Genomic DNA, 72,089 nt, shown 5'->3' on the forward strand with positions numbered 1-72,089 from the left:
GAGGGCTTGCAATTGTTCTCCGGTGCCAGTGTCATGTGACGAAGCCGCATGACGTGGTCACGGGACTGGATGGCACGAACACGCGGGGCCCGTGCCTGAGTACCACGGCCACGTGGATGTCCTCGAGCCACAGGCGGTGCATCGATCCGAGCCAGTGGAGCCTCATTTAGAGGTGATTCTGGACCGATCAATGGCACGGGTGAAGTCTGGGGTGCGGGTGGTGGTCCACCGTATGGCACAATTGGCCCTGCGGCCCATGGTGTGGTCCCGGTGTCACAACCGGGTACTTGTGTAGGAGCACCTGTAGCAGAGGGAAAACAACTCTCGTCAAAGTGCACATGGCGACAGATAAAGGTCTTCCCAGTAGTAAGGTTCATGCACCTATAGCCGCTAAAAGATACGGGGTAACCTAGGAAGACACATGGGGCTGATCGGAACTCAATTTTGTGACGCTTATAGGGACGGAGGTATGGATAGCAGCGACAGCCAAAAACCCTTAGAAACGAGTATGACAGTGAAGTGTTAAACAATTTGTAATGCGGACTCTGAAACTGCAGAACAGAAGAAGGAAGTCGATTTATAAGATAGGTGGCGGTTTCAAAGGCAAAGTCCCAATATTTTAACGGGACAGAGCCAGCTGCTAGTAGATTTAAACCAGTTTCAACAATGTGTCGATTCCAGCGCTCCACTCGACCATTCTGTTCGTGCGTGTAGGCACAAGATTGCCTATGCACTATACCGAGTGACTCAAAAATTGTGTGTAGACGGCGGTATTCACCCCCTAGATCAGATTGGATGGATTTTATAGAACGCGAAAACAAGTGTTCAAGCATCACACGAAAGGAATCAAACACTTTATATATATCGGACTTTACACGCAGCGGATAAAACCAAGTGAACCGTGAACAATCGTCCACAAATAAAACAAAGTATCTAAACCCAGAATCAGAAATAATGGGAGAGGGCCCCCAAATGTTTGTATAGACTAGATCTAATACATTATTGCTAGCGTGATCTAATCTATCAAGTGGATGCTGAGACAAGTAACTTATTTACCAAAAATATCATATGAGTCATCCAAGCAAAAGCAAAAATTTTAAAAACTATCCCCAAATCAATGAATCCTCCCTCACACTTAAAAATTTGTATCGTCCCTGATGCAAAACAAAAGATAAGAGAACAAGACAAAAGAAAAAGCAAAAATATCACGAACTAGAAAGTAATAAAACTAAAATAAGATGAAACTAGAAAGCAATAAAACTAAACTAGAAAGCAATAAAAGATAACATGGGGTGTCTCCCATGAAGCGCTAAGTTTAACGTCTTTAGCTCGACGTTACCTCATTAATGAATGCTCATCCTGGTTGATTTGCGAGGTTGTCTTCATCCCACTTCATTAGATGAACCATGTTGCATGAACTTTTCTCCTCAAAGGCATTAAATTCCACTTTTTCTTCTCCAAATTCGAAAATCATCGTTCCCTTCCTTGCATCAATTAATGCTCCAGTTGTGGCCAAGAAAGGTCTCCCCAAGATAAGTGGAATATCCGGATTTTTCTGAGCATCTATTACAATGAAATCAACAGGGACAAAATACTTGTCTACACGAACTGGAACATCTTCAAGAATACCAACAACGGTTGAGGTAGACTGATCCGCCATGAATAATGTGAGTTTGATTGGTTTTGGATCACCCAAATTTAGCTTCTTACAAAGTGAAAGAGGCATGACACTAACACTGGCTCCAAGATCACAAAGAGATCCCTTTATAGGACGACCTCCAACAATACAAGGAATTGTGAACTTCCCCAGATCTTTATATTTAGTCACTCTCCTCCCAATTCCGAGTGTTAAAGCCCTATACTCTTGTGCCATTGCAATCATCTCATGTTCCCCATATTTTCTTTTTTTAGCAAGAATATCTTTCAAGAATTTTCCATAGGAGGGGACTTGGGAGAACAAATCAAGTAAAGGGACAGAAATTTTCAAATTTTCAACAATTTCTAAAAATTTCTTCCATCTACTTTCCTTTGTTTGCTACTGAATTTTTAAAGGGATGGGCAATGGATTTTCATACCCTCTCACGGGCTTCTTTCCTTCATCAATGTCTTGGTGATTGTTTTTCACAACAGTTGGCTCTGCATCCTCAAGTATCTTTTCAATCTCCACTTCAACAATTTTATTTGGAATTGATGCTTTGATTGGATGAGGTGGCTCTTCATGTACATTGTCACTTCTTGTTACAATTGCATTGACATGCTCCCTTTGATTTTCAGTACTAGCTGGCAACATACTTGTGACTCTCGTGCTAGAAATAGAAGCTTGATTTGCTAGCTGATTCTCTAGCATCTTATTGTGGACGCTCAACTGATCCACCCTCTATGTTAATTGCCTAAACCTCTCTTCACTTTCTAATTGTGACTTAAGTATCCTCTCCATCATAGCTTCCAGTTTCAATGAGGATGTTGCATCCACAGTGGGCCAGGGTTGCATAGGCTGAGTAATTGGAGCTTGGTATCCTTGAGTTGGCTGAAATTGTTGGGAAGGACCCGCTCTATAATTTTGTTGTCCTTGAAATCCTGGAGGTGGTACTCTGTTGCCCAATTTTTGTGCATTAGCTGCTCCCATTGGGTTACTCCATGAGAAACCCAGATGGTTCCTTGGTGCATTCAGATTGTAGGCTCCTCGGTGCTGGAATGACTGTTGCTGCCTACCATATCCGACCAAATCAACTTGTTCTATTGTGGCTTGCGAATCAACATTGAAACACTCCCCCAAATTATGCTCTCCTCCACAAAGCTCACACATCATAATTGGTCTTGAAGGAATAGAAGAAGTAGAAACATTACCCACATTCTGATTCTTGAAAGTGAATTGAGCCAACTGTTGAACTAAGGTAGCCATGTTGTAAACTTTAGCTGCCAAGGCAGATATTTGCTCACCATCATTTATACTTCCTACCAGTCTCTGGGAAGATCTCTCTGAGTACCAAGTCGTCCCATTCATTGCAATCTTTTCCAAACGATCTTCAGCTTGAGCTGGCTCTAAAACAGTAAATGATCCTCCCGAATAAGCATCAACCATGATTTTTGAATTATCCAGTAATCCTTCATAAAAAGCCATCATAAGATCCCAACTCTGAATACCGTGGTGTGGGCATTGTCTCCTCAACTCCTTGAATCTCTCTCAAGACTCTGCTAAAGACTCACCAGCCAACTATTTGAAATTCTGAATTCCCCGCCTCATTTTTTGAGTCTTAGAGATGGGATAGAATCTTTTCAAAAATTCTCTATGCAACTGGTCCTAAGTCTCAAAGTAATTTGCTGGATATGAGATAAGCCGACTGTGAGCCTTATCCCTTACTGAGAATGGAAAAAGGAGAAGCTTGATAGCATCATGAGAGACCCCGTTAATTTTGAAAGTGCTACAGATCCTCAGGAATTTTGCGATGTGAGCATTAGAATCATCTGTTGGTGATCATCCAAACTGATCTGAAGCAACCATCTGTAGAATAGCTGGTTTGATCTCAAAATTATTAGCTTCAACCCTCGGCACATTGATACTTCCATGTTCCTCCACATCAGGGGTGATGCAGTCTGACATGGATTTCCCTGCGGGTGGGGGTTGATTATCCCCTCCTTCGTTAGGATTCACTTAGTTATTTATTTGTTCATGTTCCATCTTTCTCTGCTTTCTAAGTAACTTGACCTGCTTTTCAATCTCAGGGTTTAAAGGCAATAATCACTTCCCGAAGATCGTGTGCGCATAATCCTTCACACTCAACAAGAATAGCTTGTTAACGATTAGCAAAAATAAAATTAAAAAAATGGATTAGTTTCCTAGAATAAAGATTTCACTAATGTTAATATTGAACGCCACTTCCCCGGCAACTGCGCCAATTTGATTGTACTATATTTTCAAACAAATAAATACCTGGAGTATCAGGTTATTGATCCACAAGGAAGTGGTTGTTTAAAGCACTAGCTACTAATTTATTCTATGAAGCTAATCCTAACGATTAACTTGGATGGTTGTATAAAATAAATAAAATAAAGCAATGATTTAGGGTAATGGAAACAATAAAGAGAGAATGAGATTCCCGGGATTCAAGTGTTTAATCCCCTAGTGCCAATCCTAAAAACAATATTAAAATATGTGTTTAACAAGTGTGAGGATGCAAGGTGGTATAGAGCTACTCCCGTAGTCCATAACACTAGTGAATATCAACTCCCGTGATATAAACACCCAATAAAACAGAATGATGTATCATAACAAATTCCTAACTACTACAATCTCTCGATGTGCAATAATCAAGAATTTAAACTCCCTAACAAAATTACTGTTGGAAATTGGTGAATAAATCGAAACACAAAATATATATAAATTATATATTTGTCCCGAAAGATGGAATTTAATTTATAGAAAATTAATTCCAACCAATTTTGGTTCGAAACCAAAATTACACACACACACACACACACACACACACACACACACACACACACACACACACACATATATATATATATATATATATATATATATATATATATATAACGTATATATATTAACCAAATAGGGATTTATTTTATCAAAATAATCCCACCACAACTAGTACGAAACTAGTAAACGGGACTTAATTTCCACGAAATTAATCCCACCACAACTAGTACGAAACTAGAAAAAGGATTTAATCTTTCCAAGATTAATCCCACCACTTGGTCCGAAACCAAGAACAAAAAATAAACAAGATACGGGTTTCTAACCTGAGGTTTTAACCCAACGAGAAGAAAGAAGTAGCAGAGGAAGCCCGAGTCGTGTGTACACACACTCTCCTTAAAACCGATTCGCCACCTCCCGAGGGTGCTAGGACCGTTGTGGCGTCAGTCTCCCAGGATAAAACGGCCTACGACTTTGGCGTTCGAGCACTCCAACCCAAAGCCCGGCGAACTAGAACACAAGTTGAGCACTCTGATGTTTTACGGAAGATGTTGGCAGAAACTTTTCTCTTTGAAACAAAGGATGAGCATAGAGAGAAGTGAAAATGAGGCTTTTGATTTCTCAAACGGAGTGAAAACAACAATCTTCCAATATCATGTATTTGTAGGGAAGAGTGGAGTTAAAAGCTTATAATGGCACATTAATCCAATATAAATTCAATTTTATAATTGAATTATAACGTTCGAAATGGTCGTACTTATTATCGAAATAATATCAACGGTCACGAACTTAATACGCAATTAATTCGTATCGACCATAACGCCCCGTTTCAAAATATCTGAGTGACCGAGAAGTCCGTACAAACCCGAAGGTTTAACGAATTGGGACCGGAAACCACACCCGAGTGGTCTGCAAGCACCGAAGCGGTGCAGCACGAATCAATGCATATAACATTTGATTCATGCACACCGAATACATAGCACGAAATGAGCTGCTTTGGAATCCAAAGCTCAAGCTCAATTCATGCACAACTTTCGTCCATGCACAAAGCATAGCACGAAAGTTCATTTCCCAATTCACTAAACAAGCTTTCAAAAGCTTAATTGCAACTTAACCTTTTTCCAAAACTTAATTACAAGCATTCTTTCGTGAATGCTAAGTAATTAGCATCAAGATTAGTGCTAATCTTAATTAACCACTAAACAATAGGTTTAAGTTGTTGACTTCTCTCAAATAGGTATACTTTGAGAATCAATTTCTCATTCACCTATTATCCATTTTGAGCGTACATTATATCAAATTCTTCGTCTCACTACGAAGAACCCGAATCCACTTTGACCCGACCCAAATCGGAAGTGGACCCCACATATATTTGTACCACAAAATAATCACTCAAAATGCCATTTTTAGCTAAAAATTCCAACAATCCCCCACATGAATGAAAATTGATTTTTGGGACGAGGAAAAATCGACACGAACGTGCTCAACGGTCGATCCCTGCATAGCATAGGTAGGTGTTACCCTTTGAACCTTGCCTTGTGAAAATATGTTTACTCTACTGGCTGTATGGTATAACTTGATGTCTTTGAACCAACTGCCGTTTGTGTAGACGATGACATATCACACACAGGAACCTTCCAACCTTTGTTCTGTTCTCATGGGTGTGCCCGTTTTGGTCATGGGTCACTTTCCTGGTTCTGCGAGAGTTGCTAAAGAATTGAGCCCATCAATTCTCCTTTGAAGCGACCCCACTTCTCTCTAACATAGGTGATTCTTTATCGAGTATCCCGCATACTCACACATGTCAACCGACATTCGAATCATTAAGCATCAACATGCTAGCCTCATGCGGGAGTCACTGTTCTTACGAGGAATGGTAGGGAGTCCGAGACCCCCACAGTGACACGCTTCGTTCTATAATTTAGTTGTCCCATTGAACCTAGGTGCCAGCTAGGTTGGGTGTCCACTATAGAACTTTTATTCCATGGGCTTCAAACCCATTCCTCGTGCCAACTTCTCAACAACATCTTTGCTCAACCCTTTGGTTAGCGGATCCGCTATATTGTCCTTTGACTTCACATAGTCAACAGAGACAACACCCGTTGTGAGTAGTTGTTTAATGGTATTATGTCTTCGACGTATATGTCTAGACTTACCATTATACATATGACTTCGCACTCTCCCAATTGTTGCTTGATTATCACAATGCACACTAATTGGAGGTACAGGTCTATCCCAACAAGGAATATCCTCCACAAAATGGCGTAGCCATTCAGCCTCTTCACAACATTTGTCTAAGGCTATCAGCTCAGATTCCATCGTGGATCTAGCTATCAAGGTTTGTTTCGAGGATTTCCAAGAAACGGCTGCACCGGCTAACGTAAACACGTAGCCACTCGTGGACTTAGAGTCCTTCATATCCGATATCCAGTTAGCGTCGCTATACCCTTCAAGTACAGCAGGATATCGTGTATAGTGCAGTCCCCAGTCACGAGTATACCTCAAGTATCTCATAACTCTCACTATTGCCTTCCAGTGCGCATCACTGGGGTTACTCGTATATCTACTGAGTTTGCTAACCGCAAAGGCAATATCAGGCCTGGTACAACTCATTAGATATATCAAACTTCCAATAATCTTAGCGTATTCTACTTGAGATATACACTTTCCGTGATTTTTGGACAGATGAACGTTAGTATCTAATGGAGTCCTAGCCACTTGATAATCATCCATGTTAAACTTTGCAAGGATTTTATCAACATAATGAGATTGGCATAACACGAGACCATCAGGTCTTCTCACGATTCTAATCCCAAGGATCAAATCTGCCAAACCCATATCCTTCATGTCAAATCTCGAATTTAACATGTCCTTGGTAGATTTGATCATTCGATCGTTACTACCCACGATGAGTATATCATCCACATATAAAAAAAAAAATGACATAACCGTCTATCGTTTCCTTAACGTAGACACACTTGTCACTTTCATTTATATTGAACCCATTGGTTAACATCGCATGGTCAAACTTCTCGTGCCATTGCTTAGGCGCTTGTTTTAAACCATATAACTATTTAACCAATTTACAGACTTTCTTTTCTTGGCCTGGAACCGCAAAACCCTCAGGTTGTTCCATATAGATTTCTTCATCTAACTCGCCATTCAAGAAAGCTGTTTTCACATCCATTTGATGAACTTCCAAATTCCGCAGTGCGGCTATGGCAAGTATCATCCTTATGGAATTTATTCTCGTTACGGGAGAATACGTGTCAAAGAAATCAAGGCCCTCGTGTTGCCTGTAACCCTTAATTACAAGTCTAGCCTTATACTTCTCAATGGAACCATCAGGTTTCAACTTCCGTCTAAAGACCCACTTGGATCCCAAGGGCTTACTACCCGGAGGAAGATCAACCAGTTCCCAAGTGTGATTCTGTAGGATAGAATCCACTTCACTCTTTATAGTCTCTTTCCACATTGGTCCTTCCGTAGAAGTCACAGCTTCTACATACGTTTGAGGCTCGTTTTCTAACAAACATGTCAGAAAATCCGGTTCATTTTCTAGTAAAAAAGTTAGAATATGCGTATCACATTCTAACATGTACGTCAGAAAATCTGGACCAAAGGATTTTTCAATCCTAACTCGCTTGCTACGTCTAGCTTCGAGCTCGGGTTCTATTTCAGACCCTCCACTGCCGTTATCCACAGCCTCGTCGAATGCTCGTTTCGACGTACTAGGTCCCTCACTGGACCTACACGGAAATACATCTTCAAAGAACGATGCATTCCTTGATTCAATTATCGTGTTCTTATGTACGTCCGGATTATGGGACTCGTGTGCTAAGAACCAATATGCACTACTTGTAACACCCCAGATTTTCAGGACATTTAAAACTTATAAAATAAAGGTGAAATCTCATTTATTCAAAACGTAACATAAAGAGTACGGGGTGCTATGCCACACCTGAGCTAGAGAACTCAGGTGCACAGGCCAACTAACTAATATCCTTAATAAAGTAAATGCATAACATGGCACACAGGCCGAAAGGGAAACTATCTACTTCTACGTTTCAAGATCTAGCGCGCTCCAGTGACTTATTCTTCTGTGCCTGAAAGCCAAATATATCTGTTCCTTATTAATTTTGGTGCTGCGCCTTTTGCTTATTTTAAGAATTGCCGCCGGCGTCCGAATGTCTTATGTAATTACTAATTAGCGTTGCGCGACTTCGGAGCCTTGTGCTGATTTCTGGGAACGCCTATGGGAAATTTTAGACGCGTCGAGCCAAGCGCTCAACACATCGAACTTGTTGTGTACGCGTCCTTTAGTCCACTTTGATTTTAATTTTTTTTTAGAGTAACGTTATCAATTAGAGATAATGTGAGGAGAATGTAAGAGTGATTAGGAAAGAAAATGTGAGAGGAAAAAGAAAAAAAAAATCAAAACTGATTTTTTATTAAAAAAATAATATAAAAAGTATGGTCAGGCGCGCGCGTGCATTGCACGCGCCCGTGTGGGCAGCTGCTGTGCGCGCAGCCCATGCTCCTTTTGTTTTCTTTCTTTCTTTCTTTTCTACCATTCTTCTCAACTTTGCAGGCCAATTCTTCCCCATTTTATTTCTTCCCCACACTTGTTATTAATCCCATTCAAGTGAAAGCATATGACATTATCCTCCATTCCTTCCCTGATGGGGATGCTCTTAGAACTTCCCTTGCTCATAGAATTGACCTACAATTGTTCAAAAACACTAACAAACACCATAAAACATCCAAAACAAGTGTGAACCATAACTAAATGATAAAACAAGAGATTAAACAATTAAATTACCAAAACTATGGACTCAAACCTATCAAATATAATTAAATCAATACTAGAAATATGTACAATTGGACTCACATCACCCGCACAACCACCGCCCACCGCCACACCGCCCCGAACTGCAACCGACATACCTTTCGATGCCTTCTTCTTCCCAATCATACAGCCACAGCTGTAGACGCACATCCTTCACCGCATCAGACCATAGATGCACCGCCGCAAGCTACATTTTAAGTATTTTTTTTTTTAATTTCAATTTCTGAATTATTAGAGTTACAATAATTATATTTGGAATTATTTATTAATGTATTTCAAATTTTAAGAATTATTAATTAGGTATATATTATGAATTTTATAAGTTAATTGGTTATATATTTAGAATTATTAGTTTGATATATTTGTATTTTATGATTTATTGATATTATATTTTGAATTATTATTAATTTATTTTAAATTTTAGCAAATAATGTTGATATATATATATATATATATATATATATGTGTGTGTGTGTGTGTGTGTGTGTGTGTGTGTGTGTGTGTGTGTGTGTGTGTGTGTGTGTGTGTGTGTATTTTAAGATTTATTGATATTATATTTTAAATTATTATTAATTTATTTTGAATTTTAGGAATTATTATATTGTTATATTTTGAATTATTTTAAGAATTATTGTTAGGAATTGCATGGTTGAACCTTAAAAGAAGTGTTTATTTATTACTAGGAATATTAATCAATAAATATCTTGTAAGAATTAAATAACATGATGTTCCACCATGTTAACAAAAGTTTATTTAGGGTTAATATTATTTTAGATTGACTTGTGATGGATAAAAGTTGAATGAATGCTTCTCGAATTAGTACGGAATATGAAGACAGAGTTAGAGAATTTTTAGACTTTGCAAAACGTCGTCTTCCAAATAATAATTGGATGTTTTTTTGTCATGGTAAGAAGTGTTGTAATCTAAGAAAATTAAATTAGGTGCAGACGACGTATATGATCATCTAATTTGTGATGGAATTAATCTAAGTTATACAAAACGGATATGACACAGTGAAGGAGGAGGATGGACTAGTACATCTAACATGTATGTTGACAACGAAGCAAATGAAGATGATGAGTCTGAAGATCAGTTGGATGAAATGTTTCGTGATGTTGGAGGAGAGTTCACCAATCGATCAAATGAGTTTGATGAATTATTAAATGATCCAAAACAACCTTTTGTGGCCATGGTGTAGTAAATATACTCGGTTATTTACTGTTTTGAAATTATTCAACTTAAAAGTTAGGAATGGGTGGAGCGACAAGAGCTTTACTGCTTTACTTGATTTATTAAAGGATATGCTTCCAGAAGCTAATGAACTTTCGAAAAGTACATATGATGCCAAGAAAACAAACCTAATGATTAAACTGCTAAAATTTAATAGACTCAACTGATCCACAGAACGTAACACAAAATAAACCTAATGAAACCTAACACAAAGGGGGTGTTTGGTTGGCATGAATTGCATTGACATTGACATTGAATTGCAATTCAATGAAATGATAAACTACATTGTTTGGTTTAAAGGAATTGCAATTCCCTCAATTTATTGAATTGCAATTCATCCATACAATGAAAAGGGAAAATGAAGGAAATGATATATTTGTCCTTGAATGTTATTATTAATATTATTACACAATGGTATTTTAATCTTTATATCACTTATCCCATTTCCATTATTCCTCCCTACCAAACAATGTAATTATAATTCTTACTTTATTCCCACCTTATTCTTTTCCCACCGAATTACAATTCCTTTCCCCCTTGATTCCTTCCTTCCAACCAAACGTCCTGAAAATAAACCTAATGACTAATGGCTTTTAGGCGGGTGGGGTGTTTTCTGTCGGGGCCCTAAATTTTTAATTTCATTTGTTTTTATTTGTTTTTTTTTTTTAAATTTCATTTGTTTCCCGTATGTGTACACATGAGGGTGCATTCCCCGAGAGGTCACAAATTGTACACTAGATACCAAAATGACCCTGCATGAAAAAAATGATCCAAAGGAGGAAAAGCGTGTCGCAGGAGACCGACTCTAGGTGTTGTAAAGTCAGTCTCCACGAGACCGTCTTTATTATTTTACAAAGTTGGTCTCTGCCAGACCATCTTTATTTTTAAAACTAATACTAATCTAGTGTATTCCTATTTTTATGGTATATATATATATACGGTATATTATATTATTATGGTATATATACTATCAAGCAATATAAAATTAATTCAACGACTCATGTTTAATTACAATTCATATATATAGATTATCATAAAATAAAATGTAATGATTGTAAAGAAGAAAGTCTAACGACTCACGTTTAATTGTAATTATACTATAAGGGAAAAATAGTACTTTTCCCCTTGTGTTATATACTTATAGCACTTTTTCTCCATAAATTATTTAAGTGGCATCGTTTTCCCCTGATATATTAAACAGAAGATCAAGTTAAAAATAATAATAAATAAATAAATAAATCAATCAAATCTCGACAAGTGATTATAATTACTTTAAAATATATTATTATGTAGGTGGATTATAATAAAAGAAACGTAAATAAAATAAAAATTTGGTAATCTAGTCAACAAAAATTTAAAGTTAATCTTGTTAAAAATGTTAATTGCTATTTTTTTTTTTTAAGTTCAATGGCTTATTTGCTCTTTATTTTCAGATTCAATGGCTTATTTGATGATTATTTGAGTTGGAGGGTTATTTGAATTCATTGCTGTTTCTCAAATAGTTCAGTGAGGCTTATTTGTACTTTATCCCTTTTTATTAATTGTATATATAGATTATAACAAATTTAATTATTTAAATTCTTAATTAATCATTGCTAATCAATTTTATCAAACTATATTATTTAATTAATTCTAAATACGTACGTACAAATATAATACCTATATTTTGTTTCTTTTTTTTTCTTTTTTCTTTGAAGTTATAACAAATGGACTCAAGGAGACCATTTCTACACAATCTCCTTGAACACGACTTTCCCTAGTTAGTACCCATGCAGGCCTATATTGGTATCCACTATTGTTTTGTGCCTAATCTGAGTTATGATTCTACACATGACACCGCAACCAATGTTCAGACCCGACTCCGCGAGATCTGAAGCCTGCTGCAGTGCTGCGAGAAGAGGCGAGAGCTGCAAGGTTCAACTCCCTTCTCCGCCTGAGTTCCGACGCCACCACCAGCGCGGCAGCGCCACCGGCCACAACTCAGAAGTCTGCCTCAAATCTCAACTTCAAGGTTCAACTCCGATCCCTTCTCAGTTCAATACCCTTTGTTCATTGAATTCAATACTTCAATTTGTTTGCTTAATTCTCCTCTGCTCACTGCCCATGTTTACCTAATTTTGCCCTAATTTGATTTTGCTCTAAATCTTAATTTGCCCTAATTTGAATATTTGACGCAAGGTGTTTTACTCCATTTTTTATTTTCACTAATTTGAACCGTTCTGATGAATTTTGTTGTAGCTTCAAAGTGTTATGGCATCATTTGTGTGGCAGTGGGTTCATGTTTATGCCCCTTTTGTTCTTAATTTTTTTGGTACTTTTTTTCTTCCAAAGTTAACCTATCAATTTTCTTCAGTATGTATATCCTGGTCATTGACACTATTAATTATTAAACAAGAACAGTACTGATGTAAGTCATGTAACTCTAATCTATAATTTTTTTTTTTTCCCATACTGTAAGAACAATTAACTGACCCATTATTAGCAATTAGTTATTCTTCATTGAATTTCAACTCTTTTATACAATGTGGTACACTGGCAATTTTAGTTTTAGAGAAGGAAAGGGAAAGTGGTAGTTTTTGCCATTAAGTTATATGGAAATAGCAGACTGCTTAAATAGGGTGTCCTCAAACCTTGGGGGTTGGGTGCATAAAAGGTTCAGTATTCCTCGCTCTGTTAATTTTTCTTTCTGCTTCTCCCCTTTGAAATTATTTGAAAGCTTTAGAGCTGGAAATCACTTTAGCCACAGGGTCTACCAAGGTTACACATTTATGTGTTTCACATGTGATAAGCCAGTAGATTTAAGTTACAATTGAAACTTTACTGCATTGCATGTTTAAGTGTTTATTTCATTATGAACTCCGCCCTTTCTAGCTTATAGGTTTTGTAAAGCTATCTAGATCATGCATTTTTTCATATACAAATGGCTGTTCAGGTGTTTTCAACTTCCCATGCAGCAGAAGAGATGATTGATAGAAAGGTGTATTCTAATGCTGACTTCCTAAGAAGAGAATGCACAATTGAAACCAGTGGAGATTGTCTGTTTCTTGAGAAAATAATGATGAATGATTGGTTTCTTGTACTTATGACAATGTTTTTATCATATCTAGGCAGATGTAGCTCAATTAATTACCAAGGCACTTCTTATACTTATGACAATGTTTTTATCATATCTAGGCAGATGTAGCTCCATTAATTACCAAGGCACTTCTTATCTTATTTCCCTGTAGTGTGTCATTCTCCTGAGTTGAAATGATGATGATTGGATAAAGTTGCAGTTTAAGAATTTGTATTTTCATTTGAATTAATAATAGTAGTGGATGGAAATTGGTACTAAAACAATAATCGTGGATAAAAATTAATAGAAATTAAACATATGAAGTAAAGTCTTCATTTTGTTAATACTCGTGGGACTAAAATTAATATTTGCTCATTTTAAATTTTACAATACACACGCGCATAGGTAACAAAAAAAAATTTATGGATTGAACTTGGATTAATTAATTAATTTAATAATTCAAAATTAAATTTAGTTGAGATAATTAATTTAATTATCATAGTCTAATGATCCAGTAATTAATTTCAAATTAGGCATAATAATCATTTTTTGGAGGTAAAAACTTAGCATTAAATCACGAGCAAGATGGCTTACAAGAAAAGTAGGGGTATCATACCACTCCTCCCTAGTAACAGTGTGAGCGACAATCGCTTAACAAACCGGAATTTCCAAAACTAGAATAAAAGGAAGCAGAAGAAGAAATTGCATGAAAAACAGTTTGGGAGTCCATCCCCACCTCTATACTACCCATACCAGTATCCTTTAGCCAGCTCAAAGCCTCTCTCAAGCTAATTGCCTCGGTTGCTAATTGCCTCGGTTTAACAGTAAAGGTGCCAGACATAAGCAAAATCATTTTAATAACACATACATTCCGAGTTCAAATTTTTCAATGTCTACACTGAGCTTCAAACTCTCTATTAAAATCTTAGTGCTTTTAAATAAAATAAAGACGTCAATAACTTTGTAGTCTAGTGACTAAGTTGCTTTCTAAGTTTGTGGGTTTAAAATTGAGTCTTTATATTTCAGTACTCTACCGGATAAATTGGTATTACTGACAATCTGACTCTTGCGTTGAGAGCGTTGAAGTATGCAAAGCAATTTCCCAGTTTCATCAGATGCAATTTCAATCATCTCTTCTTCCCTCATATAGCAAAAATGGAGGAAACATGTTTCGAACCGCGGCTTCGCATGTAGACCTCTTTCCTCAACTCTATCATGGCTGGCTCGGCTAGCTCAAATTTGAGAATATTGCCCAAACAGTTCACTTTGATAATATTCGCCATGTTTTGTGATGGATGAGTCTGGGCTGGATTAATTACTCTTATTTATATAGTGTTGTCATGCTTCAGGAACACCGGCACAGAGCTCATGACCGAACAACCATATATTGTTCCATGGTAAACTCATGAATTCAAAATGCTTTGACTCATGAATTCAAAATGCTTCCTTGTCACAAGAGGACCTGTACCATATATTACACATTTAAACACATAAGTGGAAGTGGCTACCCCCATATTTCATCTTTCTGGTATACAAGCTAAGACGAGCGAGTGAAGTTTTCATTTGCATCATCTATATTTAATATTTGTTTATGTCTTTAAATAATTTGGTTTCTTGGTGGTGTATCATGTATGTACACCCCCCCCCCCCCCTTCACTCCAAAATGAGACAGATGATTTCTAGTGTTGTAGTAGATGTGTTGCTTCTGTAACTTTTACAGAGAATAGGAATGTTATTCAATAAAGAATGGAATTGGTACCGAATAGAATATGAATTGTATTCTATTTTCTGGTTAGTTGAATGAATAGACTTTAGAAATTGTATTCCAATGTTCCTGTTGGTTAAATGAATAAAAATGGAATATGGTGATTTTTGTAATTCATCATTAGTATAAGTGTGAGACTATTTATTAATAGGGTTCAAATTTTCTTATATATAAAAGAAATTTAAACCAATAAATTTTTATATTAGGATATTAAACAAAAAGTAATTAAAAGAAAGAGATAAAAGTAATTTGAGCTAACAGGCTTGGCCTAGCTCAACCCACATTAATTACATGCATGATAGCTTGGCACACATATATACAAGACTGTGTCATGTCGGCCCAAGCATAATATGTACAGTCGTTATATCGTGCACCGCGGTGCATAATCGGATTAAACCTGAGAGATTGCAGCTAGAAATATCTAAAAATTTCAGTAATTGAAGATTTCCAATGGACTCGAGTAATTCTCCATGAAAATTTGTGTCATTAAGTGACAAAATTTGCAAAGAGGTGTGTTTTGGAAACTCTGGAAACTGGCCACTCAGAAGGTTATTATTGGAGATGTCAATGGTTTTCAATTTTGAAAGGCGAAAAACATTTTCTGGGAAATCTCCATAAAACTCACAAGAAGTAGCCAAATTGAGAGTTTCCAAGTTCATGAAATTCTCCAAAATAGTGGGAAACTCAGAAGGCAGATTGTTATAGCTAAGCTGCAAATAAGACAACGATTTTAGTGTTGCAAATGAAGGGCGGATTGGACCATTGAGACCACAACTGGACAAACTTAAAACTTCAAGATGAGGCAATGCAGAGGATAAGACTTGAGACCAGTTAGAGCCTTGAGCTGAGAGGTCTACACCATCAAGATACACATTTTTTAAAGAATTCAGATTCATAAAAAGAGATTTAAGATTTGGTTTTCTTAGCTCTACAGATATCGAGGAAAGATCAAGAGACACCAACCTTGTCAGCATCGAAATCCCCACAGGAATCTGACCAGAAAAACTGGTATACGAAAGGTTAAAGTAAGTCAAATTCCTGAGTTTCTCCAACTTCGAAACGGAAATGGAGTGTAGTTGAAATTGTTGCAAGAAAGATTGAGAGTTTGAAGATGGTGCAGATTGAAAATGGGAAAACTTTCACCGGACATCATACTGAAACTGAGGTCGAGTCCGATGGCATAACCGGTGGCAAGGTCACAAGAAACGCCATCCCGACTACAGCAATCTTCCTTCATATTCCATTCCATCATCTTCTTTGAAGAGTTCTTCTCGTCACATGGATAAGACGGTGGGGGTGAATGATGGTTGAGAGCTCTCAGCTGCGACAGTGCTAACCATTGGCTGTGTACACATTTTTTGGTTGTGGTACTACTTGACAACATCAACATGGAAGAATTGAAGATGAAGATGAAGATACAACAACCACCACAATACTACGTACTCTGCAACACAATAAAAACAAATATGAGAATTACTATGTTTAAATATGTCATTTTGTGTATTATGTTTATGTTGGAAGGTGTGGAGATAATATCTAATGTCTATCCATGCAAGAAAAGTGCATATTATAGGGGAGCTAATATATAGAGGAATGACCGGTGACATTTTATTTTTAAATTACTTTTTCTTTTATCACATATTTTTAGTAACTAGCTTAATTACACATTTCAATAACTTCGCCGATGAGTTGTCTATTAATTAGTCCTCATGGTTTGAGTTCATCAATTATTGACTATTCCACTCTTCGTTGTTAGAGTAGAATTAATTTTTATTCACCCATCATCCGTTTGAGTGTACAATATATCAATTATTTCATTTCATTACAAAAAATCCAAATCAATTTTGACCTTACCCAAATCAAAAGTGGACCTTATATATATTTGTACCACAAAATAGCTATTTAAAATATCATTTTATGCTATTTTTCCAACGAATTGAATTTTAAATTTAATATTTGAATTCCATTAGTGCTAATAAATTTCATTTCTCCTATAAATACTTGTGTTTCGCAGAATGATTGTAGTTACCACGTATTTTTATAATAACTTCATAACACTTATTTTCTTCTTTCTCTCGTAAACCTATTTTCTTCTTTGAACATTCCTGCCAACACTTTGATATCAAAACTTACAAAGTGCTCACTTCCTTGAACATTATATTTGAGTGCTCAAATATATCATTGTAATCCATTTTATTCTGAGAGACTAATGCTATAACATTCGTACCTAGTAGCACACATGATTTCAATTTTTGTTTGAGATTATGTTTTTTAAAAATTCAAATTAAATCCCATTATTTATATTTTTATTTGATTTTATCTACTGATTCTCCTACAATTTCATCATTGACAAAGTGACAACCGCCTTTAGATAAAGAATAATGGCACGTTTGGTTCGCGGAATGAATTTTGAAGGAATATGAATACTATTTCATCGGGAATGGAATAGGTAAGGAATAGAATAGAAATTGTATTCTATTGTTTGGTTTGGTGAAGGAATAGACTTTAGGATGTTTGGTTGGTTTAAGTAATTGAAATGGAATATATGTGTAAAATACATAATTACCCTAATACAAAATATATAATATTATTATGATGATGATTATTATTATTATTATTATTGTTGTTGTTGTTGTTGTTGTTGTTATTATTATTATTATTGTTATTATTATTGTTATTATTGTTATTATTATTATTATTATTATTATTCCGGGCGAAAGGAGAGAAAATGGGCGATTTTTCCAAAGAGGCGATCGATTGCTTCCGGGCTGGAGGTCCACTGTCGCGACCTTCCAGGGCATTCGTCCGGCATCCCCAAGGCCAGTGCCACTACAAGCAGATCGATCGATGCTGGTGAAGACGTCTCGCAATCTTCAGCCTTCGTTTGCGACGTCTGAGGGGTCGTGATCTTTTTCATCCCTCGACTTTTTCGCCGGCGACGACTCTGGCGGGCGATGACTAGTCTTCACTCATCGGAGATGTTAGGGAGACCCAGCGGAGGGATTGCCATGTTCAGATTGATGATCGCATGCCGGTTGCAATCGCGGAAGGTCAGACACAACACTCGACTTTGGGGCTGTTTCCGGTGGCGGAGGCTGCGCGAAGGCAGTCGGAGGATGGGGAAGGGTTCGTGAGTGAATGGCGAGCAGTTCCCTCTAATAAGATCGAGTATCGCCGGCGTCCAGGTTTTGCGGAAACAGTATCGCCGCTGGTAGGATTCCACCTGGCTACGGTGGCTGTTGGGGCGCGGGCTAGGTGGCTGTTGGCACTCCTTAGCATGTGTCGTACATTCTGGAGAATTTCCTCCGATGTGTCAGACGATCGCCCACCCCTGGCCGTGCTCCCCTCCATGAGGCGAGATGAACTGCTGATTGTTGTATATTTGCAAAAAAATAATACTCAGAGTACGAGTTATCGATCCACAAGGAAGTGGTTGTATTAAGCACTAGCTATTAAATTATTCTTTCAAGCTAATCCTAACAATTGACTTGGATGGTTGCATAAAATAAATAAATAAAATTAAGCAATGATTCAGGATAATGAAAGCAAAGTAGAGAGATTGAGATTCCTGGGATTAAGTGTTTAATCCCCTAGTGCCTAACCTAATGTAATATTAAATATGGGTTCATACGAGTGTGAGGATGCAAAGTGGTATAGAGCTACTCTCGCAGTCACTAACACTAGTGAATATCCACTCTCGTGCGATAATCACCCAATAGAAAAAGAACAAGCATCATAAATTCCTAACTTCTACCATCTCTCGAACTGGCAATAATCAAGAATTAAACTCCCTAAATAAATTACCCTTTCTCAAGGTGCAACAATTAGGTGATTATGTGTGCCCAAAATTATGCCCAACTCTCGTTGTGACACAAAGAAAGCAAACGAAGCAAGTAACTATGGCCACTAATTACAAGCATCAAACAATATAATCACAATTGCAACACACGTATTAAACCCAAATAATAATATATTAAAGAATCTGAGAGCTCAGACACATAGATTCATAAACACTTTTACCCAAGAATCTCTAAAGAATTTAGCCAAGCATGTCTAAATTATACATAGCAAATATATTTAAAGAATTACAAAGCATCAAAAGAGTACATGAATGAACCAGAAGATTCTCTCGAATCTCTCTAATCTTCTTCTTGCTTCCCAAGATAACTTGTGGCTCTTGATTTCTCTCTGTCTTGTCTCCAAAGATCTCTGAATGAATATTAGGATTGAGGAAGGTGAGATTTTATAGTTGGAACCAAACCCGGAGAGAATAGGAATCCCCCTAGGGTTGAGTGAAGATGGGCTTTTAATAGTGGGAGCCCAATAGGGATAAAATAGGAAGTTTCCACAACTTAAATTCTAGCCGAGGACATAGTTCCGATTTTCAGGCTTATTTTGACCATTTTCCCTTCTGATTTGGACTTTGAAGTCTTGATAAGAGTTCTAGCCCTTCGAGTCTTCTTTCCAATGGAACAAGAATTACCTCAGTCTGACATTCCTAGGTCGATATATAGTCCAAAAACCAAACTGTCGCCAATATATTTGAGAACTTTTACTGATGAAACTTCACTGGAAATTTTCGACGCGTCGAGTCGGGGTCTTGATACGTCGAATTTGGCGCTGCACATTAGATTTTAGCCCTTCGAGTCTTCTTTCCAATGGTGCAAGAATCACCTCAATCGGACATTCCTAGCATGAGATATGATCAAAATACTAAGTTGTCGCCAAATTCAGCGGGAATTACAACTCTTTGCTCTTTTGCTCCACTTTTCCCTTGTTTGGTTCTTGTGATCAAATCTATTGAAAGCACCACTCTTTGGCCCCCTTTTTAAGTATTTAAGCCACCTCCCTAGCCTCACATTGACTTTGTTTTGGCTCCAAACTCATCCTAGAACTTTCCTTGCTTTTGCCATTGATCTACAATGGTTCCAAAACACTAACAAACACCGTAAAACATTCAAAACAAGTGTGAACCATGAATAAATAATAAAATAAAGGATTATGCAATTAAATCACCAAAATTATGACCCTAAGCCTAACAAATATAGATAAATCAATACTAAAAATGTGCACAATTAGGCTCACATCAACTGCCCGATCGAATCGCCGGAAGTCGACTACCGGCACCTGGAATTTTGCGAAGGAAAAATTATCTTTTTTCTCTCTGTCACCAGAGCGTTTTTTCCTTAGGCGTGCGGGTGGATTTTCTGGCGGCCTCGGTAGCGTGATCGCCGGCCCCAGTTTGGTAATCGGCTAGCTCCTGAAACGAAGGGGAAGGTGGTGTGGGCCTCGGTGTGGTTGCGGTAGATAATTGAGGTTCCGGCAGTGTGGAAAGAGATGAAAGACATAGAGAAAGAGAGAAACGGTAAAATAGGTAATAAAATATAAAATCTATTCCTGAGAACTTAGGAATAGGTTAATACCAGGGGGCCCCTAGTAATAGCTATTCCCCGTAGGGGGAATACGCCATTCCCAGGAACATTATTTCTGGGAATAAAATTTTTTACCAAACAAAGGAATAGATCTATTACTGGGAATGCTATGTCATTCCAGACCTATTCCGCGAACCAAACGTGCCATAAGAGAAAAGAATGATGGGGTAAAGAGTGAATAAAAGAAGACTTAAAGTAGGTCTTGGCTATACATTTTTTAAACTTATCAAAGTAATAATCTGTTATTTTTTATAGAAAAAATTAGTATTAAATTAAATTTAAAATATTATTAATAACTTTTAGGTAAAGTATTGATTGTAGCAAAGTTGAGTGATAGTGAGACAGGTGAGTGTACGGGTGTGTTATGTTGTCCTCAGGGGATTGGGGGTTATGACACGCAATATGCAATCGTAATAAACTAAGCACTAGCATAAGGAAACCAACAATAAGCTAAGCAAATCATAAGTCATAACAAAATTAAGACTATGGTAACTAAACAAAATAACATAAACACATATGAACAAGATGTAAACACGAAATAAAGAAATAGGACTCAAGCTAGGGAGCATTATCTTCTAGATGCATAGCACAACATAAGGATTGGGGAAAATCACACAACCAAGGAATAGAGGGGATGCACGTAGGAATTCGAGTCTATAAGTCACTCACGTGAGTAAATTAATAAGGATTAGAAAAAGAAATTGCCCCAGTCTCGTGGTGAATCAACTCCAAGTTTTTCAAGAACACAAAGCATCTAAAACCCCCAATTTCCCCCATTTTCATAGAAAAAATCGGGTTTAGGCAAGGAGTGGCTTGGAATCTTGACCCAACTCTCATTGAGGCCAAGAATCCTCCAAAACATGTCAAAGAATGTGTACATCAAACATTAACATGATATAAACACAACACATTCTCAAACACATGAACCCTAGGTTAGAGTTCTTCCCCTTTTTGCAATAATCACAAATCAAGCATCAAGATAGATAATACAACCCTAACTCAAGCCCATAAACTAACTACTCATCATTAAATAACATAAATATCACAAAAACACAAGCATTAAACATAAATCTTGCAAAAGTAAGAGATAAGAGAAATAAAACTTCACTAAGAAATGGATGGCAAATCTTAGAATCCAAGTGTTGAATCCTTAATTACAAGCTTGAAATATGTTGTGGAACCCAAATCTAAGCCTAATCTAACACTAAAATATGAAAGGAAGTGAAATGAAATATCTAGGGTTGGAACAAGGTCCAAAACCAAGTTGAAATGACACAAACACGTGCCTAAATAGAGCAGAGCACATGGGACGCCCTCAGGGATGGGCGTACGCCATGGGGTACGATTTATTTTAGTGTTCACTGGAATGGACGTACTGGCATGTGTACGGGCGTACGGCAGGGCGTACGCCACTTGCTTCTTTTATCATATCTTGGATGGGATGAGGGATGGGCGTACGCAAGGGGGTACGAGGCTCCTGAAAATTCCTAAATGCATTCCAAACTCTTTGATTGATCTCTTGATCCAAAAATTGCTCGTATCTTCCCACAAATCATTGAATTCCTCACTTGTTGTGAATGATTGCACCTTGAAATAAAACCAACATAAATTAGTCACAATTCACACAAGTGTTTAGGTAATTCACAAATAAAATGGGTCCAAGAAGGGACAAAAATATAGACAAAAATGCACTTATTAAGTATCTTTGAGGAAAGTTGTGTGAACCATCTTTATAATTTGCATAAAGAAGGCCTAAAGCAAGACTGAGCTAAGAGTCATTTTAAGTGTAGTTTATTTAATATTTTAAACTTTACGGGGCGTTTGGTTGGAGGGAAGGAATTACATGGGAAAGGAATTGTAATTCAATGGGAGATGAATTACCGGGAATAAAGTGGAATTTAAATTCTAGTGTTTGGTTTATATGAATAAAATTACTGGGAATTTCAATTCTAATGTTTGGTATACATGGGAATTGAAAGGAAATAAGTAGTATAAAGTCCAAAATACGCATTATTGTTGTCAGGCATTAATTTTAGGTTAAAAAAGGGGAGAGTAATTTTGTCTCAGCATTATCTTTTTTCTTCCTAAAATCTATGAAATTAAAATCCCAAGGGGGGGGGGGGGGGGGGGGGGAGGGGATTTTAATTCATGAAAATAAGGGAATTGCAATTCCTTCTAACCAAACAAAGAAATTTAGTGGCCTTTGGAATTAGGTGGGAATTAAGTGGGAATGGAATTTAAATTCCTTCAAACCAAACGCTCTATTAGTATTATTTGTATCTTTTTATTTAACATATTTTTTATGGGCAAAATTGAAATTGTACATATTTAAATTTTCTTCAGACTCAATTAAAAATCTTTTATAAATTTGTGTATTATTTTTTTGAGTGAATTCCATTTTTGGTCCTACTGTTATAGGGGCGTTTCCAATTTTAGTCCACTTTAAATTTTTTTTTGCCACTTTACAACCACTGTTATTGAATGTGTTCCACTTTTAGTCCACCGTTAATATTTCCGTCAAGAGGCCGTATAATCAAAGGGTATTTTGGTCTTTTTATGTTTGTCTCTTCTCTTTTAATCCAGGCGCTTCGTCCTCCTCCTTCGATATTCGAAGATGGCTCTTCGAACAACGAGAATGGGAAGCCAAAGCTACATCGTTTCGTTCGTTCCAACATGGGCCGGCGAGGTTTCTTAGGTTTTAGGTTTAATGTTCTCATTTCTTTATTCAAACATAGTCTTGGATGAGAAGAAATGTCAAAATACCCCTAGATTACACGGTCTCTTGATGGAAATACTAACGGTGGAATTAAAAGTGGAACATGTTCAATAATAGTGGTTATAAAGTGGCAAAAAAAAAAAATTAAGATGGACTAAAATTGAAAACGTCCCAATAACAATAGGACCAAAAATGAAATTCACTCTATTTTTGTTTTTCAGGAGAATGATTGTTTTTGAACGGAGGGAGGAGTGGTTTCTATAGTTAATATATACATTTTAGTATCAATTATTACTAGACTACAAATTGAAATGACAATAATAGGCATTTCGAATTGTATGTTGTTAACGGTGAGAGTTGTGTTAGTTTTCATGGGAGTAGTCCGAGATCAATAAAGTTGCCATAGATATATATAGGGTGAGTCTCTTATGAATTGTTTCATGGATCCGTTTTGTGAGGCGAATTGGGTTTAGATAGAAATATAATGCTTTTAATAAAAAAAAATATAATACCAATTAAAAATAAATTGATTGTTACTTAAGAGAAAAATGTGATCTTTTTGATAAAAATTGTAATACTTTTAAATAAAAATGTAATATTTAGGTGCTGAATAGTTATTTATGAGAAAATTGTAATACTAATCAATGATAAATTAATTAATTATTACTTATGATTGAAAACGTAATACTTATGAGGAAAAATTAAAGTAATAATACTAGTCATTGATAAATTGATTATTACTTATAATGAAAAGTATAATCTACTCTACACTTATTAGGAAAAATATGATACTTAGGAGTTGAAGAATTACTCATAATGAAAATTATAATACTTATGAGAAAAAGTGTAATACTTATGAAATAATGTTTACTACAAGAATTAAATTCTAACATTGGTTCGTATAGTATGGGTATTGATTCCCATACGAACCAGTGTTAGACAGTTCGTTTTGGGAGGTAGCAATCCTATCCTCTGCATGGGAGGATGTTAGGAACAAGTGTACTTAGATTTTGATGATACCAAACTTGCTAGGATTGTAGACCCCTCTTTTATTGGAACTTTCGTATTAGATGAAAGCTGCCGCAACTCACCATGTGATTCGGGCTGTGTAATACACCTACACGAATCTGAGTTGCATTTAGGGTGTTAAGACTACTTGAAGAAGTGAAGACCAAGAGAAGAACGAGAGAACAATTTAGACCGAAAGTTGGAAGGGTCTAACTCTCGTATAACCATCAAATGATAAGGAAGATCATTTGACTGAAAGGGAAAATGAAAGATGAGGACAATCTTTCGTGTGATTTTTCCGAGACCATAAGTCTAAGTCAGACTTAAAAGACAATTCTTATAAATGAAACAAGAAGAATGTTGTCTAGGTCTCAACGCTAGGCAATCATCCTAGACAAAAGGAGTCCTAGGAATGATATTCACCAACACTAAGGAGCATTAAATGATCAGTACTTCTTGACAGTAAAAAAGGTCAAAAAGCCATACTGCTTTTTGACACCAATGGCTACACAGTACAGCTGCATTAAATGCTCCATGCCCAGTGGATAAAATGCTCCATGGGACTAATAGCTAATGCAAAATCCATAAAATGTATTATTTTCATCTCAATTTCCTTGCCACCGGCCGCCGGCCACTTAATACATATTCCAAATGGCATCTTCTTAAAGATCATATATATATATATATATATATATATATATATATATATCAGGGTAGTTCTATTTGGTTTGTAGTGAGCAAGAAGTTTCACCATTGTCCTTATCCATGCATGAAAACCAACAAATAAGTGCATCCTTAGGCGGGATATTTGAGGGGACTAAGTCAGTCCCCTAAAAATGACAAAACATTTTTAAAGGTATACGTTCGTTTTTAATACTTCAACTCGAATTTGGAAATGACTAAACAGATAATATAAAGTAGGTACGTAGGTGATATTAGAGGTATATAGATAGAGCAAACCCCACTTTTAGTCCTCAATTATTGTGGCATTATAGATCTTATTGTTAACGGTAAATTAACGGAAATTTTAACGGAAGACTAATGGTGGAAATCAAATGAAAGTCAGGGATGTAGTATGACCAAATTAAAAGAGTAGGACTAAATGTGGCAATGTCATAATAGTCGAGGACTAAAATTAGAATTTGCTCTATATAGATATATAGGACTTAGGAGGCTAGCTAGGTGGCCTGGGTAGATGATATATGTAGTAAATAAATAAGTGAATTGGAAGTTCGTGCCTCTCAATCTCTCATTAATGTATCATATGCATGCAATTAAGTTATTATGTGTTTGTAATTGTAGACAAATAATTCTTAGATCAGGGCCCATAATGAATGGTATAACAATTGATAAAATTAATAAGAATATAGTAAGATGAGTTCTTCATAAGTTTAATTATGAGGCAGTCAAAGAGTAGCTTAAAGCATCACCAACAAATAAAAAAAAAGTAATTAAAAATTATCCCGGAATTTAAAAATAAAAATAAAATCTCACCCATTGCATATATGTCATTGCTCTATATATTAGATATTAGCTCCACTCACACCTTACTACATACAAAATGAACACCACTACTACTAGTTTATATTCATTTAAAAACATTATTTCTCATATTTCTCTTTCTCTTTATTGTGTTGCAGAGTAATAATGTGGTTTTTGTATCTTCTTCCAATTCCATGTTGATGTTGTCAAGTAGTGTCACTGGTTAGCACTCTCAAAAATGTGTTCACAGCCAATGGTTAGCACTGTCACAGCTCAGAGCTCTCAACCTTCAGTCATCCATACTACTGCCTTTGCCTTTGGATTTCTGCGGCCAAAACTTTTCAAAGAAGATGATGGAATGGAATATGGAGGAAGATTGTTGTAGTTGGGATGGCGTTTCTTGTGACACTGCCACCGGTTATGTCATCAGACTCGACCTCAGCTTCAGTATGCTGTCCGGTGAAATTTTTCCGATATTCAATCTTCACCATCTTCAAACTCTCAATCTTGCTTGCAACCATTTCCTTCTGGGTTTGAAAAATTGAGGAATTTGATTCACCTTAACCTTTTGCGTACGGGTTTTTCTGGTCAGATTCCTGCAGGGATTTCGATGCTAATGAGGTTGGTGTCTCTTGATCTTTCCGAGATGACCAATTCTATAGAGCTAAGAAATCCAAACCTTGAATCTTTTATTATGAATCTGAGTTCTTTAAAAGAGGTGTATCTTGATGGTGTAGACCTCTCAGCTCAAGGCTCTAACTGGTCTCAAGTCTTATCCTCTGCATTGCCTAATCTTGAAGTTTTAAGTTTGTCCTACTGTGATCTAAATGGTCCAATCCACCCTTCATTTGCAACACTAAAATCTCTCTCTTATTTGAAGCTTAGCTTTAACAATCTGTCTTCTGATATCCCAGAAAATGTTTTTCTCCTTCCAACATTGAAAACCATTGACATCTCCAATAATCACCTTCTGAGTGGCCAGTTTCCAGAGTTTCCAAAACACACCTCTTTGCAAAGAATTTCACTTTTTCAAACAAATTTTCATGGAGAATTGCCCGAGTCCATTGGAAATCTTCAGTCATTGAAAATTTTAGAAATTTATAGATGCAATTTCTCGGGGTTAATCCCATCATCACTATCAAACCTTACAAGTATTATTGAGTTGGACATTAAAGAAAACAGATTCACAGGTTCTTTACCCCCATTTCATAGTACAAGTGTACCAAATCTCTCGTACCTTGACATGTCATCCAATCTTCTCACGGGTGGAATTCACTTGTCTCTTTTCACGCTACCATCTCTGGAATACTTGTACCTGGATGATAACAAATTCAGTGGTGAACTCGAGGAGTTCTCTAATAATACATCTTCCTCTATTTTGGAGGACTTGGATTTGTGGGGCAATCAATTGAGTGGGGTGGTACCTAAATCAATCTTTGAACTTCCTAACCTCATTCATCTATCATTGGGCTCTAACAATTTTAATGGCAGTGTGAAAATTGAGATGCTGCAGAATCTCAAGAACTTGACAGTTTTAGATCTCTCTAGCATTAGTTTGACCGTTGAAGAAAATGATGATAGAAGCTTTCACTTGCCTCAGCTACAGATTTTGCTTCTGCATAAGTGTAATTTGTCTGACTTCCCTGTTTTCCTTAATAGCAAAGTACATCTTAGATATCTGAATCTTTCATATAATCACATCCGAGGTTATGTTCCTAGTTGGCTAGGGAACAACACTCTCCAGACGTTGGATCTTTCTGGAAATCCATTAGATTTTCTTGAGCCATCATCATCTCAGGGAAATAATTCATTTGTGTCACTATACCATCTGGTGATGCATTCTTGCAACATTTCTACATTCCCCAAGTTTTTGAAAGGCCTCCATTCTTTATCATTTCTTGACCTTTCTGATAACATGATAGAAGGTGAAATACCAAGCTGGATATGGAAGAATCAACTTCAATTTTTGGATCTTTCTAACAATCTTTTATATGCCCTTGATGAATTTTACTTAAATATTTCTTTAGATGTGAAAGCTCTTTATCTTCATGGAAATAGTATCAAAGGATCTCTTCCATCCGGAATATGCAATATGAGCAACCTAATTGTTCTTGATGTGTCAGATAATAATTTGAGTGGTTTGATTCCTGAGTGCCTACTCAAACATGCACCACTAGTTGTCTTGAACTTACAAGGAAACAGTTACCATCAAATGCCTTTTAATTTTACATTAGCAAGAAATCTTGGTACTCTTAATATCAATGGCAATCGCTTGAAAGGGAAGCTTCCAAGATCACTGGTTAATTGCAAAATGCTGGAGATTCTTGTTTTGGGAAATAACATGATATCTGATACTTTTCCGTTTTGGTTGAACACGCTCCCTTCACTCAAAGTTCTTATCTTGCGAAACAACATGTTTTTTGGTCAAGTGGAGATTCTTAAGACTAAGTTTGTGCTACCAAGCTTACGTATAATTGATTTGTCCTCCAATAATTTCACTGGAATGTCTAGATATTTCCTGCAGAGCTTGAGTGCAATGGCAATGGGTGGGGAAAACAAATCACAGTCCAGCCTCTTCGAAGAGCACAAAAGATACTATCAAGATTCAGTGACCATCACATGCAAAGGAAAAGATATGGTGTTGGTTAAGATCTTCACACTATACGTGGTTTTGGATCTATCAAACAACAAGTTCTATGGCAATATTCCAGAAGAGATTGGTGAATTGAAATCACTAGTTGTGCTCAACCTGTCTCAAAATGTCTTCGTTGGGCAAATTCCAACATCATTGCAAGAATTATCTCAGCTTGAATCTTTAGATTTCTCATGGAATAAAATTTCAGGAATGATTCCTCCCCTACTCACCCATCTAACGTTCTTGGAAGTATTGAACCTGTCTTACAACCAACTAGCTGGGCCCATTCCTTTGGGAATGCAATTCAATACTTTCACGAATAGTTCCTACATAGAAAATGAGGGATTGTGTGGAACCCCACTCTCAAGAAAATGCATTGAAGATGATGCACCAACAACACAGGGTGAGAGCTTGGAAAGTGAAGAAGCCATGTTTGATTGGACGTTTGCAGTTGCTGGATGTGCGTTTGGGTTAGTTGTTGGGTTAATAATAAGATTCACATTCTTGGCCGAATTGATTATTACATGGCTTGTAAACCAAAAGAAGAAGAAGAAGCAACCAAGGAGGACCAAGAAAAAAACAGGGTTATATAGCTCTGCAATTAAGAAAATAATAATAATTATTATTATTATTATTTTTTGTATTTACATTATATTCTCCAATGTTGTCTCGTGTCCTTTTATCAATGTACTACATGCTTACTGCCTTTGTTAAACTAAATAGTGCATAAATTATATTTTACGCAATTACTCAAGCACCTTTTTTAAAAAAAGTAGTTAAAAAAAAAAAAACTAGAATAATCTAATGTCCCTAATCTTAGTGACACCAACTTGCAAGGTGCTCTCCAACTCAACATATTTGACTCTCATATATCCTAGGTAATCTTAAAGCCATGAACGGTACACATAACCACTCACCATGCATGGTCATTTCTCACTACTCTGAAAGTTAAATGCATCAATTTGTTGTTAGTTTAGTAGTCAAACTTTATGAATTTAAGATTTCTCAAATTTTTAAACTCGAACTTTAAAATTATTTTAAAAGATTCAAAATCAAATCCGTTTTTACTTTAAATTTAAATCATTAAATCACCCTAGCATACTAATTAAACTCTCCTCGGGACACCAACCCTTCTCTATGAACACTTTACACTTGAGAGACTATGGTTGCATTTAATTTTTGAAAAATTTTAAAATAGGGGAAAAAAACAAAAAAAAAAAAAAAAAAACAAAAAACAAAACATTTGTTTTATCACTGTTTTCTATTTTTCAGCTGTAAAACTAGTTTTTAATTTTTTTTAATATAAAAAAGGATTTGAAAAACATTTTTTTTTTATTTTTCTAAATACAAACACACATAACTTCATATATAATCATTAGAGTTAATTCTATTTATAGTCCTAAATTTATAAGTGATAGTCCACTTTTAGTTTTTTTTTTTTTTTTTTTTTTTTTTTTAGTTTTTTTTATTATTTTATTAGAACATCCTCATTTAGTCCTAGTATTATTGAGACATGACCATTTTTAGTCGCCCTTCAACAAAATCGTTGAAATGTCGTTAAATATATATAAAGACATTTCAATCTTTTTTATACAAACTAGGTTGAACCGCTATATCTTTTAGGTTTATTTTTTTGAAAAAAATTCATAATTGAAGATCGAAATGCCCTTGTATTTAACAATATTTAAATTATTTTGTTGATAAAGGACAAAAAATGGTCATGCCATAATAATACTAGGATCAAAAGTGGATGTTGCAATAAAAAAGGATTTAGTGGATTGCCACTGATAAGGATTATTCCCTGACCGTAGGTTAGGTGGTCGGCCATGGGTCCTCAACGCATAAGAGTTACGACCTGACCTGACCCGACTGTAACCCTTAGCCTCCCGACCTCCTTAGGGGGCTAGCCCGTAGGCCGCTTGGAGGTTAGCTCGGGCCGATCATTTGAACTATCTGCAGCATGGTCTTGTCTCATCAGGGATATTGCGACACGTGCTTAAAATCCCTTTGGCCCCGGCCTGGGGCTGTGCATGGGTACCACGTGCCCTCCATGTCGAGGGCCCGGAACTTGTCCCCTCTCCCTTCCTATAAATACCGCATTTATTACTGAGGAAGGGACTTTTCACCTACATACTTTAGAACCAGTACGATAAGCCCGGAGGCTACCGACCCACTGTCAAGAGTCCCGAGCTTGAGTACTTAAACTAACAAGCAGACCAGGAGAGAGATCCAACCTGACATCGTTCCTAGTACAGTATTCGTAGTCATACCGATCGTATATACTACATCAGCCACCTATAAATCTAGGACCAAAAATGAACTTAACTCTAATCATTATTATCATTACCTAAAAACTTTCACTTCACTTATCTATTTACTATATCATCTGCCTACCCACACTTATCTATTTATCTTCGCATAACCGCTCTTATCCACAAAAGGTAAAAAAAATTCGCTCTCAAGCCCCACACCACGACCCAACGTGATAGTAGAGGGATAAATTAAAACGACTCTAAAATCAAAAGCAGCCAAAGATTCCAACTGCTCAGACAAGTTTTGTAGTGAGCAATAAGTTTCAGAAAATCCAACTTTAGACAACTTAGGAGTATATTAGTTTGAAAGATTCAAACATGTAAAAGCAAGAACTGAAGTGCATCCTCAGGCGGGATATTTGAGGTGCCTAAGCTCAGGCCCTAAGAATGACAAAACATTTTAGTCAACCTAGCTAGATAGCTTTGATCTTGCGAAGAGAATGGCCACCGTAAATACGGCATTTTTTTTTATAAGCAAAGAAATAATTTAATTAATTTAAATTATACGACATTTAATTTTGGCGTAATAAAACACAAGGATTCACAAGAATCATAAAACTCCATACTTATATTAGATATATAAGTTTTTTATTTTTTTTTATTTTTATTATTTTTATTATTTTTTATTTTTTTATTTTTTATCACCGCAACTAAATTGAGTTTTAGATAAAACCTGTAAGATACAAGAAATTGAATAAATTGCTATGAAAATAGAGTGTACTCTTGGAACTTTTTTTTTTTTTTTTTTTTGAAAGGGTACTCTTGGAACTTGGAAGTTTGAAACTTTGGATAGTTGTGGCTGGCAGAGTCTAACTCTACGCCACTTTTGAATTCTAAACTATTTTTTTTTTATATGTTATCATCTTAATTTGACTTCGTGAATTTCATATAACTTGTCAATCTGTGAATTATCTTTACTTTTCTCACTATCTTAGCTCTCATGTCATATTTTCTTGTTATCTTAGGTCCCATGTCATTATGTGGTGCTTCCCATTCAATTTTTTAAAAAAATTGTATTATCTTCTCCCTTTGTATTGATAACCAAATAAATGATAACAAAAAAAAAAAAAAAAGTCTTTGATCCAAAAAAATTAGGAAATAGGATCTTGTGTCATAAAATTTTACTATTAAATTAATCAAAATTCGATGCAACTACCTTTTAAATGGAAATCAATATTTTATTTTTAAGTGTAATTTGACAGTCGGTAGGAAAGTTATACTATTTAGCTTAACAAACGCTTTAAGCATATATACTAAGTAGACAAGAACATAATTTAGGAATTGTGAAAATGTAAATATAAACCAAAAGTTAACTTCTTAATTGGGAGTTGATAATCATATTTTTTTCTTGTTCCTTCTCGGCTGCTTCTTCATCTGTTTTACAAGCCACATAATAATTATTTCTGCCAAAAATTTGAATCCAATTATTAATCCAACAACTAATCCAAACCCACATCCAGCAACTGCAAACCTCCAATCAAACATGGCTTCACTTTCCAAGCTCTCCTCCTGTGCTCCTCGTGCATCATTTTCACTACTACATTTTCTTGAGAGTGGGATTCCACACAGTCCCTCATTTCCTATGTAGGAACTATTCGTGAAAGTATTGAATTGGCTTCCCAAAGGAATGCGGCCTGCTAGTTGGTTGTAAGACAAATTCAGTACTTCTAAGAAAGTCAGACTAGTGAGTTGCGGAGGAATCATCCCTGAGAATTTATTTTGTGAGAAATCTAAAGATTCAAGTTGAGATAACTCTTCTAATGATGTTGGAATCCGCCCATCAAAAACATTTCGAGACAGGTTGAGCACAATCAACGACTTTAGTTCACCAATCTCCTCTGGGACATTTCCATGGAACCAGTTGTTTGATAGATCCAAAGACACATATATTGTCAAGATCTTAACCAACACCATCTCATTTCCTTTGTTTACAATGGTCACTGAATCTCGATAGTACCAATCATACTCTCCAACGATGACATTCTTCGTTGATTTATTTCTTTCAGTCATAGCCATTGCACTTAAGCTCTGGAAGAAATCTCTAGACAGCTCCCCTGTGAGATTGTTGGAAGATAGATCAACTATACGTAAGTTTGGTAGAACATGTTTTGTCCCATGAATCTTCACCTGACCATAAAACATGTTATTTCTCAAGACAAGAACTTTGAGTGAAGGGAGTTTTACCAACCAAAATGGGAATGAATCAGATATCATGTTATTTCCTAAATCAAGAATCTCCAAACTTTTGCAATTTGCCAGTGATCTTGGCAGCTTCCCTTTCAATCTATTGCCGTTGATATTCAGAGTCCGAAGACTATGGGCAAACGTAAAATTAGAAGGCATTTGATGGTATCTGTTTCCTTTCAAGTTGAAAACAGACAGAGTTGCAAGTTTGGCCAGGCACTCCGGGATCAAGCCACCCAAATTATTATCTGATGCATCAAGAATCTCCAAGCTGCTCATATTGCATATTGTGGATGGAAGAGATCCTTTGATACGATTTCCATGAAGATAAAGAGCATACATATTTATTAATGAAGCATTTGGGTAATATTCATCAAAGACTGATAATAGATTGTGAGAAATATTCACATATTCAAGATTATTCTTCCATATCCAGCTTGGTATTTCACCTTCTATCTTGTTATCAGAAAGGTCAAGATACTCTAAAGCATTAAGGCCTTTCAAAATCTCAGGGAACTTAGAAATGTTACAAGAACGCATCTCCAGGTCTAAATATTCCAAGTTCTTGGGGTTTCCCAACATCCCAAATTTCACAATGCTATTAAAGTTGTTAGAGGCCAATGATAGATGAAAGAGTTTAGGAAGCTCAAAGATTGATTTAGGTACCACCCCTCTCAATTGATTGCCATCCAAATTCAAAAACTCTAAAACAGAGGAAGATGTATTAGGGAACGCCTCAATTTCACCACTGAATTTGTTATCATTGAGGCGCAATTGTGCCAGAGATGGTAGTGTGAAAACAGTAGAGTGAATTTCACCGGTGAGAAGATTGGATGACATGTCAAGGTATGATAGATTTGGCACACTTGTACTATGAAATGGGGGTAAAGAACCTGTTAATCTGTTTTCTTTAACGTCCAACTCAATAATACTTGTGAGGTTTGCTAGTGATGACGGGATTGAACCCCAGAAATTGCAGTAAGAAATATCTAAAACTTTCAGTGACTGAAGATTATTTCCTATGGACTGAGGCAATTCTCCATGGAAATCTGTTAGTAGAAGTGAAATCATTTGCAAAGAGGTGTGTTTTGGAAACTCTGGAAACTGGCCTCTCAGAAGTTTATTACCGGAGATGTCAATGACTTTCAATTTTGGAAGGCGAAAAACATTTTTTGGGAAATCTCCATATAACTCACAACCAGCCAAATTGAGAGTTTCCAAGTTCATGAAATTCTCCAAAATAGTGGGAACCTCAGAAGATAGCTTGTTGTATTCAAGATGTATAGAAGACAGAGATTTTAGGTTTGCAAATGTAGGGTGGATAGGACCATTGAGACTACAATCGGACAAACTTAAAACCTCAAGATGAGGAAATGTAGTAGAGGATAAGGCTTGAGACCAGTTAGAGCCTTGAGCTGAGAGGTCTACACCATCAAGATACACCTCTTCTAAAGAATTCAGATTCATAATAAAAGATTCAAGATTTGGTTTTCTTAACTCAACATAAGCGGACATCCAAGAAAGATCAAGAGACACCAACCTTGTCAGCCTCGAAATCCCCATAGGAATCTGACCAGTAAAACCGTTATACGAAAGGTTAAGGTGAGTCAAATTCCTGAGTTTCTCGAACCCGGAAGGAAATGGAGTGGAGTTGAAATTGTTGCAAGAAAGATTGAGAGTTTGAAGATGGTGAAGATTGAAAATGGGAAAAATTTCACCGGACAGCATACTGTAACTGAGGTCGAGTCCGATGACATAACCGGTTGCAGGGTCACATGAAACGCCACCCCAACTACAACAATCCTCCTCCTCCTCCATATTCCATTCCATCACCTTCATTGAATAGTTATGCCAGCATTCAATACTTGGAGTCGTTGCCGGTGCAGGAGGGTTGAGATCTCTCAGTTGTGCCAATGCCAATTTTTGGCTGTGTACACATCTTTTTTGAGCTGTTGATGATGAAGACACAACCACATTACTGTGCAATGCAAAACACAGAAATATGACCCCAAGTATCTTCAAATGATTGTAAAGATAATATCCCATTTTTAATTTGAAGATAGAATAGATGATACTAAGCTGCGCTTTGATATATATATATAGTAGGGCGGGCGACTGCAGGGGTTAACAGCTAATTTTCGATCAGACCCATGCATGCAGGATTTCTGATCAGATCTTTTCCGCTCAAATTCCTTGCCGCCGGCCGGCCGGTTATAAGCGGTTAATATAATATTCCAAATGCATCTTCGATCTTGAATTCATCAAGTAATTTTCAGTGAAAGATTCAAACACCCTACATGTAAATAAAATATAAACTTCATATCATGCATGCCCGCAGATAAGTTGGCAACTAAAAGACGATAATTAATGTCTTCTATGTTCACAAATCATATATCTTCATTGAGTTGATTGTTTTCAAAATCAAATTTGGCCTGGGTCAGAAACAGGTTTCTGTATTTTTTATTAATTAGAAAACTGTTGAGGACAAACTAATGATATGCAAGATCCGTTGCGAGTCATGGAAGGTCCTATCTCACGGGTAAGGGTAAAGAAGTTGTAAGAAGTTTTAAATGGTCTCATAAATAAGTTAAACAACAAGAACACCCAGCTATGGAAACTTAGTGAGGGAAGTGAAGCTAAATATGTCAATTTGGTTGCGGTCCAGGATTGAGTTTAATGATACTTGCAAATAAAAATTGAATTTTGAATTCAGTTTTTGAGATAGTAGCTAACCTTTAGCCCTCTTTTTAGTTATTTTTTTCTTTTAGTTAGCTGAAAATAAGGTTATCATAGTAGTATAAATAGCCTCTTTATTTTCGAATTTCGTTAATTATGTTCTTGTCAATGTAAATAGTGCATGTGCCGTAGTTCCTAAATTATGTGCGTCCAACTGTCAAATTACTCTTTAAAAAAAAGTTTGATTTCCATTTAAAAGGTAGTTGCATCGAATCTTGATAAATTTGATAGTCAAATTTTATGACACAAGACCCTATTTCCTAATTTTGGGATCAAGGACCTTTTTTTTTTTTTTTTTTTTTTTTTTGGTTATCATTATTTGGTTGTTACATTGAATTTTTTCAATACAAAGGGCGAAGATAATTCAACTTTTTTGTTTAAAAAAAAAAAAAAAGAATTTGAAGCACCTGACATGGGACCTAAGATAGCATGAAAATATGACATGAGACCTAAGATAGCAAGAAAATGAAAGATAATTCATAGATCAACAAGTTATATGAAATTCACAAAGTTAAATTCTGATGATATCATGTTAAAAAAAAATTCCATAGTTTAGAATTCAAAGGTGACATACAGAGTTAGACTCTGCCAACCGCAGTTATCCAAACTTCCGAGAGTACACTCTATTTTCAAAACGATTTGTTCAATTTCTTGTATCTCATATGTTTTATCTAAAACTCAATTAAGTTGCGGTGATACAAAAAAAAAAAAAAAAAAAAACTTATATCTAATATAAGTATGGAGTTTTTTTGGTTCTTGTGAATCCTTGTGTTTCATTATGCCAAATTAAATGGCCGTATTTGCGGTGGCCATTCTCTTCACTAGCTCCTCTCACGATAAAGGTACATGAAATGAACATAGCTGCAACCATGAAGCATCACAAAGCGAGTAGTTATGCTTGTTAGGACTCTAGTATTAGTAGTCTAGTAGAACTCTTTGTACTTGTCTTCTATATTAGTATTGTACAGACTATTATTCGTTTCAGTTAATCAATACAATCCTCATTTGGTATCATATCTAGGTTTCTTTCCATGGCAGCTTTGGGTAGGAATGACGATGGATCTGTTCGTGATTCTTCAGAACGGACCGTCTCCGAGGTTGCCTCTACCCCCGTTTATCCGTCTCCGAGCTTGTCCAGTGCTCATCACTTTGTGTCGATCAAGCTCACCGCACACAATTATCTGTTCTGGCGTACCCAGATGCTCCCGTTTCTCGAAGGTCAGGGGGTGTTGGGATTTGTTGACGGCTCGGTGGAATGCCCAGTGGCTGCCTCGCCGGAGTCGTCGACGGCGGACAGCGGCAGTACCGCCTCGGCAGTAGCGTCGCCGGTGGTGCAGTGGCGTCGGCAGGACAAGGCTGTCCTGTCTCTCTTGATCTCGTCCCTGTCGGACGAGATGCTACCGTTGGCGGTGGGCCAGCCGACGTCGTGTAAGTTGTGGTTGGCAATTGAGCAAGAGCTCGGCTCGGCAATGCGGTCTCGCGCGGTTCGTTTGCTCAGTGAGCTGCAGCGTTTGTCGCAGGGGGCTTCATCGGTTTCTGATTATTTGAATCGGGCGCGGATTTTGGTGGAAGATTTGGCCCTTGCTGGGCGTCCGGTTCCTCTTGATGAGCAGAATATTTATGTCTTCCGTGGACTGCGGTCGGATCTTCGCCCGCTTGTTGCTCCGTTGACTCGTGGTGACCCGGTAACTCTTTCGGATCTTTCCGATTATTTAATTTCTCAAGAATATATCTGCGCAGGTGATGGTCCGGTTGGTGCGCCGGCTGCCTTGACCGTTCACCGTGGTGGCCGAGGCGGTCGTGGCAGAGGCCGGTTCTCCCGAGGTGGCTCGGGCAGTGGGGGTTCCGGCGGCAGTGGTTCGGGCAGCGGCGGCCGTGGTCGCGGCGGCCGGGGCCGTGGCCGTGGTCGCTCGGATGTGCGTTGTCAAATTTGTGACAAGATTGGGCACTCGACGGTGAATTGTTGGCGCCGTTATTCTGAGTCGTCTGGTCCTCAGGCTAATGTGGCTCCTTCTGGTGGTGAGGGTGGTTCGGTTGACTCTCACCAGTGGTTTCCTGATACGGGGGCTACTAATCATGCCACCCCCGATTCCTCTTAGTTGATGTCCTCGGCAGGTTATGACGGTTCGGACACTCTTCGAGTCGGCAATGGTGAAGGTATGCCTATTTTTAGTGTTGGGTCTACTTCGATAGCCTCGTCTTCTAGGGTGTTTCGATTAGATGATGTTTTGCATGTCCCTGGTTTGTCTTCTTCTTTGATCTCTGTTCAGCGCTTTGCTAAAGATAATTGTGTCTTTTTTGAGTTTCATCCTGACTGTTTTCTTGTGAAGGATCTCTTGACCAGGGAGGTGGTTTTTAAGGGGGGAACTTCTGGTGGCTTATACACCTGGCCCGCGTCTTCTGCTCGTTCTGTTGCTTATGTTGCTGCGCGTGCTTCGTCTTCTACGTGGCACAAGCGGCTTGGTCACCCTCATACTCGGGTTCTTCGTCAGATTTTGCAGTCTTCTGGTGTTAGCAGTTTTAATTCTAGTGATTTATCTCGTTTATGTTCTTCGTGTCAATTAGGGAAGTCATCCCGTTTTCCTTTGCCTCGTGTTGAAACTAAGACTACTCGTGTACTAGAATTGGTTTATAATGATATTTGGGGCCCTGCGCCTGTGCACTCTGTGAATGGTTTTCGTTACTTTGTTTTGTTTGTGGATGACTTTACCCGTTTTATTTGGTTTTATCCGATGCGCTTAAAAACTGATATATATTCCATATTTGAACGGTTTCGGTCACTCGTTGAGCGCTCGTTCTCACAGAAAATACTTTCTATTCAGTCTGATTTAGGGGGAGAGTATAAGAAACTTCACTCTACCTTTGAGTCTCTTGGCATTCGTCACAGGCAGTCCTGTGCATACACACATGAACAGAATGGGCGGGTAGAACGCCGTAATCGGCACATAGTTGAGACTGGTTTGGCCCTGATGGCTCAAACGTCTGTTCCATCTCGTTTCTGGGACTATGCGTTTAACACTGCTGTATACTTGATTAATAAAATGCCTACCAGTGTCTTAAACAATGAGTCTCCTCACTCTCGTCTGCACCGGTCTCCTCCGTCCTTTTCCTTTTTGCGTGTCTTTGAGTGTTTGTGTTTTCCTTTATTATGTCCCTATAACCGTAATAAATTGGAATATCGTTCTTCTCCTGTGTGTTTTTAGGGTATCCTGACTCTTTTCGTGGCTATCGTTGTCTGAATCCTGCCACTAATAAGGTCTTTATCTGTCGCCATGTGCGATTCGATGAGTCCGTTTTTCCTTTTGCTGGATCTGTTGCTTCGCAGGTGGTGTCTCGGCCTCCAGTGGTGCCGTGGGGTGTTGCCCCCATCGTGCCTGTCTCCTCTTCTGTTGAGGAGCCTGTAGATGATCCACCGGTTCCGGATATGCCCGCGGGTCCGGTTGACTCTGTCTCCACTGAACGGACCGTTTCGGCCGTCCCTAAGGCTTCTCGTGGCCGACCTCGTGGTAGTAAGAACAAGGTGGCAGGTCCGCCCTCTCATGTTATGGCAACGAGGAGTCGGGGCCCGCAGCAGCATGTGGCTCTCGTTTCTGCTACTACAACTCCCGAGCCGACATGTTACTCTCAGGCTGTGGCGCATCCGGAATGGCGTGAGGCCAGGGATGCTGAGTTTAATGCTCTACTGCAAAACCAGACTTGGAATCTGGTCCCGTACACTCCAGGTATGAATGTTGTGGGTTGCAAGTGGGTGTTTCGGGTGAAACGGAATGCTGATGGGTCTATTGAGCGACATAAGGCTCGTCTGGTAGCCAAAGGTTTTAATCAGGTCGTTGGTAAGGATTTCTTTGAGACTTTCAGTCCGGTGGTCAAGCCAACCACGGTTCGTCTTCTTCTGTCACTTGCTCACTCCCGTGGTTGGTCCATTCGTCAGCTGGATGTCCACAACACTTTTCTGAACGGTAACCTGGCGGAGACAGTGTATATGCGTCAGCCGCCTGGTTATGAGGACAAGTCTGTTCCTGATTATGTTTGCCATCTACAGCGTTCATTGTATGGACTGAAGTAGGCTCCTCGTGCCTGGTTTACCCGACTGCATGACTTTCTGATCTCTTTTGGCTTTGTTCCGTCCAAGACTGACGTTTCGTAGTTTATATATTCTGTCAGTGGTGTGCAGCTTTATTTTCTCGTGTATGTGGATGACATTTTAGTCATGGGATCGGACTCGAGCCGTGTTGATAGGCTTGTGGCTCAGCTGGCGCGTACATTTAAGATTCGGGACATGGGACCCCCGTCTTTCTTTCTTGGCATTGAGACGATGTCACTATCTGATGGTATTCTTCTGTCTCAACGGCGTTATATACAGGATATTCTTAGACGTGCAGGCATGGTTGACTGTAAACCGGTTTCTACGCCTATTTCGGTGGCTTGGTCTGATGTTGATGATTCTACTCCGTTTGCTGATCCTACTCACTACCGTAGCATTGTGGGTGCACTTCAGTACCTGACGGTGACTAGGCCGGATTTGTCTTATGCGGTTAACAGGCTTTGTCAACGCATGCAGTCGCCCACCACTGCTGACTGGGCGGTTATGAAACGTGTTCTGCGGTACGTGAAAGGCACTCTTGGTATGGGTCTCTGTATTCGCAAGTCGGAGTCTCTTGCGTTGCATGCGTTCTCGGATTCGGATTGGGCAGGTAATCCGGATGACCGAAAGTCTACAAGTGGGTTTGTCGTCTTCTTGGGGTCCAATTTAATTGCTTGGTCTTGTCGGAAGCAGCGGACAGTGGCGCGGTCCTCTACTGAGGCCGAATATAAGGCACTGGCTGATGTGGCGGCGGAGGTCACGTGGTTGGTTTCTTTGCTGCGCGAAATTGGCTTTCCTCCAGACTCTGCGCCGGGGCTGTGGTGTGATAATCTGGGAGCAACATACCTCTGTGCTAATCCGGTTTTTCATGCACGAACAAAGCATGTTGAAATTGATTATCACTTTGTTCGAGACAAGGTTGCCAAGAAGGAGTTGCAGGTTCATTTTATTTTCACGAAGGACCAGCTAGCTGATATTTTCACCAAGCCACTTGCATCTGCTCGGTTTTCATTGCTTCGGGACAAGCTCAATATTTCGAATGCTCGACCTTGAGCTTGAGGGAGAGTGTTAGGACTCTAGTATTAGTAGTCTAGTAGAACTCTTTATACTTGTCTTCTATATTAGTATTGTACAGACTATTATTCGTTTCAGTTAATCAATACAATCCTCATCATGCTGTGCATCCGTATGCACCATGCATGGTGCATACGGATTCAAAAACGACGTCGTTTTATTAAAAACGCACATCTTCCCTTAAAAAAAAATTCAGGTTCGATTCCCAGCAACAACATTATGTTGTTTATTCATTTTGGAATTTTAGTTCATAAATTATGGAATTTTAGTTCATTGATTATGGAATTATAGTTCATCGATTCTGGAATTGTAGTTCATCGATTCTGAAATTTTGGTTCATAGATTATGGAATTTTAGTTCATTCATTCTGGAATTTTTAGTTCATAAATTATATTCTGGAATTTTAGTTCATAGATTCTGGAATTATAGTTCATCGATTATGGAATTATAGTTCATCGATTCTGGAATTTTAGTTCATATGTTGTTGCTAGGAATCGAATCTAAATTTTTTTTTAAGGGGAGACGTGCGTTTTTAATAAAACGACGTCGTTTTTGCATGTATATGCACCATTCATGGTGCATACGGATGCACAACATAATTTGCCTCACAAAGCTATCTAGCTAGGAAATGGCTATTACTGAGGTAAATTGACTAAAATGTTTTGTCATTCTCTTGGGGACTGCGCTTAAGCAGGATTAGGGTTCTCCAAATTGGGCAGCCCAAATAAAATGAGCAGCCCAAAACAAAAATATTTTTCCATTTGAAGAAGGCAATTTATATCCTACACCACAGCGCGCGTTGCATTATGCGCCCAGATGCAAAACGACGTTGTATTAATTTTTTTTTTTTTTTTGAAATTTCCCGCCCCAGTGAATGGCAGTAGTTTTTTCTTTAAAAAAAAACCCGCTGTTTAAGAATGTACATAATGTTATACTAGAATACACATAATGTTATACATGAATGTACATAATTATATAACAAAATATACATACTCTTTTTAAAAGATAATACACATAATCTAACATAATACATAATAAACATAAACTTTTAACATAATACACATCAACTCTTAACATAATACACACAAATTTTCTGATTCGGATGTACATAATTGTATAAAAGAATGTACATAATTGTATAAAAAATACACATAACTGTATGAACCAATACACATAACGTTGTGAACAAATACACATAACGTTGTGAACAAATACACATAATCTCAGCAACTTCCTACCGCGCCTCCCAACACTACCCCAAAACGACGTCGTTTTGGGAGGCGCGCGGCGCACAGTGCTATGTGCGCCGTGGTGTAGGATATAACGATTGATTTGAAGAATGTGCATAGTGGACACACTATACATTCATAATTTTTATATATTGTAAATTCATAATTCCTATACTGTAGATTCATAAAATTTATAATGTAGATTCATAATTTCTATACTACACATTCATAATTTATGTACTGTAGATTCATAATTTCTATACTGCACATTCATAATTTCTGTACTATAGATTCATAATTTCTATACTACACATTCATAATTTATGTACTGTAGATTCATAATTTCTATACTGCACATTCATAATTTCTGTACTATAGATTCATAATTTCTATACTGTAGATTCATAATTTTTATACTGTAGACTCATAGAATTTAGGGAAAATTGTAAAAAAATGCCCCTCTATAATATGCCAATTATCAATGTCACCCCTGAATTATGAGTGATGTAAATATTGCCCCTCAATTATCAAAATGGTGCACATAAAGCCCCTGAGCAGCCCAAAACAAAATATTTTTCCATTTGAAGAATGTGCATAGTGGACACACTATACATTCATAATTTTTATATATTGTAAATTCATAATTCCTATACTGTAGATTCATAAAATTTATAATGTAGATTCATAATTTCTATACTACACATTCATAATTTATGTACTGTAGATTCATAATTTCTATACTACACATTCATAATTTCTGTACTGTAGATTCATAATTTCTATACTGTAGATTCATAATTTTTATACTGTAGACTCATAAAATTTAGGGAAAATTGTAAAAAAATGCCCCTCTATAATATGCCAATTATCAATGTCACCCCTGAATTATGAGTGGTGTAAATGTTGCCCCTCAATTATCAAAATGGTGCACATAAAGCCCCTCCCGCAACGGACCTGTAGTTCCCCACCGCTGTCCATCGCTGGTACTTCAAATCGATGGAGGGAAAAAACAACTAAATTACATATTTACTCCGACTTAACGGTGTCGTACACTAACGGGGAACCACATGTCCGTTACGGGAGGGGCTATATGTGCACCGTTTTGATAATTGAGGGGCAACATTTACACCACTCATAATTCAGGGGTGACATTGATAATTGAGATATTATAGAGGGCCATTTTTTACAATTTTCCCTAAAATTTATAATATAGATTGATAATTTCTATACTGCACATTCATAATTTCTGTACTGTAGATTCATAATTTGATAACTATGTGTTCATAATTTGATAACTATACAGTTTTAGAAATTATGAATCTACATTACAGAAATTATGAATCTACAGTACAGAAATTATGAATATGCAGTATAGAAATTATGAATCTACATTATAAATTTTATGAATCTACAATTTAGAAATTATGAATCTACAGTATAGAAATTATAAATGTACAATATAGAAATTATGAATGTACAGCGTGTCCACCATGCACATGGTGGGTACGAATCCATAGCATAATTTGCCTTGAAGAATTAATATATATTTGGAAAAGAAAAAAGAGTCCACCGGCCGCCGGCCACTTAATATATATTCCAAATTGTATCTTCTTATAGTAGATCATAATAGAGTAGTAGTTCTATTTGGTTTCACCATTGTCCTCATCCATCAAAACCAACAAGGAAGTCAGTCCTTATGCGGGATATTTGAGGTGACTAAGTCAGTCCCCTAAAAATGACAAAACATTTTTAAATGTATACGTTGGTTTTTAATACTTCAACTCGAATTTGGAAATGACTAAACAGATAAAAGTAGGTACGTAGGTGATATTAGAGGTATATAGATACTAGTTTTTTACGCGCATTGCGCGATTGGAATAATGCCCAATGTTTTTTTTTAAATAAGTACTTTAAAGTATATTAAGACAGGATTATATTGAAATTGTTCATGCATAGATAATTGAAGGTTGAATTTGCGTATTTAAATAGGTAATTCTTCTCCCAAAGGTTGAGTCCCCAACCCCAAGGGCCCCCCACACTCCGACCCGACAGAGCATTGTGGGAAGTTGTAAATCACGGTGACTCAATGGTTCAGCAGACAGGGCCAAATGCTGATACGCACAAGGAATCTGCCCACTTTGGACATAATTCCAGCACTGCCGCCGCCGAGGTTCAAACCTTCGTCTCTTCTCCCAAATACTACCCACTAAACCATTGAGCTAAGCCCGTGCGGATTAAATAGGTAATTCTAAGTTTACAAATGCAAGATAATATAGTCAAGATTGATTATAATTGTCAATAAAATAATTGTATAGGTATGGTTGAAACCAAATACGGGACATAAGGGAGAACAAATAAAAATTAGGACATAGAATATTAAATATATACTAATATTGTTTGAGGAGATTCCGACATTAGGATTTGTGGTTAAGTTCTATTAAGACTTTAATATTAGAATTAGATTAATGGTGTAGTTATAATTCTATATTAGACTTTAAAATTAGAATTAGACTAACGGTGAATTAACGGAAAAGTTAAATGGATAATCATATAATTAAAGATAAATTAGAAAATTTTAAAAGAAAAAATTAAAACCTAAACAATATGAACCATTCATTTGATTTAATAATTTGGCGGTCATTTTTTCTACCCAATGTTAATAATTAAATAAATTCGCTGGTCAAATCCGCTAGTATAATCCGCTAATGCTAACCGCTAACTGCTGATTGTCAAACAAGGACATTGCGAGGTAGTTCTCACTTCAATTTGTTGTGTGATTTGAATACTCTCGTTGTCACAAAATCTCTCAAGTAGTTAATATGGTTGGCTTTATTAATTATATTTTTTTAATTTTTTCATGGTATTAATAAAATACTTGGTAAATAAATATATAGCATTATTTTGTATTATAAGTTTGATATTTAATTAGAAAAATAGTGCACAAAAAAGATAATAGATAATGTAGTGAATATAATCAATTGATGAATTTGAATGTAAAAATTTTTACATTTGAGAAAAATAAAGACAATATAACTAATGAAAATATTTCTTTTAATTAATTTATTGATAATTAATAATTTTTTTTTCACTGAATAAAGACATTGTAAGGATAATGTAGCGAATATAATCAATTAATAAATTTGAATATAAAGAATTTTTATATTGAAGAAAAATAAAGACAATATAACTAATAAAATTATTTCTCTTATTTAATTGATTGATAATGAATAATTTTTTTTTTTTTGAATAAAGGCATTGTGGACACATAATTCTAAATTAAAGAAATGCATATGTATTATTTTTTGTTGTAACTACTAAATTATTATTTATATATAATTTAATAAGAGTAAAATAGAGTACTAATTATGCCAACTTTGATTGGGATGAAGTTCGAACCTAAAACCTTTTTTTTATTGAAATCAATGAGTAAGTTAACGGTGAACTAACGACAATTCTTAAAATTTTAACGGAATTAGTAACGGTGTGTGGGTATTTTAAGAAATTTTAGTGTAAAATTTAAATCTAATCAATCTTTTAATTAATCTGAGCCATTCATTTGATTAAAATCTGTGACCGCCATTTTTTCTACCCATTATAGGCCTAACTCTCTTGGGCTCTTATTAGTATAGTAAATTTAATAAGAGTAAAATAGAGTACTAATTATGCCAACTTTGATTGGGATGAAGTTCGAACCTAAGACCTTTTTTTATTGAAATCAATGAGTAAGTTAACGGTGAACTAACGGCAATTCTTAAAATTTTAATGGAATTAGTAACGGTGTGTGGGTATTTTAAGAAATTTTAGTGTAAAATTTAAATCTGATCAATCTTTTAATTAATCTGAGTCATTCATTTGATTAAAATCTGTGACCGCCATTTTTTCTACCCATTATAGGCCTAACTCTCTTGGGCTCTTATTAGTATAGTAGATATAAGACTTAGGAGGCCAGCTAGGTGGGTAGATGATATATATAGTAAATAAATAAGTGAATTGGAAGTTTGTGCGTCTCAATCTCTTATTAATATATTATATGCATGCAATTAATATATTATGTGTTTGTAATTGTAGACAAATAATTTTTAGATCAGGGTCCATAGTGCATGGTATAACAATTGATAAAATTAATAAGAATATAGTAAGATGAGTTCTTCATAAGTTTAATTATGAGGCAGTCAAAGAGTAGCTTAAAGCCTTAAAGCATCACCAACAAATAAAAAAAGTAATTAAAAATTATCCCGGAATTTAAAAATAAAAATAAAATCTCACCCATTGCATATATGTCATTCCTCTATATATTAGATATTAGCTCCACTCACACCTTAGTACATACAAAATGACACCACTACTACTAGTTTATATTCATTTAAACACATTATTTCTCATATTTCTCTTTCTCTTTATTGTGTTGCAGACTAATATTGTATCTTCTTCCAATTCCATGTTGATGTTGTCAAGTAGTACTACAACTCAAAAATGTGTACACAGCCAATGGTTACCCACACACCGTTACTAATTCCGTTAAAATTTTAAGAATTGCCGTTAGTTCTCCGTTAACTTACTCATTGATTTTAATAAAAAAAGGTCTTAGGTTCGAACCTCATCCCAATCAAAGTTGGCATAATTACTACTCTATTTTACTCTTATTAAATTATATAAATAATAATTTAGTAGTTACAACAAAAAATAATACATATGCATTTCTTTAATTTAGAATTATGTGTCCACAATGTCTTTATTCAAAAAAAAAATATTCATTATCAATAAATTAAATAAGAGAAATAATTTTATTAGTTATATTGTCTTTATTTTTCTTCAATATAAAAATTCTTTATATTCAAATTTATTAATTGATTATATTCGCTACATTATCCTTACAATGTCTTTATTCAGTGAAAAAAAATTATTAATTACCAATAAATTAATTAAAAGAAATATTTTCATTAGTTATATTGTCTTTATTTTTCTCAAATGTAAAAATTTTTACATTCAAATTCATCAATTGATTATATTCACTACATTATCTATTATCTTTTTTGTGCAATATTTTTCTAATTAAATATCAAAGTTATAATACAAAATAATGCTATATATTTATTTACCAAGTATTTTATTGATACCATGAAAAAATTAAAAAAAATATAATTAATAAAGCCAACCATATTAACTACTTGAGAGATTTTGTGACAAAGAGAGTATTCAAATAACACAACAAATATAATTTTTTTCTTTTAAGATTTTCTAATTTATCCTTAATTATATGATTATCCATTTAACTTTTCCGTTAATTCACCGTTAGTCTAATTCTAATATTAAAGTCTAATATAGAATTATAACTACACCATTAATCTAATTCTAATATTAAAGTCTTAATAGAACTTAACCACAAATCCTAATGTCAGAATCCCCTCAAACAATATTAGTATATATTTAATATTTTATGCCCTAATTTTTATTTGTTCTCCCTTATGTCCCTATTTGGTTTCAACCATACCTATACAATTATTTTATTGACAATTATAATCAATATTGACTATATTATCTTGCATTTGTAAACTTAGAATTACCTATTTAACCCGCACGGGCTTAGCTCAATGGTTTAGTGGGTAATATTTGGGAGAAGAGACCATGGTTTGAACCTCGGCGGCGGCAATGCGGGAATTATGTCCAAAGTTGGTGTGTATCAGCATTTGGCCCTGTCTGCTGAACCATTGAGTCACCGTGATTTACAACTTCCCACAATGCTCTGTCGGGTCGGAGTGTGGGGGGCCCTTGGGGTTGGGGACTCAACCATTGGGAGAAGAATTACCTATTTAAATACGCAAATTCAACCTTCAATTATCTATGCATGAACAATTTCAATATAATCCTGCCTTAATATACTTTAAAGTACTTATTTAAAAAAAAAAACATTGGGCATTATCTCAATCGCGCAATGCGCGTACAAAACTAGTATATATATATATATATATATATATATATATATCTTACATATAATAAAGCTATATGGTTGGAAAATAATTAATGTTATAATTAATTACGAACATTATTATTATTACTAGCTATAAATATAAAATAGCCACAACATCTTTTACTAAAAAAAAAAAAAAAAAAAAAAGAGAAGCACAACATTTGAAAAATAAAATAGTTATTTTTTTTCTCGCCCATAACAAAGGATTACATTTATTGAATTAATAGAGTTATTAAATGTTATGATATTAGGATTAAGGATTCCGATTCCCGATTAATAGAAAATATGAAACGATGCAATATTAGTTAAATCTCTGGCTTTACAATGAAAGTCTATTTGATATGCTTTTGTTATTTATGGTGGTTCTTATGATTACAATATTAATTAAATTTTTGATAAAAGCCTGTTCAATATATGAAACAATGCAATTAATGCAAGCCTCTACATATAATTTTTCTCCATCTCAAATGCTTCAAAGAAATGGCAGAAGCGAGAAGGGATGAAGAAATCAAATGTTGCGGGCTGTGGGTCAATTATTGGACTTCATAATTAAAAAAAAAAATCATTTAAGCCATAAATAAAAATTTAAATATATATAAATGTATATATCGTATGGGTCTTTAATTTTTTCTGGATGTCTAAACTTAAGATTTTTAAAAGAAAAAAAAATACATTTGAATTATCTCCACAAAAAGTGGTCTTGGACTTATAAAATGACATTTGAGTTTATGGAATGCCATGTGCATAAAGAATATATTATATAATCATATAAAAAAATGTGTTCAATTAGAGTTTAAATTTACTCATACAAAATTTGAAATTTGCTTTCTAAATGTAATTATCTTAGTTATTATTCGTATTGTGAAAATTATAATATAGATGAAATACAATTAAGAATAAATCAATGTAATTATGTAAATTCTCTCTATAAGTTTATTTGAATACGTACATAATTAGAGATTATATTAACCATACAAAATTTTAATTATAATTTTGTATTCTATAAAAAAATAAATACTTGACCAATGGAAGCTCAAAAATATTATTATATTAAATAATTTAAAATATTTTTATTTTTTCTATTTTTTTATTTATATTTATAATAACATAAATTTTTCCCCGTGCATCGCCCGGGTGAATTACTAGTATATATATATATATATATATATATATATATATATATATATATATATATATATAGTGAAAGGTTCCCGTGCGGTTGAATGCTTCCCGTGCAGTTGTGCGGTTGATTATGTGCGTGGTATTTGTACTTAATGTGCGTGAGTGTTGTGCTTAATGTGCCTGAGATTTGTACTTAATGTGCGTGAATGTGTAAAATGCAACAGAAAATATGGATGTCAGCTTCTTCTCCATATATCCCCAGTAGCCATTGCCCCCTCCCTAATGATGATGATGCGAAGGCGGGCTATGGTGGTTAAGAATTATGGGAATAATACAACAGAAATCGATACTTAGCTGGTGTGCAAATTTTGCTGTGCGTGCATCATCTATATAAACATTCAACTGCACAGAAGGTAGCTGATAATCCAGAATCCATGGCCAAATTGAAGGAAGAAGTAACAAGAAGCTTGGACGTTAATGTGAGTGAGTTTTCTGTTCTGCTTCCTTATGAGCTTGTAATTCTGAACTACTCACGCACATTAAGCACAAATCTCACGCATATTAAGCACAATACTCAGGCACATTAAGTACAAAACTCACGCATATTAACATTACGCACATTAAGTACAAATTTCAGGCACATTAAGCACAACACTCGCGCACATTAAGTATAAACCTCACGCACATTAATCCACTGCACAACCGCACGGGAAGCCACAAATGCACCTGATCCCTTCCCTTATATATATATATATATATATATATATATATATATATATATATATATATATATATATATATATATATATATATATATATATATATATATATATATATTTTTTTTTTTTTATTTTTTTTGAATCCGGTGCACACCCCTAGTCAGCCGAGCCCGTGAACACACTCCCTGATTGTTGATTTTAATTTTTTAACGATTCAGATTCATTATCACTTGGATCCCCTGTTATACTGATTTTAGATGAAGCATGGGTCTTTTTGTCCTTAAGCACTATATTTATTACTTTCCATTTCATTTATTTCCATGTTTATAAAGATTTGTAGCGTTATTTAAGCTCTCCTTAATCAATATTTCTCTGTCTCTTAGTGATTTTCTTTGGAATTTTACGGCGGTGTGTGCGTGGGTGTGGAATGGTGTGTGCGTTTTACTGTAACAGGGCTCGTACACCATGGCGTGCTGGTCTTTTTCATAAAATTATGCGTTTTGGTATGTGCGTTTCGTGATACAGGCATGTACATTTTGGTTTGTGTTTTACTAGTTTCGAGTGTGTGCGAAACGTATCCAAAAGAAAACAAAAATATACAAATCTAATTTAGGTATCGCCGTTTGAATTTCGAGTAGATAATCAGTGCGTAGTAGATATAGTATTGGGCTTGATGTGTTTTTTTTTTAATTGTGGGGAATTTTACGATAGTATGTGCGCGGGTGTGGAATGACGTGTGCGGTTTTCTGTAACAGGAGGTGTACACCATGACAAACTATAAAACGCACACACCATTCCACACCCACGCACACACCGCCGTAAAATTTCCCATAATTTAAAATTTCAGATGTACAAAATATAATTAATTATTACCATTGATAGGGTCCCTAACAATTTAAAATATCAATTTCCATTCATAACCTCCCTAATATAATGCTTAAGATTCCAATTGAATTATATCCATAATTAAACATATATCTAAAATTACTATTTAATCCTTTTGATTTAAATATATCCTTAATTACTTTCACAAGCTCTTATAATCTCAACCATTTATGAAAAATGAATCAATGGATATCATGAGATCTCATCTAGTATAGGGGTTGCACCAGATTCGAAGCCTATATATATATATATATATATATATATATATATATATATATATATATATATATGAACACCTTTAAAATACAAACATGTGGATATATAACGTGCACACAACTAAATGCGTGTGTGCACACATCTGTGGACGACAGTGCACACACCTAAATGTGGGTGTGCTATTTGGGCCAGTGTGCACACGTCCATAAACGATAGTGCACAGACGCGGACACAGCACACAAAAAAACATAAAAACTAATCACAACCTTAGATATCCAAAATCCAACAATCAAAAAATGTCCACACGTTTGTCAAAGTTATGCGCAAAAAGGATTCCAGTTCTATGAAGGAATACTGTCTTAAAAGGAATAGATATTGAAGAATACTAGTTCTAAGAGGAATTGTTATTGAAGATCTTCTAGTTTTAGTTTGATTATGAATAGCATTACTATTCACAAATCTGTTAGAAGTAGCTACTATAAATAGGGGTTGTCCATTATCACAGAGATCAGGCATTCAACATTGATCTTGTGAGGTATGAGTATTTGAGAATATAATACTAAATTCCCCTAGAAAGTTAGTGCATGTGTTTAGGTTTCAATAGTTTGGTAGGAAATATCATTCTATTGTGTAATCTCAGGTTCCAAACAGTGTACTTTAAATATTAAGCTTTTAGTGGATTTAGGCAACTTCTCGAATTGAGAAGTGCCTCGCAGATTAGGGTTGTTTGCCCAAACTGCGTTACAGATCATTTGTGTTACAACGTCAGTTTCAACATCACTGTGTGCTGCGCTTATATATATTTCAATTGGTATCAGAGCCAAACTGCTTAAGTTACTAGCAGGATCCTAATGGAGTTTCCAAGAGAAGGACTATAAAACACATAAGGGATATAGTGCTATGAGTGCAAAGGGTTTGGACATATCTAGTCAGAATGTCCAACATACTTTAAAAGGAAGAACAAAACATATGTGACAACACTAAGTGATGACTCAGATAGTGAAGAAGATACCAACACTAATTTCGTAGCATTCACCACAAATCATGAGAATGATAACATAAACGAAAATGATATACAAGAACTGCTAGAGTCATATACACACCTGCAATCTAAATGGGAACAAATCATCAAAGTAAATCTTGAACTCATACATGAAAATCAGTTTCTAAAAGATGAAAAAGAGAGTAATGAAAAACGCCTTAAAGATACTCATAATGAATTAATGGAGTCGAAAGGCAGAGAGGCCAAACTGTTACAAGATATCAAGGCACTAACTGAGAGGCCTAGATCTCCAATCCAGCATCTAATGAAAGTCATTCTTCTGAAATTCCTGAAGTGTCGCAACATCACTTCCAACACCAAAGGAAGATCAGATGCTATTACTATCACAGACTGGGGCACATAAAAGCATACTCCTTCAAAAGACAAAATGAGCTGTATTACAGAAAAATCAATAGAGATTGGTCAGTACAAAGCAAGAAAATCTGGGTAAGAAAAGATCAGAATGTTGCCTACACCTCAAAAACTAGCAAAGAACAAAACGTATGGTATTTTGACAGCGGGTGTTCAAGACATATGACTGGAAATCCAGAAAATCTAGAAAACATTCAGTATAAGAATGAAGGACATATTACCTTTGGAGATGGAGGAAAAAGCCAAATCATTGCAAGCGGCATCTTGAATGTCCATGGGCTGCCTAGGTTGCCAAAAGTCCTCCTAGTACAAAGTCTAAAAACAAATCTAATCAGCATAAGTCAGCTTTGTGAAGATGAAGTCAAAGTAGAATTCTCTAAAGACAATTGCACTGTGTTTAATCAGAATCACAAGTGTGTCATGATGGGAAAAAGGTCTGCAAACAAATGTTATACATGGGATGGTGACCTATCTGGTTTACAGACAACCAACAAGCAAAAACAATCATGACACCAACCTATGGGACACATAAATTCTCATTACATCAAAGGGGACCAAGAAATATTCCTAGACTATTCTGGTTATTCATCAAACAGTAAGACTTTCAGTGTAGACAGTACAATGGAATCTATGAATGTGGTTATTAATGACACAATTTCAAGAATAACCACTAATGATGACGGAAGTCCCAGAGTTGTTGAAACAACTGTTCCAACACCTCTGACTACTGTTATGCAGAATCACAAAACAAAAACAGAACCAGATGAAGAAAAGGATGATGGCTCTACAACGATCATTATAAGCCTTGTTCTGATTTCATAGGAACCCTACCAAAATATTCAAGACGAACGCGAACCACCTCTAGCCTGTTTGTGCGAGACAGCCCTGAAGAGCGAGGGTGGTCTGGCGGTAGCAACACAGCGTTTTCCGGCGATGATTATGTCACCAGAAATTGGAGAAATTCCAGTTTCGTGTAGGTTATCCCATGAAGATCAGATCAGATATTTTACAGATCATTTGGAAGAGCTTTCACAGGATTTTGTGCAATTTCCAGAAATTAATGATGGCACAGAGTTAGTACGTTCAAAATTTTGGTCAGGAAATCTAGATGCGATCGTAAGGTAGAAGAGACCGATTGATGGAATCTCAGTGGATTCATGTTTGCATGACCAGAATACATCTCCGATTAAAAGAATTCTCGACAGATTGTCTCAGCTTTGGCGTCACGCTCCTCCGATGTGCAATTTCCCTTCGGGATGTCGCAATTGAGGAGAAGTGATGAAATCAAAGGCGTTGGCGGTAATAATAGAGGACGAATAAATCAGAGGAGAAATTAACTGTGATAGGCTGATTTAATTGAGAATTTTTTTAAAAAACAAATCATACTCAAAGATAGCACTCACCAATAACAGAGATACATGGAATAAGTTAAAGGGGAAATGAGTCAAATGCCAAGCTTTTTATGTAATCAAGGATTTTGCCAAAAATTTGACAAAGGGGGAGATTGTCGACTCAAAGACCTTGTCAAAGTTATGTGCAAAAAGGATTACAGTTCTATGAAGGAATACTGTCCTAAAAGGAATAGATATTGAAGAATACTAGTTCTAAGAGGAATTTTTATTGAAGATCTTCTAGTTCTAGTTTGATTAGGAATAACATTATTATTCACAAATCTGTTTGAAGTAGTTACTATAAATAGGGGTTGTCCATTATCACAGAGATCAGGCATTCAACATTGATCTTGTGAGGTATGAGAGTCTTTGAGAATAGGATACTAAATTCCCCTAGAAAGAAGTGCATGTGTTTAGGTTTCAATAGTTTGGTAGGAAAGATCATTCTATTGTGTAATCTCAGGTTCCAAACAATGTACTTGAAATATTAAGCTTTTAGTGGATTTAGGCAAATTCTCAAATTGAGACGTGCCTCGCAGATTAGGGTTGTTCGCCCAAACTGCGTTACAGATCATTTGTGTTACAACGTCAGTTTCAATATCACTGTGTGCTGCGCTTATATATATTTCAATATATATATATATGAAAAAGTTCAAATGCGATGGGACCTTCCTGTGCGGCGGTGCGGCGAGATTTCATAGTACACCAATAGTGTTAACGAAAGGCACCAGTAAGGGAAACACACCACAATGAAATGCAAAAATACACGCACACCCAAAAAATACACCATATAACTCACCACCCTTAATGGTGTATTTCCGAACACTGTATGTTACTTTTACTCACACCTAATGGTGTGCTTTTTGTGATGCGTACCTAATTTGTGTGTGTTTTGTGGTGCATTTCTTAACGCTGATCGTGTATATTTGCTCAACTATTGGTGACACCGCACCGCCGCACGGGAAGGGTACGCCTGTAACACCCTGTGTTACGCCCTTAAAACTCGGATTAATTATTTAATTAATTCGTTTAAAAGAATAATTAAAAAGGGATTTAAGTAGACAGATACCCTTAATTAATTAATGTGGCCCACGGTGAACCGTGGACCCTTGCCCATATTAAAGCCTTAAAGCCCGATAGGATAAAGAAGTTGGGCCCAGTACTAATTAATCAGATTCTAATTAGGAATCCTAAATCCTAAATATATATAAAAGGAATTAGAAAGTTTTAGAACTCTCTTTCCCTCTTCATTACTCGAAAACCCCTCCCAATAATTCAGACAAAAATCCCCACCACCATGCCTAGGGAAAGATTGATAGGAAGAAGACCTTGAAGAAAGATCCTAGAAGTCGTAAGAAGTTTAACTAAAGCTACCTGGTAACCCATGTCCTATAAAACCTATTTTCCTTGCTATTGTTTATTGATTGGCTCCGTTGGATGATCGAATGTGTGATTTTGTATGTTTGCCCGGTTAGAGCTGTCTTTAGGATTGATTGTATGAATTCTTGTTATTCTTGATGTTCTTGATGGCCTTGTGGCATTGATTGCATGTTCTTGTATTTAATTGTGTTTAGAGCTTGTCCGAGGATTTATGTGGTAAATCTTGTGATTGGTAACATTCTTGGCGTCCTTGGATGGGTTTATGCATGCTTGGGTGTTATTCTAGGTTTAGGGCTTGTTGTTAAAGCTTGATATGATCGAGTTCTTGAGGTTCTTAATGTTCTTGAACCATTGTGTATTTATTCTTGAGTTTTGGCATGATTAGTGCTTGTGGTTAGGATTTGATTATGTTGTTTCTTGGCTTATTCTTGACAATCAAGTCCCTATTATTGTTGTTTTGAATTGGGAAGTGTTTGGACTTGATTATGGGTGAATTGGATGGATTCCCGGGTTCGGAAATTTGGCCAAGAAGCATGTTCCAGCTGGTAGTCGGAGGGGGGGGGGGGGGACGAACCCCCACCTGACCACCCGCCGGGATGAGGGGAACGTTTTAGCGGGAGGACAGGCGGGTGGACGGCCACCCGCCGGTCCACCCGCTGGAACGGCGTGGTTCCGCCGGTGGGAGGTTGTCCTGTGACAACCCAAAATTTAATTTTATAAATCAGATTTTAAAAAATTCCAAAATAGCCATTTTTCACTCTATAAAATTTTTTGAGGTGTTTGAATAAATTATTCTGAGTTACATTTTAAATGAATTCAACACCAGGACTTATTTTAATTCTAAAATCCTAAATTTTCGGGTACTTCGCGTACCAAGTTTTAAACTGAGAATTCAATCTGAGTGAAACCGGGAGAAATATGAGGAACCTAAAACTAAGTGGTTGTCTATAAAGTATTTTTAGAAAAATGCATTTTGACCCCAAAACTAATTTTAAACCATGATTCTATACCTTGATCCATGAAGCTTGGTGAACCACTAGACTCCACATATCTTTGCCTGATATTTTTGCAAGCTAAGCTAAATTACCATTTTGCCATCAACCAATCATTGATAAGCTACCTAGGGTTTTGTACCCTATTTATACTCCACTTTTCCCTTGTTTCTATCTCATTCCCTCTCTTTTGCCTCTCCATTTCCTGAGCTCTGTAGAAGAAAGAAAGCAAAGGCAGTAAGATTTATCTCATCCCTTCATCTCTTTTCCTTAAGGTATCCATCTTGGCTTTCAACCTCTGAGTTTTGTTAGGCTTGGCTTGTGTTGTTGTTTGAGGTGTATAGGTGGTGAATGAAGTGGTGTATGAGTATAGTGGCTGAAGTCTACACAAGGAAGGAGAACAAGAAGAAAAAGCAACAAAGGTATAACCCCATGGATTCTCAATTTTTTTGGCTCTATGAAGCCTCTGCTATATAGTTTGAAATGAGTAGAAATGCTAGAATATTGTGTGTTTGAGCTATTAGATGACTTGTTGATGTTGTATGATGTGTTGTTGATGATTTGGAGGTGGAATTTTTTCTGGAAATGCAATACAGGTGAAAAAGGAGCCACTGGTGCACCTCTCAATGTGCACCAGTAGAAGTCACGGGCCTAGCCAACGGCCCACGAGGGGAGCCGCTGGCTAGAGCCATGACGGGACGGCCCTAGGCAAGGGCCGTGGCCTTAGGCCGCCGCCAGGCGGTCCCAGGCGATGGGGCTCCTCTAGCCCCGCTGTAACACCCCGTGTTACGGCCTTCAATCCCGAATTAATTATTTAATTAATTCCGTTAATAATAATTAAAAAGAATTTAATTTTGTTAGAATTCCCTTTAATTAAATAATGTGGTCCAACATGGATCATGGACCCTTGCCTAATCTAGAGTCTTAAGCCTATTAGGAATAAAGAGAGAAAACCTTTTACTAGTCAGATTCTAACTAGGAATCCTAGACCTATATATCTATTAGGAATAAAGTAAGTAGGCCTTTACTATTCAGATTATGATTAGGATTCCTGATTCTATAAATATGGGACTAGAAAGCAATTAGAACCCGTACCACCCATAGTTATATTACACGAAAATATTCCTGGGAGATTCCCCACCACCAAGCTTAGGGAGATCAATCAGATGAAAATCTTAGAGATAACCTTAGTAGCCAAGGATTCTGATTAAGGCTAAGAGGTAACCCATGTCTCAACAAAACCTATTTTCCTTGCTATAATCTTCTTCTTTGGCTCCATTGATATGCAATTCTATGCTTGTGTCTTGATAAGGCTTTTTATGATGATTATGAGATAATCTTGATGTTGATGAGATGATCTTGATGTTTATGTGATCTTGATAATCTTGATGTTTATAAGGTGATCTTGATAATTATGTGTTGATCTTGATAATCTTGATGTTCTTGATTTTAAAGATGAAAACATGATCTTGTGCTTTAAATATGATTAGAGCCCTAGGGTAAATTGTGGATTTTGTGTTACGATATTCTTGGTATATTTGGGCGGGATTTTGCATGTTCGGGTATCGAGTCTTGTTTATGTTTAGAAGTCATGTTAGGATGTATTTAACGTGATTCTTGGTTTTAGCCCATTACTTGATTACGTGGTGTTGTCGTTTGTGTTTAAATGTGTCTTGACATGGTTTCGGGTTTCACGAAAGATCCCGGGACCAAATTATTACGAAAGAGTCAGTGGGGGGGTAGGTGGGGGCAGGGGAACCCGCCACCTACCCGTCAGTGGGGGGTAGGTGGGGGCAGGGGAACCCGCCACCTACCCGCTGCCCCAAAAAGGGCCGCCGGCAGTGGGCAGCCGGCGCCCGCCGGGCACCCGCTGCCCATTATAGCACCGCCGGTGGGTGGTCCTCCACCCGCCGGCCACCCGCTGGTTTTCCCAGTGTGCACTTGGTGGTTTTCCCCGTGTCCCGTGGTGTCCCATTGGAACCCGTTTTTCGTGCCTGAGTCTAGTCTGATGTTTCGGGTACCGTTCGTAGGATAAAAGAGTCTTAGGTATTGCATGCTAGTTAAATTGGTATCCCGTTGGCCTACGTGAAAGATGTATGAACCCCTTAGGCGTATTCCTAGTAATGTGGTTGACCACACATAAGTTTTATTTATGTGTTTCCCCTCCCTATGTGCTAATGTGAGTTGCATGTGCTTGCTATGTGTTATGTGTGCATGATACCCCAATTGGTTGCGATCAATTGGCTATACGGGCAGTTGGATGGGTTGAGAACCATTGGCTGTTAACCAGGCCGGTTGTGATCGGTCAGGTATATAAATATATATAAGGATGCGGTCCACCGTTTGGTTGTGATCAAACGTTATAAATGAGCTGTGGTTCATAATCTGGTTGCGAGCAGAAATACACACTATTCGGGCTGCAGTCCACCGTTTGGTTGAGATCAAACGTTATAAATGAGCTGCGGCTCATCGGTTGGTTGCGATCAACCCCTTTGTGCTGCGGTAGGAGGCAGGGTGCTTCGTGTAACACCCCGTGTTACGACCCCTAAAACCAATTAATCCTTTAATCAATTACCCAAAAGAAAGAATTAAATTATAGAAATTAATTAGGAAAAAGCCCACCATAGTCTGTGGGCCCCCATCTCTAAACCCAATCCCTAGTCCTAAAAGGATTAGATCCTAAATAAGACCCTTAGATATATAAATAGGGGACTTAAGAGAGCACCTAGAACCCCCCACGAGAATAACGCCCCACCACCCAAAAAGAGCTCCAAGAATCCCCTTAGAAGAAATCAAGAAAGCAAGAAAGCTTAAAGAAAGACCCTTCATAGCCAAGGAATTAATTAAGGCTAAGAGGTAACCCATGTCTCAACAAAACCTATTTTCATAGCTATGATTTCCCCGTAGGATTTCCCCATATTATTGTGTATTGATGATTTGTGATATTATTATTGATGATTGATGGGATAATTCCATGGGTGATCTTGATGATGAGAGGTTCTTGATAATTATGGTGTCCTTGATAATTATATAACGTTCTTGATAATTATATGACGTTCTTGATGATTATATGATGTTCTTGATAATTGTAAGATGTTCTTGATGTTTATGTGATATTCTTACCGAATCTTGATATTAGAAGATGAATTGTGTCCTTGTTGATTTAAAAGTGATTAGAACCCTAGGTTGTATCGTATGATATCATTCTTGGTATATGGGGTGGGAATTCGAATGATTGGGTGTTGATTATGTTTAGAAAAGCATGATAGGTTATGTGCCGTATGTTTCTTGATTTTGATCCGTTAATTGTCTACGTGTGTTATCAATTGCGTTTGAAAGTGTCTAAGCATGGTTTCGGGTTCCACAAAGGTTCCCGGGGCGTTTTTGTGATGAAAGAGTCAGTGGGGGGTAGGTGGGGGTAGGGGACCCGCTACCTACCCGCGGCCTTCTTGGGCAACGCCGGTAGCGGGCAGCCGGCGGGCAGCGGGGCACCCGCTGCCCGGATCCCTCACCCGTCGGCTACCCGCTGGTTTGAACCCCACTTTGGGATTTTGGCTTCCCCGTTTGATGTTTCCCCGACCCCCGTGGTGTCCCAACGGACTCCGCCTATCGTGCCTATGTCTAGTTTAATATTTCGGGTACCGTTCGTAGGTTGTATGAGTCTTATATATTGCATGCTAGTTGAATTGGTATCCCGTTGACCTAGGTGAAAGAAGTATGAACCCCTTAGGATTATTCTTAGTATGTGAAGGATCACGCATAGGTTTTGTTATACGTTTTCCCCCCCTTCCCAATGTGATAATGTGGGTTGCATGTGCTTGCTATGTGTTATGTGTGCATGATACCCCAATCCGGTTGCGATCGGATTGGTTATTCCTGAGCTGCGGTTCAGAAGCTGGCTGCGGTCAGATTTACACTCTCGGGCTGCGGTCCACCGTTTGGTTGCGATCAAGCGTTTCTACATGAGCTGCGGTTCGTACTTTCCTGGCTGTGGTCAGATGACATACTCTTGGGCTGCGGTCCACTGTTTGGTTGCGATCAAACTATGATGAGCTGCGGTTCATCGGTCGGTTGCGATCGACCCCTCCGTGTTGCGATACGGGGCAGGGTGCTGCGGGGCCGTGTCAGAGCTATATGCGCTTACCCTCATGTATGGGCATGCGATTGGTCCTGTGGCGCCAACAAAGTGTGCTATGTGATGAAATACGGATGAGTTGTTGTTATGAGTATCTTGGGGATGTGACTAGGGGATTTACACTGGGAACTGCATGCGTTGGGTTATGATCATTAATTATGCTTATCTTTACCTGTCTTGCCTGTTTGTAACTATATATGTTGGTTTAACTGTTGTCTGTGCTTAGCCCTATCTGATGAGTCTATCCCTGTTTTAAAAGCTAGAGTTCGTAGGATATATCTTCATGTTCAAAATGGTTTTCGTATATCTATATATATCTATATGTATTGTATTTCAACGCGTTGGAGTGGGTTACTAGCATCTCTCGCTGAACAGATATATTTGGCTTTCAGGCACAGAAGATTAAGTCACTGGAGCGCGCTAGAAATTGGAGCGTAGAAGTAGATAGTTTCCCTTTCGGCCTGCGTGCCATGCTTATGCATTTACACTATCGAGGATATTAGTTAGTTAGCCTGTGCACCTGAGTTCTCTAGCTCAGGTGTGGCATAGCACCCCGTACTCTTGTATTACGTTTTGGGATTTAATGAGATTTCGCCTATATTGTATAAGTTTTAAATATCTTGAAAATTTGGGGTGTTACACTTCGGGACCGTGTTAGCGCTATATGCGCTGACCCTCATGTATGGGCATGCGATTGGTCCTGCGGCACCACCAAAGTGTGCTTATGTGTTGAGATAATGATTGAATACTGATATGTTTGATGTGGAATAATCATGTGACCTTAGGGTGTATTCTAGTATCTTATATGCGTGATTATAACTGATTAATGTGTCTACCCTTACTTGTTGAGTCTATTCTTGATTTTAAATTAGAGTCTCCTAAGTATATATATCTTCCGGCTTCAAAATGGTTTTCATATATATATATATATATATATATATATATATATATATATATATATATATATATATATATATATATATACCTATATTGTATTTTAACGCGTTGGAGTGGGTTACCAGCATTATTCGCTGAACAGATATATTTGGCTTTCAGGCACAGATGAGTAGCTCCGGAGCGCGCTAGAAGACCCGAGGCTTAGTTAGTTTAGTTCCTTATCGGCCTGTGAGCCATGATGATGTAATTGACATTGATTCGAGGATTCTTGATATTTAGATAGTTTAGCATGTGCATCTGAGTTCTCCAGCTCATATGTGGCATAGCACCCCAATACTTATGTTTAGTTTTGCTCTGTTTCGGGATTTAATGATAGTATTGCCTTTATTCCATAAGCATTCAAAGTTTTAAATTTTAGGGGTGTTACACCCGCCGCAAGCTCCGTTTGGTTTTGTGTGTGCATTGGCCGGGCCCTTGTGGCTTAGCTACGTGTCATTTCGGACCAGGTGTCACGTGCCCTTATGGCTCGGTACCTTGGGCCGTTATGACGCACATTTGGGCTTTTATTTCGTTGAATTTGGATTAGAAATGAGCATGTTATGATAGAAACTGTGTTGAAATTGTTTACAGTAATATGCAAATGAGTTGTACCAGACTTAGACTGTCTATTCGAACTTTCTAATGCTATTTGAGTGTTAAATAGAGAAGCATGATCATTAAGTGATTAAGTTTTGGTAGAAAAGCATGACTCAAGTGTGTACTATGTTTCATGGCAATTATAGTCTGCTTATAATTGTGGAAGTATTCAGAGTATGTTGTTTTGGAATTCAAGCATGATATTGTGCTTTTGAGGGTTCACTTTGGAATAGAAGCACGTTGTACGGTAAATTACATTCCAAGCATTTCATGTTTTAAAAGTGCATAAATGGCCAGCGTGAGCCTAGTATTATTTTCCAAAACTCATGAACATGTGTAATATCATTTCCTTGTTGCATTGAGAGTTGGTTAAGAAGTGTCATGCATAAGTTTGCAAAAGTAGAAGAGTTGCCTGAGATATATATATATATATATATATATATATATATATATATATATATATACTATCCATATAAGTGAGGTTTTGGAGGACCCATTGGGACTATGTCCTTTCGGATGATGATGACCGGATATTGAGATCCGATGTTTTGTAACGCGGTGTATTCCCACGTTACGAGGTTGGAAACTGCACGCCAGGCTTGGAATCCTGGTCAGGGGGTGTGCACGCTGAAAGTTCGATACCTGATTCCACAGATTTGAGCATAGAACCAAGAGAGTGGTTCGGTGGATGAGATTGAGCATAGGTCGGCTAGAGGCCGTACCGGGATAGGTTCGTTCACGCTACGGTGAAGTTCCTACCTCATCCATTTGTAAAGAAAGCGAGTTATTGCGACTCTAAGAAAGCGAGTCATGGCGACTCTAAGAAAGCGAGTCATTGCGACTCTAAGAAATGAAAGCAAGCGAGTCCTTGTGGCTCTAAGAAACCTTCACAAAAAAGTATTCTATCTACAAACGAGTGTATAAGTATACTTATCATATAGCATCATATTGCATTCGAGTATAGTATTGCACGAGATTGCATAATGAGAATGTTTGCACGAGATTGCATATCGAGAATGTTGCACTAGACTGCATATTGAGAATGATTACCCGAGATTGTATATTGAGTATGATTGCCTTAGTTGCATATTGATGTTGGATATTTCTAGTTGGCATGATGAGAACTTGAAAGCATGAGAATAATTTCTTATTGATTGATAGTACAAAATTGCTTGATAAGTTTATGTGTTAGCATGAGATTGTTATTGAAAAGTTATACAGGATTGAGATTTGCTATGTTAAGTATGTGATAGTATGAGCAAGTTGTTAGGTTTGATAACGTTGAAGTATGCCTATTTGATATTTTAGGTTGTGAGCATATAGAAAGCTTTGTGGTTTATATCAAGGTTTTGTCTAAATGTTTGAGACTGCTTAATTTGGGAATGTGATCAAATGTTTTCCAAAGTATATACTGTAGTACTTTACAGGGTTGAGTATGACTATACTCAGCTTCGTGCTAACGGATATTTTCTACTTGTCTACTTGTTGTTTTGTAAAACCCCTTTCAGGTGGGCCCAGCATTTGAGAGTGCTCGAGTTAGACTATTAGTCTAAACTCTTGTTTTAATGATGATGTTTTGGATTTATGGATGTAGACTGTTGTTATTGTGTTTGGTGATAGACACCGGGGTACTTATTTCCCCAAGTTACTTTAATGTAGTAAATTTCGGATGTTAGTTTGACTTGATGTTTAGTTTTACCCTTAGCCTGTGCAATCACCATGGGAAGGTGGTTATGGCGGTAACACTCCTACTGAGTTTGTTAATTAAGTTTACTTTTACGCTGCTTAGTTTACCTTATTTTTGGTGTTAGTTTGTTAAGAAAGTTAAAGAAAAGTGGGGTGTTACATGTCCTCCCGCCGTACCCCCCGCGGGCACGGGCTGGTGCGGGGTCGTTCAGTCTCCGCGGGTCGAACCCCGTGCCCCGTGGTGTCTTCGTTGATGTTTTGATGACATTTTGGTGTACCGTAGCGTGAATCATGAGTCGTGTCTTTGCATGTGGCCCATACTCGTGTCGTGTGGTGCCAGAGTATGGTCTATGGTAGTCTTTATCTGTCTTGAGGTCGCCTTGAGGGCGCTCGTTGTTAGGAGTCAATATGTATGTTGAGCCCTTTCCCGATTATTCCCTTGTAGATTCATCGTTAAGTCTTAATTGTGTGTGGTTGTCCAAGATGAAAAGAAAACATATGAGATTGGTGGTAAAAACAATGATTGGTGGTTGATGCACTGCGCATGCTTGTGAGATAGGGCTGCAGCACTTTTGGTGTGTGGTGCTGCAGTACTGGTGTGTGATTTAAAGGCATTGCAGATGCTATGAGATCGGCGGTTATGTAGAAGGTTGTGGTAGGCGAGGGGCATGCGGTGCCCCGGAGGGATAAGGATGTGGTGTGTAGGGTAGCCTAGAGGTACAGGTTGGAACTGTTATATGGTTGGAGAGGTGTAAAGGTTGGATCTTGGTATAAAGTTGGAACATGGACATGTCCTGCTATGTGCTCTTGCTTGTTATTGTTGAGTCTTAATATTGTCTTGTCTTGTGGTCGTAGTTGCATGCTAGGATCTTTATGTGCCTTGTTATGGCAAGTCTGTGGCACATCTCGAGTCTTGTTCCTAGTTTTAAAGGTAGAGTCGTTTAGGACTATATTATGTATTCCCAAGTCTTAAAATGGTTTTCTTATATCTATATGTATGGTACTCAACAGGTGGGAGTGAGTTGCTTAGCATTATTCGCCAACGGTTGTAATACCGCATGTTTTTCAGGTACTGATTAGTTGATCGAGAGCGCGCTAGATGGAGCTGCGGTTCTTAGCTTAGTTAGTATTAACTTAGTTAGTTGGCCTATGAGCCATGCTTGTATTCGGATAATGACTGCGGATTATAGTTTGCTTAGTTAGTTTAGCCCGTGCGTCTAGGTTCTCTAGCGTAGATGTGGCATAGCACCCCGACTCTAATGTTTAGCTTCCGCTTTGTTTGGGTATTAATGATAGTCTTGCCTTTATTTCGTAAGCTTTAATGATTTTAAATGATGCTGAAAATTGGGGGTGTTCCACGAGACATCGTTTCGGATAGAGACTCAAGATTTCTATCTCTGTTTTGGAAATCCCTACAATCGGCAATGGGGACAAAACTAAAACTGAGCACCACATTCCACCCCACAACCGATGGGCAAACGGAAAGAACTATCCAAACCCTCGAAGACATGTTAAGGGCTTACATGCTGGACTTCTAGGGATCATGGGAAGAACACCTGGATTTAATTGAATTCTCATACAACAATAGCTATCATGCGAGCATACGCATGGCACCCTACGAAGCCTTGTATGGCCAAAAGTGTAAGAGCCCTTTATGCTGGGAAGATACGGTTAACTAGGGATGGCAACGGGGCGGGGCGGGGACGGGGAGTATACTCCCCGTCCCCGTCCCCGAAACCCCGACCCCATCACCGTCCCCGAAACCCCAACCCCATCACCGTCCCCGTCCCCGTCCCCATCCCCGGCGGGGAATTGAAAATAACCCCCATCCCCGTCCCCGCGGGGAATTAGGCGGGGACGGGGATTCCACGGTCCCTGTTCAATTCTTAATCAAAATTTTAAATTAGTATAATTTTTAATTTTAAAAATTAAAAATTTAAATCTTAATTTTATATATATATATATATATATATGTATATATATATATATATATATATATATATATATATATTTATGTATTTATTAATTATTCGGGGACGGGGCGGGACGGGGCGGGGAGGGGTATCCCCGTCCCCGTCCCCGTTCCTCGAAAATTTGCAACATCCCCGTCCCCGTCGGGGCGGGGATCAGGGATCCCCAATGGGGACGGGGCATATTGCCATCCCTACGGTTAACCCCGTGACTTTAGGACCGCAATACTTGCAGGACACGATCGAGAAGATCAAGTATATTCAAGGAAGGATGAAAACGGCTCAAGACCGCCAAAAGTCTTATGCCGATTTGGAGAGGAGACCGACCGAATTCCAAGTAGGGGAAAAGGCTTAGTTAAAAATTCCCCCAACCCAGGGAGTGATGCGGTTTGGAAAAAGGGAAAATTAAGCCCTCGGTTTATTAGCCCATAAGAGGTCTTGGAAAGAGAGGGAAACCTTGCTTACCGCTTAGCCTTGCCTATCGAATTAGAACGCGTACACAATGTCTTCCATGTGTCTCAACTCAAGAAATACGTGCACGACGCTACACATGTCCTTCAACTGGAGGTGGTATGTATAGACGAGACTTTAACCTATGAGGAAAGACCCGTCAGGATCTTAGATACCAAGACAAGGGAAACCCGTAGGAAGTCGATAAAGATGGTAAAAGTCCTATGGTCCAACCACAGGACCGAGGAGGCAACGTGGGAGCTGGAAGACGCGATGAGGGGACGTTATCCCGACTTGTTCACCCCAGGTACTTTAGTTATCCCTAAGCCTGCATGCCCAGAATTAGGACCAGGTAAGTTGTTCTAGCCCGACGCTCGGCTTGACCAGCCTCGTGAATCTAAGGTTCGAGGAAGAAGCTTCTTGTTAGGGGGAAGAGTGTAACACCCCGTGTTACGCCCTTTAAACTCGGATTAATTATTTAATTAATTCCGTTAAAAGAATAATTAAAAAGGAATTTAAGTAGATAGAGACCCATAATTAATTAATGTGTCCCACGGTGAACCGTGGACCCTTGCCCATATTAAAGCCTTAAAGCCTAATAGGATAAAGAATTTGGGCCCAGTATTAATCAGATTCTAATTAGGAATCCTAAATCTATATAAAAGGAATTAGAGAGCTTTAGAACCATCTGTCCCTCTTCATTACTCGAAAACCCCTCTCAAGAATTCAGACAAAGAATCCACACCACCAAGCCTAGGGAAAGATTGATAGAAAGAAGACCTTGAGGAAAGATCCTAGAAGTTGTAAGAAGTTTAACTAAAGCTACCAGGTAACCCAGATCCTACAAAACCTATTTTTCTTGCTATTGTATATTGATTGGCTTCGTTGGATGATCGAATGTGTGATTTTGTATGTTTGCCCGGTTAGAGCTGTCTTTAGGATTGATGGTGTGAATTCTTCTTATTCTTGATGGCCTTGTGGGATTGATTGCATGTTCTTGTATTTAATTGTGTTTAGAGCTTGTCCTAGGATTTATGTGGTAAATCTTGTGATTGATAACATTCTTGGCGTCCTTGGGTGGGTTTATGCATGCTCGGGTGTTATTCTAGGTTTAGGGATTGTCGTTAAAGCTTGGTATGATCGAGTTCTTGATGTTCTTGAACCATTGTGTATTTATTCTTGAGTCTTGGCATGATTAATGCTTGTGGTTAGGATTTGATTATGTTGTTTCTTGGCTTATTCTTGACGATAAAGTCCCTATTGTTATTGTTGTGAATTGGGAAGTGTTTGGACTTGATTTTGGGTGAATTGGATGGATTCTCGGGTTGGGAAATTTGGCCAAGAAGCATGTTCTAGCGGGTAGTCGGTGGGGGGGGACGAACCCCCACATGACCACCCGCCGAGAAGAGGGGAACGTTCCAGCGGGAGGACAGGCAGGTGGACGGCCACCCGTCGGCCCACCTGCTGGAACATACGCCGGCGGCGGCGGGCGGACGGCCACCCGCCGATCCTCCCGCTAGAATGGCGCGGTTGCGCCAGCGGGAGGTCGCGAGAGGTTGTCCTCTCGCCGTACCCCTGCGGGCACGGGCCGGTGCGGGGTCGTTCGGTCTCCGCAGGTCGAACCCGTACCCCGTGGTGTCTTCGTTGATGTTTTGATGACGTTTTGGTGTACCGTAGCGTGAATCATGAGTCGTGTCTTTGCATGTGGCCCGTACTCGTGTCGTGTGGTGCCAGAGTATGGTCTATGGTAGTCTTTATGTGTCTTGAGGTTTCTTTGAGGGCGCTCGTTGTTGGGAGTCAATATGTACGATGAGCCCTTTCCTGATTATTCCCTTGTAGAGTACGTCATCGTTAAATCTTGCTTGTGTGGTTGTCCATGATGAAAAAGAAATATATGAGATTTGTGGTTGATGCACTGCGCGTGCTTGTGTGATAGTGTTGCAACACTTTTGGTGTGTGGTGCTGCAGTACTGGTGTGTGATTTAAAAGCATCGCGGATGTTATGAGATCGGCGGTTATGTAGGAGGTTTTGGTAGGCGGGGGGCATGCGGTGCCCTGGAGGGATAAGGATGTGGTGTGTACGGTGGCATGGAGGTACAGGTTGGCACTGTTATAAGGTTGGAGAGACGTAGAGGTTGGATCTTAGTATAAGGTTGGAACATGGACATGTCTTGCTACGTGCTCTTGCTTGTTTTTGTTGAGTCTTAATGTTGTCCTGTCTTGTGGTCGTAATTGCATGCTAGGATCTTTATGTGCCTTGTTATGGCAAGTTTGTGGCGTATCTCGAGTCTTGTTCCTGGTTTTAAAGCTAGAGCCGTTTAGGACTATATTATGTATTCCCAAGTCTCAAAATGGTTTTCTTATATCTATATGTATGGTACTCAACGGGTGAGAGTGGGTTGCTTAGCATTATTCGCTAACGGTTGTAATACCGCATGTTTTTCAGGTACTGATTAGTTGATCGAGAGCGCGCTAGAAGGAGCTGCGGTTCCTGGCTTAGTTAGTATTAGCTTAGTTAGTCGGCCTGTGAGCCATGCTTGTATTTGGATAATGACTGCGGATTATATTTTGCTTAGTTAGTTTAGCATGTGCATCTAGGTTCTCTAGCCTAGATGTGGCATAGCACCCCGACTCTAATGTTTAGCTTCCGCTCTATTTGGGTATTAATGGTGGTCTTGTCTTTATTTTGTAAGCTTTAATGATTTTAAATGATGCTGAAAATTGGGGGTGTTACACCAGACAACATATTGTTGTTATTGGAGTGGAGTGTGGAGTTGAAATTGTTGCAAAAAAGATTGAGAGTTTGAAAATGGTGAAGATTGAAAATGGAAAAAATTTCACCAGACAACATATTGTAACTAAGGTCGAGCCCAATGACATAATTGGTTGCAGGGTCTGTTGGTCCCGGTAGGGTCGAAAGAGAGTCTGGAGGGGGGAGGGGGAGGGTTGAAAAGACTAATCGATTTTTCAAAATAACTCCTTTCGGGGTTAAGCACAGGGGAAATTGTATATTTGTTTTAAGATGAACTTTGCACGGTTACGTTATGAAAGTTTAAGATGTGGTCGATATGCATGCAATGCTAGATAAATAGTTGCACGAAAGTAAAGCGAGATGGAGAGAGAGATTTTTATAATGGTTCAGCTATTAACAAAGTCTACTCCACTCTTCTTTCACAACTTGTGAAAGAGTTTGCACTATCACCTAGTACAAACTACTCAAGTTAGCTTCCTTGATCATTAAGCCGGACAGCTACTTGGAAGGTTTTTCAACTCCTAGAGTTTACTTCGCCTCTATTAATTTCTTCTTTAGAGTTGAGTGTTGGATGGATTTGATGTGTTTCTCCAACAGCTTGAAGTTTTGACTTGATGATCGGATGAATCTTCTTATAAAAATGCAAGACTTCTTGAGGATTGTGAAGATTAAAATCTGGATGAGCTTCTTTGAAAACTTCACAATCACACACACTGGTTATGAAAAGCTTTTTGGATGAACTTGTTTGAAGAGTTTTTCTTAGATAAAATCAGTTGAACAACCAGCACCTTCTTCAGTGGTGAAGAGAGGTATCTATAGGGGAGGAAAAATTCATCCGTTGGAGAGAGATGATATTTCAAACCTACCAACTGTTAGACTAAATATATCACATGTATCATATAATATGTGATAACAGGACTGACTAACCTCCAGCCATAGTTCTTGAGACGGTTGAGCGATTCGGACTGCTGCAAAGATAACGAGTATTTTGTCACTCACTTTACTTAGCTCTCTCTAGATGGTGTACGAGGTATGTAATGTGAGCAGTGAGATGACTGGTGACCTTATATAACCACTGGCCATCATTGTGGTTGTATGTCTTTAGGTCTCTTAAACCCTAACCAGACTCTTAATCATAATGGTAGTCTAGTTATTAGGTTATTAGTGTTGCACCACATATCAAATACTGAATATTATCATAACTTATCCTAATGTTATAATAATAGTAACGGATAAAACGTTACATTCTCCCACTTGGTGCAAGCACTACCACTCAATAGCAGAAAAACACCAACCACAATGATATGTTCTCATTAGCGCCAGTAGTATCCATTATGACCAAATGTAAACTGTCGTTGAGCACTTAATTAGGAAACAAAACCCAACTAAATAAACCCTATGTTTATTCCAAGTCCCTGAAGTACATTTTCTCATCAATATGAAGCAAATGAAGGTGTACACACTTAATTGAGAAAATGTCTGAATGCCAAAGAATTTTATTTAAACTGAATGTATATACAAATCACAAAGTGGATGAAAGTCTCATTTCCTGAACCAGATCCTTGAATTTAACTGAAGGCATGCATTTAGTCAAGGGATCTGCTAACATCAACTCAGTATGAATGTGTTCAATAAATATAACTTTATTTTTGACACGATCCCTAATTGCTAAGAACTTGATGTTGAAGTGCTTAATTCGACTCCCACTTTTGTGGTCTTAGCTAGGAAGATTGCAACTGAGTTGTCATAGTAGACTTTCAATGGCTTAGATATAGAATCTAAGCCCATAGATAAAATTCTTTAGCCAAACACCTTATGAAGTAGCCTTGAAACAGGAAATTAAACGAACTCAGCTTCCATGGTAGAAGTAGTTATTAAGGACTGTTTAACACTTCTCCATGAGATAGCACCACCAGCCATAATGAAGACGCACCCTGAAGTTGATTTTCTAGAATCAACACAGCCAGCGAAGTCCGCGTCTAAATAACCGACAAGATCTAAATTGTCCGTCTACCTAAACCCAAGCTTGTAACCTTTGGTTCCTTTGAGATACCTTAGAACCTTCTTTACAGTTCTCCAATGGTCCAACCCCGGATTGTTCTGGTAACGCCCTAGCATTCCAACCGCAAAAGCAATATCCGGCCTCGTACAGACTTGAATATATCCAAGACATCCAACTGCTGCAGCATAAGGGATGTTCACCATGGATTCCTTCTCCAAATCATTTTTCGGACATTGGTCCAAACTGAATTTATCCCCCTTAGATATGGGAGCAGCGTTCGGTGAACAATTTTGCATATAAAATCACTCAAAAAATTTGTTTATATAGGTTTCTTGCGGCTGGCGTTCGGTAGTAGCATTATTGCTTTTGTCCTTTTTCTCTGACAAGAATTAAGTACTAATCATTTAATGCTCATTGATTTTGTGAATATCATTCCTAAGACTCCTTTTGTCTAGGATGATTGCCCAACTGTGAGACATAGACAACATTCTCTTTACTTGTGTATTAAATTTGTCTATTTAATTTTTAATTTTTTATTTAATTTTTTTTTCAATTTTTTAAATTAATTATTAAAATTTATTAAAAATTATTTAAAAATTATTAAAAATGCCAACTCAGCTGCCACGTAAACAGATAACCTGTTAAAATTGATGGTAACCTGCTATCCAGTGAAATTACATACATTTGAAATGTTCAGTGCCCTAATTACACATTTTTTTAGTGTTCAGTAACCTAATTGTTTATTTTTTTCTTTCGTTCAATGACCTAATTGCATTTTCAGGTTATGTTCAGTGGCCAATTTCAACCTTATTTCTTAATAATAATGCGTTTAAATGAATGTAAAGTGGTGTCATTTCTGTGTTTTATGCTTTTCTTTATATCTATGCAGAATAAGTGCATATTATTATTATTATAGAGGAGGAGCTAAAATATATAGAGAGATCGGGGAATGACTTGGGTCAGATGAATTGAAGTATATTATTAGGAATCAGAGCATATTCTTTCTTTTATGAAGTTTTGTATTTTTCATAGAGAATGATTATTTGTGGTTTGTATAATTAATATATTTTAGTTTATCTATATATATTTTAGTTTCAATTATTACTAAACTCCAAATTGAAATGTTCCCTAAGTGAAATTTGTTTCACAAAAATTGGTGGAGCATTTGGAATATTAACCGGCCGGCGGCCTGCGGCAAGGAACTATATATATCTCAAAGCAAAAGTGCAGCTTAGTATCATCTAT

At 37.3% G+C, this 72,089-nt stretch overlaps 5 protein-coding genes and 1 long non-coding RNA gene across 6 annotated transcripts; 4 read left to right on the plus strand and 2 right to left on the minus strand.

Moving 5' to 3' along the window:
• Positions 1-12,268: 12,268 nt before the first annotated feature.
• LOC109154940 lies at positions 12,269-13,797 on the plus strand. The gene is made up of 2 exons (XR_002049822.1): positions 12,269-12,528; positions 13,450-13,797. It is a non-coding gene; the product is annotated as an uncharacterized LOC109154940 (long non-coding RNA).
• A 1,869-nt stretch (positions 13,798-15,666) lies between these two features.
• Positions 15,667-16,549, minus strand: LOC109154953 (probable LRR receptor-like serine/threonine-protein kinase At2g16250). Its single transcript, XM_019302681.1, has 2 exons — positions 16,493-16,549; positions 15,667-16,329 (listed from the first exon to the last, which is right to left on the minus strand). The coding sequence occupies exons 1-2, from the start codon at positions 16,547-16,549 to the stop codon at positions 15,667-15,669; spliced, it is 720 nt and encodes a 239-aa protein (XP_019158226.1).
• Positions 16,550-26,365: 9,816 nt separating this feature from the next.
• Positions 26,366-29,888, plus strand: LOC109154954 (receptor-like protein 12). The gene is made up of 4 exons (XM_019302682.1): positions 26,366-26,422; positions 26,568-28,403; positions 28,500-29,207; positions 29,883-29,888. Exons 1-4 carry the CDS (start codon positions 26,366-26,368, stop codon positions 29,886-29,888), a joined length of 2,607 nt encoding a protein of 868 aa, XP_019158227.1.
• Positions 29,889-32,257: 2,369 nt separating this feature from the next.
• On the minus strand, positions 32,258-35,152 carry LOC109154955 (receptor-like protein 12). The gene has a single exon (XM_019302683.1). It carries the CDS (start codon positions 35,150-35,152, stop codon positions 32,258-32,260), a length of 2,895 nt encoding a protein of 964 aa, XP_019158228.1.
• Positions 35,153-36,873: 1,721 nt separating this feature from the next.
• LOC109154956 (chromatin target of PRMT1 protein-like) lies at positions 36,874-37,941 on the plus strand. The gene has a single exon (XM_019302684.1). The coding sequence runs from the start codon at positions 36,874-36,876 to the stop codon at positions 37,939-37,941; it is 1,068 nt and encodes a 355-aa protein (XP_019158229.1).
• Positions 37,942-40,052: 2,111 nt separating this feature from the next.
• Positions 40,053-40,979, plus strand: LOC109154957 (uncharacterized mitochondrial protein AtMg00810-like). The gene has a single exon (XM_019302685.1). The coding sequence runs from the start codon at positions 40,053-40,055 to the stop codon at positions 40,977-40,979; it is 927 nt and encodes a 308-aa protein (XP_019158230.1).
• The last annotated feature ends 31,110 nt before the right edge of the window (positions 40,980-72,089 follow it).

The sequence above is a fragment of the Ipomoea nil genome, unplaced genomic scaffold (genome assembly GCF_001879475.1).
Source record: "Ipomoea nil cultivar Tokyo-kokei standard unplaced genomic scaffold, Asagao_1.1 scaffold2662, whole genome shotgun sequence".
NCBI classification, from domain to species: domain Eukaryota; kingdom Viridiplantae; phylum Streptophyta; class Magnoliopsida; order Solanales; family Convolvulaceae; genus Ipomoea; species Ipomoea nil.

Excerpts from the sequence above, each read along its gene's own strand:
- LOC109154953 (XM_019302681.1), bottom strand. The coding sequence starts at position 16,549 with ATGGCGTTTCTTGTGACCTTGCCACCGGTTATGCCATCGGACTCGACC. Across the intron at positions 16,330-16,492 it reads CGGACTCGACCTCAGTTTCA|ATTCCTGTGGGGATTTCGAT; the intron begins GTATGATGTCCG and ends TTTTCTGGTCAG.
- LOC109154954 (XM_019302682.1), top strand. The coding sequence starts at position 26,366 with ATGGCGTTTCTTGTGACACTGCCACCGGTTATGTCATCAGACTCGACC. Across the intron at positions 26,423-26,567 it reads CAGACTCGACCTCAGCTTCA|ATTCCTGCAGGGATTTCGAT; the intron begins GTATGCTGTCCG and ends TTTTCTGGTCAG. Across the intron at positions 28,404-28,499 it reads ACAACATGTTTTTTGGTCAA|AGCTTGAGTGCAATGGCAAT; the intron begins GTGGAGATTCTT and ends TATTTCCTGCAG.
- LOC109154955 (XM_019302683.1), bottom strand. The coding sequence starts at position 35,152 with ATGGGATATTATCTTTACAATCATTTGAAGATACTTGGGGTCATATTT.
- LOC109154956 (XM_019302684.1), top strand. The coding sequence starts at position 36,874 with ATGGCAGCTTTGGGTAGGAATGACGATGGATCTGTTCGTGATTCTTCA.
- LOC109154957 (XM_019302685.1), top strand. The coding sequence starts at position 40,053 with ATGGGATCGGACTCGAGCCGTGTTGATAGGCTTGTGGCTCAGCTGGCG.